A 72089-nucleotide genomic window follows, 5' to 3' on the forward strand; every position below is an offset into this window, starting at 1 on the left:
AACCGCGATCCTCCTGTCTCAGGATCAAATGCTGGGATTAGAAACGTGCGCCACCTTGCCCGGCTTATATTGAAGTATTTAATAGTGAAATGAAATGATGTCTGACAACCCTTTTAAAATAATCCAGTGAGTGATGGGTGTGCATGGATAAATTGAAGAAATGTTGGTCGTGATTTGAGGCTAGGTGATTGGCAATTCATTATAATATTTTCTCTATTTTTATATTATGTGTGAGAAATTTTGTAATACAGATAAAAACAGCAATAAAAATAACTTTGGAATATAGCCAATTAAGTCACTAAATGAAGAAATTAATTAAAGAAAAATAGAATAATCCTAAGAAAATTGAAGGAAGAAAATAAAGATGAGAACAGAAATTAATGAAGTAGAAAAATAAAAATTAAACCAGTCTATAAAACCAAAATCAGGTCTGTTGAAAGATTTAGAGAATAGATTTCTGGCAGGACTGATCAAACACAAAATAATAAAAACATAAATACTAATAAGCATAAAAAAAGACATAATGGCAACTGTAGCAGACATGAAGCAATAGCAAGGAAGTACTGCAAATAACCTTTGTATCAGTAACTATGAAACTTAGGTCAAAAGGCATACTTTTATAAAATTATTTACCAAGCTGAGTCAAAAGACTCAAATGCCTTTAACATTTAAAAATATTTTATTTTATTTTATTTTATTTTTTGTGGTACTGGAGTTCCTGGAAACCCTTCTACCTCTGGGCTTCACTCCCAGACCTATTTTATATTTTATTTGGAAACAGGTTCTCTTAAGCGAATGCAGCTGGCTTCAAACCTGCGCAATCTTCCTGTCTCCGCCTCCCAAGCGTGGGGATTACAAGTGTGTGCCACCATGCCCGGCAGTGAAAAAAAAGAGTATTTTTAAATATCTTTAAAAATTATTCCCTGGTTGTGCTATAGATGAGTTCTATCACATATTGAATGAGCAGTAAGCCCAGCCTTCTCTATGAATTATTAAATATTGATTGTCTTATAACAAACTTCTAGCCCAGTTATATCTTTGCCAGCATAGGAGTGAAAAGTAATCAAGTAAATGGCCAGGCAGTTGTTCTGGCATTGAATGTTTCATATTTCCCATTGCTTTGAAGTAACACTTCCATTATAAAATGAATTTCTATATAGATGTAGGTCCATTTTTGAGGAGGGTACTTATGTGCTTACTCTCATCTTGAATTTTAAGTCTGCCTGTTGAATCTTGCTTTACATTGGCATTTTAATGATGAGAATTACAATGGTCTAGTAGTATATGCTTTCCATAAATATCTTTATATGGCATAGGTTTTTTTGCAGATTATTTGAGAAGAATTCCAGAGTCAGAACTCAATGTGTACTTCAATTGAGACATTTCTTTAGTTTAAAAACAATTTATAGTTTTATATTGCTTAATATTTTCCATGAAAAATGGTCTCCTATCTTATCCTCATATTTCTGTTTATTAAACTATGTGAATTGATTACACCTTTACTCCTCTAAATTTTTATTTATTTTTTATTTTTTGGTGGTACTGGGGATTGATTCCAGGGGCATTCTACCTCTGAGCTCCACCCTTAGCCCCATTTTTTATTCCTTATTTTGAAACAGGGTTTCACTAAGTTGTGGAGGGCCTAAGTAGCTGAGGCCGGCTGTGAACCTGTGATCCTCCTGTGTCAGCCTCTCAAGTACTGGTATTACAAGTGTGCACCATCACATCTAGCTTCTCTAAGGAATTTAATTAAAATGACTTTAAGAAGAGACTAATAGCTGGGTGTGGTGGTACACACTTGTAATCCCAGTGGAAATTACAGCAGGTTTGAAGCCAGCCTCAACTACTGAGTGAGGCTCTCAGCAACTTAGACCCTGTTTCCAAATAAAGTATAAAATAGGTCTGGGAGTACAGCCTGGAAGTAGAAAAGCCCCTGGGTTCCAACCCCAGTACCATTAAAAAAAAAAAAAAAAAAAAAAAAAAGAAGGGACCAAAAATTGTTACCAGATAACCTGGGATGGATTAGTCATCACATTTGAATACCAAACTCACCTTTGTGGTTTTTCAGGACGGCAGAATGGGACTCACTATGCTGTGTCTTGTGAAAGGACTGTTTAACTTTGTCTGAAAGGCATGCTTTTCCTCTTTCTTCTTATGAATGAAGCATTGGTTAATAGTTGCTTTCAACTTTGATTTTGTAAAAGTTAGAAAGTTTTTTAGATGAACATCTTAATATGCATTGACCAATCATAAAAGCTAAGATTTTAACATTGAATTTGATCTGAGGGAATCGTATTATGTTTTGACTAAAATTTTGTATAGTTTACTTTTGTCAGAACAATACCACAGTCTGACTGATAAATGTGGGGGGAACTACCAGAATTAGAAAATCATTTTGCAGTCATTTAAGATTGGGTCAGATAAGAACCATCAGATTTAGCATTTGGAATCAAAGCATCTCTCTCTGCTTTGGAATTCTAAAATATAGGAGGAAATTTTTATGAGAAAGCAGGATATTTGCATGCTTTTAAAGTGCCAACCCACAGACTTGTTTTTTACAAGGGAGAAAATACCCAATAACTAGAGAAATTGGACAACATCTAGATTGGGTGATCAAAGTTAAGAACATAATTGAAAGACAGATGGAAATCATGTCCCTCCAGATTCGATTTCCTGAGGACACATTGCCACCTTTGTAGTATTCTGGTTGAGTATGTATAAATGCAGCCTAATCAAGGGGAGATGTAAGAGAAACATAACATTTAAGAAAGGATGAGAAGTGGAGCTATTCTTCCTAAAGGTCAACATCATAAAAGAGGACAAAGAGTTATGGGAACGTTCAGAATGTAGGAGGCTAAAGAGATAGGAAAACTAACGTAATAACTGACCCTAAGTTAGATCCTGTATTGGAGAGGTATGCTGTGAAGGACAGTACTGCTTCACCTGACAAAGTTTAAATACTTATACCTGTAATTAACATTGTAGTATATCGGTGTTGATAACTGTATTTACTCTAAGCAGGGCTGTAAGAAAACATCCTGTAATCCCTGTCTATGGTAAGTATACTCTGAAGTATGTAGGGCTGGAGAGGAGGCGGGAGAGGGAAGGAAAGGAACATGTGTGATTTCCAACAAAAAGTTGAGACAGTCTGTATGGTTTAGTTATTCATATGAACTAACAAAGTGAAAAGGCTTAGATAATTTGTTTTTCTAAAAGCATGGATGGATAACATGCCTATTAGATAGTTTATTCAAGTATCAGATGTCCTAATACTGGATCAGATCGATTCATGGTTGAACTATCCATTGGGTGTTTGAAGGGTCAGTACTCTGTTGTTGATGGAAGAGGGATCCAAGGACAAATATCACTGGCATTTTATTGTGAAAATGTAAAAGCCTGATTTATTTTGTCCTCGATCACTTTCTAATGAAGATGGATCAGATAGGTATACTTTAAAGGAATTTAATGTTTTCTCTCAAGGAGATTTTGAAACTCGAAGGAATTGAAAAGGTTCTTGGGTATGATCCCAGTGTTTAAAAATATCTTTGTTATAGTTTGGATAGAAAGTGTTCCACAGAGTTTATGTGTTAAGCTATGCAGCCAGGTGTAGAGCTGAGGCTTGGCTGGAGGAGGTGGATCACTGTGGGAGTGGCCCCAAGGGACTGTCTATCCTTTCACCCCTTCTAGCCTTGATGAGCTGAGAGTGGATTTTCCCTGTGGCAGTGGTTTCTGTCTTGAAGCCGCCTGACCATGGACAGAACCTGAAATCTGTAAGCTAAATAAACCTTTCCTCCCAAGTAGTGCTTGTTAAGTACTTTTGTCACAGCACCAAAAAAAGCTAACTAAAATAATAATGTAGAATAAATGATTTGAGGCCGGGCGTGGTGGCGCACACTTGTAATCCCCGCACTTGGGAGGTGGAGACAGGAGGATCGCGCAGGTTTGAAACCAGCTGGGCTGGCTTAAGAGACCCTGTTTCCAAATTAAAATATAAAATAGTTCTGGGAGTGTAGCCCGGAGGTAGAAGGGCTTCCAGAAACCCCAGTACCACCAAGAAAAAGAAAAAAAAAAAAAAAAGAATAAATGATTGGGCCTAAAATATTTTAAAGGCATGTGTTAATGACTGCCTTCTATTAAAAAGGCATCTGAATTTTTATCCCCATTCAGAAAATGTGATTTTGAAAGGTACCGTGTTTTTTGATGGTCTTTCTGGCATTAGCCAGCTGCAAAATAGAACCATTGAGTCTCTCGTCTAGTTAAGAAGCAAATTAGATTAGAAAAAACACTTAATATTGTTAAAATGTTAAAACTTCTAAACACACACAACACACACACACACACACACACACACACACACACACACACACACACACACACACACACACACACACACACGGTGTTAGTAAATACCTGTGTGGAAAATTTTTAGTTTGAGATAATGTTTTTTAAAAATTGTGTATGGCACACACATCCTGATTCCAATGTTAAAAACCTTTCATGCCTAACATTGCAAAAGAGATCCATAAAACTTCAACAAATAGTACTTGGGATTCTGAGACAGGAGGATCACAGTCTCAAAATCAGCCTCAAGAACTCAGTGAGACACTGTTTCCAAGTAAAAAATAAAATAGGGTTGGTGGTATAGCTTGGAGGTAGAATGTCCTTGGATTCAATTGTGTGTGTGTGTGTGTGTGTGTGTGTGTGTGTGTGTGTGTGTGTGAATAAATAATATATAAACAAAGCTTTAAATTTAATTGAGAATATCTTGAAAGTTCACAAGATGGTGACACCCCTCCTTTTTGTAGGCATGTCTATAAGTATTATGAAAAGTGGTCACAATCATTGGTGTGTTGGAGTATCTTCTATTGGCTTAAATGCTAATGTTAAAATTTGGGGAGTTTTATATACTGATTTTTTAAACAGCCATTAAATCACACAGACTTGCTATTAAATACTTTGATTTTTGAAAGGAGAATAAATACTAGTCACTTCTAGTTCATATTATGATCTGTGCTCTTAAAGTTTTTAATGTATCTTGTATATCTGTGATTGAATCCTATATCGTGGTGTGCTTCTGAGCATATTTTCCAAATCCCATCTTTAATAATGTCACTTGGTAGCTTGAAATTAGCCATGCTGAGAATCTTTATCGTGTAGAGATTAGCAAACACCATAAATTAGGGCTTGATTTATTATTTGATTGTTAGACTTAAAGTGCTATAGAAAATACTGATGTAAATGTGTCATGTCTTTAGCTGTGATATTGTGAATATCTCAAAAATGAGGATATATTCTTCCATTTTATTTATTTATTTGTTTATTTACTTATTTGGGTGGTACTAGGGGTGGAACCCAGGAGCTTTCTACCTCTGGGCTATATTCCCAGACCTATTTTTTTTTTAAATATTTTATTTGGAAAAAGGGTCTCACTAAGTTGCTTGAGAGCCTTACTAAGTAGCTAAGGCTGGCTTTGAACCTGTGCAATCCTCCTGTCATAGCCTCCCAAGCGCTGGGATTACAAGTGTGTGCCATCACGCCCGGCCTTCTTCCATTATTTAAAAATTAATCACTTTAATGTATAATAGTCATTCAAATTGTTGACATGAACAAGAATATCAGCCAATATTCAAATACATTTAGTAATCTGATTGGTAATTTGCCATCATATGTCTGGTCATGGCAGAGTTGGATTCAGTGTTTTGGTGGGAAGTAGGCTATGTAAGTTATTATACTGCTGTTCAGCTTTAGGAAACAACATAACAGTAAATGAGGTTTAAAAAAGCTTGAGTTTGGAAAGCCATTAGCCATAGAACATGATGATAATTTAAAAACAATTTGAGCTGGGCGTGGTGGCGCACACTTGTGATCCCAGCATTTGGGAGGCTGAAACAGGAGGATCGTGGTTCGCAGACAGCCTCAGCTACGTAGTGAGGCCCTCTGCAGCTCAGTGAGACCCTGTTTCAAAATAAAGAAAAAATAGGGCTGGGGGTATAGCTTGGGGGCAGAATGCCCCTCCCTGGGTTTCATCCCCAGTACCACAAAAAATAAAAAAATAAAAACATATTTTGAATTTTTTGTTAGGTCTGTTACAGATTAGAAAACAAATCACAGAATTTATAGTTTGGAGAATGATTAAAATTAGTCTAGACAACTTGTCTTAAAAATAGTAATTTTTTTTACTATGTATCAGTCATTTAGGCTTTATTTAAGTTCTACTAGAAATAGAGCTCATTACCTGATAATAGCATTGGAGAATTCTAGAAGTAGAGTTCTTATATTTAGTCAAATGTTTTTCTCCCTTAATTTCTACAAATAAACATAGAAGCATTGAGAAATTTTGTTTTTTCGTAGAACAACCAAACCTTCAAATATAAAGTTAAGTTGTGCTGTCTTCATTTAAATATTTTTTGGGTGAGACATATTTAGTTCTCTTAATCACACATTGTGGGGCATATTTTCTATATTCTATAAGACTTGCTGGATTTTTAAACATTCTTATCACAATTTTGTTTTTTCTTGATCTTATGGACAAAGTAAAAGCCTTTAGAAATTTTTCAAAAATTGTACAAAAGTCAATTTTTCTGTGTTCTTGTTTCTTTTTTGTTTTAAACCCCAGAACAAATCATTCTGTTTATTGACCTTTGTCTGTCTGTTGCCTTCAGCATAACATCCACATTGTAGAAATGATACTGAATTATAATCTTACCATTCTTATATTAATACTATTCATTTTGAGGTCAGTTGAACGATTATCACTTAATGTTTATTGTCTTTATATTGTATAAAATGTTAAATTTCAGAGGGTTATGGTGACATAATCCTCCTTTAAATAACCCCCTATGCCGGGCGTGGTGACACACGCTTGCAATCCCCAGGCTTGGAAGGTAGAGACAGGAGGATTGCGCAGGTTCGAAGCCAGCCACGCTGGCTTAAGAGACCCTGTTTCCAAATAAAATATAAATTAGGTCTGGGAGTGTAGCCTGGAGGTAGAAGGGTTCCATCCCTAATACCACCAAGATAGATAAATAAATAAACAAATAAATAACCCCCTATTAATTTACTTCTGCTTATTATTATTACTCGTTTAATCAGGGTATGTTTACTTACTAGTTCTACTAAATTATTTTACCTTTTATATTCAGAAGTCCATCATGTTTTTTGTTTGTTTGTTTGTTTGTTTGCAGTACTAGGGATGGAACCCAGGGGCATTCTATCTCTAAGCCATACCCCCCAGCCCTATTTTTTATTCTTTATTTTGAAACAGGGTCTCAGTGAGTTGCAAAGAGCCTCACTAAATAGCTGAGGCTGGCCATGAACCGTGACCCTCTGGTCTCAGCCTCCCAAATGTTGGGATTACATGCATGCGACACCATACCTGGCTATGGTATGTTTTGATAAACATTTTGCTAATTGAAATCAAGACATGCTATATTTATGGCATCTATTTAATAAAACATACATAAGTACTTCTGTCTTGAAAATTAGACATTTTTGAAGGATCCTGGTTTGGGTAACTATTAAAATCATATTTTTCCTACAAATGGAAAGGTAGAAAGAAAATCTATTACTAATGGTCAGCCAGATGTTAAGACATCAAAAGAAAAGAGGAATACAAGCATCATGGAGATAATTGATAATGGACCATTGAATTACCTGGAATGATACAAAATTCCATGTACATGAGAGTAGAGTTTCTTCACTGAGGAAGTGTTCTAGATCAGGTGAAATTTTAGGGTTCTGGAATCAACAGGATTCATCACACACCTTCCTTTTCCTCTTCCATTAATTTCTTTGTAATGTATGTTGTGAAATTTTAATAGCAGGTACATCTGAACGTGTATGGCTGTTTCTTTGCTAGGTATAGCACCTCCTCCTTTCTCTCTCCCTCTGGTTTTGACAAACTAATATCATTCTACTACAGAGCATTATTTTGACGATTAAAAGGATTGCTTAACATGAAGTTTGCTTGGCATGCTTCCTTGTATTCAGCAGATTGTATTAGCCACCTTTGTTTAATTTTTTCTTCTTAAATTCTGTTAACTAACAATGGTGAAGGTTGTCATGAAGCTGTACTCATGTATGCTCTCTCCTTGTAAGTTTTTTGTTCTCCTTCCTCCTTCATCCTACCTGGATTGGTTTTATTACTGCTGGAAGGAAAGAAAATTTAGGCCATTGGACTAAACAGTATTACAGACTGAGTTTCTTTTATCTGAAATGCTTGGGACTAGAAGTATTTCAGATTTTAGAGTGTTTTGCATTCTGGATTTTTGGCATATACTTCACTGGCTAAGGATCACTAATCCAAAAATCTGAAATAATTATAAATGCTCCAAAATTAAAAATTGAGTGTTGACATGCCACTTCAAAATTTGCAGTATTTTGGATTTTGAATTTTAGGATTTAGGGATGCTTAATCTGTAGTAGAATAATGTCTTTTTCAGTTATTTATTATTTATTAATTTATGATACTGGCATTTGAACTCAGGACCTTCCAAGCACTGTACCACTGAGCTATATCCCTGTCCTTTAATTTTTTTCTTTTTTAATTGAGAGAGGATTTTACTAAACTGCCCAGGAGTGGCCTTGAACTTGAAATGTTCCTGCTTTAGCCTCCAAAATAGCTGGAGTTAAAGGCATGCTACAGGAGTGTACCACACGCCTGGCATGTTTTTACTTTTAGTTGGCACAAGGGAATTGTACATGTGTTGGTGGTACAGTGGGACATTTTAGTGCACATATATAGTGTGCAAGGATCAGGCCCAGACAATTGAATGCCTTTTTCTTCTCTGTATTTTTTTCCCTACAACAGCACTGTTTAAAAGCAACCTCTTCTAGGAAGCACTACCTGGTTGTCTCATCTTACAGCTGATATTAAGTTATTCTTTTGTTAAGGTTTTTTTGGCACTAGGGATTGAACCCAGAGGCATTCTTCCTCTTAGCTATACCCCTAGCCTTTAAAAGGAAAAATGTTTTTGAAATTTTGAAACAGTCTTGCTAGTTTTCTGAAGGCCGTAAGTTACTCTTTAAAATATTTTCTTTATGTATATTTGTATAGGGTAAATATGTGTTCCCCCTTAAAAGGAAAAATCTAAGATCCTAGAATATGGAGATGATGGTGTGATTGTGTTGTGTTTATGAGTACTTGAGTAGGTAGCTAACACTATTCAGACTATCTGTTTTTAATTCAGTCTAAGACAAAGCTACTTGTTTAAAAAGTGGAGAATATTTGGAAGGTAGAAGTAAATGGCTTAGGGGACTATGAAGAAAGAATTTATTTGGGTAAAATCCAAAATCTCATCAGTTTTTTTCTTTCCTTAGTTGTACACATGATTACATTAATTATTTTGTGGTGGGTTTTACTTTTTTTAACTTGAGGGTTTCTATAGGATGGATTAGTAGTCCTGTAAAATCTCTTGGTTCAATATATTGTAATTAGGTTTTGGTAATTAAATCATTCTCTTTCTTTCTTTCAGATTGAGGCGGTACCATGCAGCAAGAAGTGGAGAGATGCAGAGTTCGAGCCAAAAGGCCTGACATGGCACTTTATGTACCTAAAGCCCGAAGAGACGCAGTACTCCTAAAGATAGGTGGTAAGGAAAAGAGCTGTGGTCCTCCCAACTCTGTGGTGAAAGAGCAACAAAAAGAAGGTTTTCTCTCCCCAAAGGAGATCTTTGGAGGCAAACCTGAGGCTCAAAGACTAAATGTTAATACTGGTGGACAAGAGAATAATTGTAGGGCAGGAAGGAAGTCTGCAACAAAGTTAAGAAAAGACACCTGCCTTCAAAAAAGGAATAAAGATAGTACTAGGAGAGGATCCCAGGAACAGCAAAGAGTCTCAAATGCTGGTATTATGCCTAGTATATCTTCACAAAGACCTGCTAAACCCAAGAGGGTAGAGTCTTTGGACATTCATGTAATAGGACATGAGGAGGGGGCACTTGGCTCACAGACTTGTCCAGACATCAGTGAGGCTCGGTTTCTAAATAGACTCTTCCAGAATGTGGAAATCTGTGATATCAATAGGTGTGAAGTAAGTGAGGAAATTTTGGAAGACACAGATTTGGAAAACAGAACTGAAACTGATGTCAAAACTGTGGTGTCTCAGTTTCCTAGAGATTTTACTACTATATTGGAACCTGAGAGTGTGGTTACACTAGTACAGTTAAGCCCAGATTCTATAATTGTACAACAAGGTGTGCAAACATCCGATGAAATGCCAAAGCTCAGCAATGGAAACATCACTGCTGTTTCTGTTCCTGGAGGTCCGGATGGTGTCACTGATCAAACTTGTGTAGACTTTGAAGCTGAGAATATAGGTGATACAGCCAACAGCACAGGTTTCATCTTGGGTCAAAAAGGTATAGATTCCATTCCTGAGACTGTGGGTCCCATCTCTCATGAAATGTCCCTGGTCAGCAAATTAGAGAGCACAAATGGCATTATCGATCCAACAGTGATTAGGGAGCGTGAGAATGACAACACTGTTGATGAATTATGTGGCAAGGATGAGCCTTCTGATACACTTGTCCTTGCTCATGAAATAGGTACAGACAATGGACCTACGCGTGTCGGCGATGTTACCAGTGAGGCATGTGTGATGGACATTACAGGTGCCACACATGCTCATAGAACTGTTGGCAGTCCTTGTATAGTTGGAGTTAGACTAGCTGATGAGACTGGTAACAATACAAGTAGTTGCTCAAAATATATAGATATGAGTGCAGATGCAGCCTCTCTTCATGTTGCCAGAAGTGAGAATAACTCTGAAAATCTCAGCATCCTGACTGCTTGCTCAGATATTTATGCTCGGAGTATTTCATCTAGTTTTACAGAGTCAACAGGAAAGTTGATAGAGAGCTTGTCAGATTGTGCTTCCCTCTTACCTATAAAGAAGATTGCTGGTAGTAATTGTAACACTTTCTTGGACTCTGAACTTGGTATGTCAAATGGGACAAACGTACTTTTAGAGAGTGCCTTGGGCAATGATCTGAATAGTGCTGGTGATATAACAGCACTGACTACACTAAGAACTGCTGAAGAGTTCAAAACAAAAGAGCAAGGTGACTCAGAGAAAATAGAATTTGGTGTATCATTTCCTGAGAGAGGATCATCTGTGGAAACACCCATGGAATTAAAGGCAACTGAAGCTTCTCACATTGAGGGAAATACTGCTTCTGAGGAGAGCTGGGAATCTATGTTCAATGATGATGGTGACTGCGTGGATCCACGTCTTTTGCAAGAGGTATGTTCTGTTTCAATTGCTTGATACTTAGACAACTTATAAATTTGGGGAAACATACATTTGGAGGATATTGTGATAAACATTTGTGTACATGCATACATTCACTCATATTCAAATAACCTATAGGGTTGTAGATAGAACAAGAGCCTTTTAAAAACTAAGTCTTCTGTTTCTGAGAAACTAGAAGTATAGAAAATTTTTCACATGGCTGTCAAAGAGCCACACAAGGCTGAGGAGGGCATTGCTGGGCAAAACTGACTTCTCAGTCCCACTCAGTCCAACTTCATTCCTAGGAGTTCTCCCATACACTGTTTCATTATTACTAGAAACACTTCTAATGTTCATGTCAGGAAGCATCATATTGTAAACATCTGTTAGGATGAAGTCCAGAGCAGAGTTGTTATGAATGAATGCCCACAAATCCTTTGAAGCTTACATGCAGATGAATAGGTATGTGGATTTCTTCAACGATTTCATCGGATTCGTAAAGATGATGGTTCCAAAGCATGGGTCTTAACCAGCCGTATGGGCATTACCTGTTAACTTGTTAGGATTGCAAACTCTTTAGCTCAGCAACCCTGTGTATTTATAACTTTTTCAGGTTTTTCTGATGTATGTAAAATTTCAGGACCACCGCTCAAAGGCGTATATACACAAACTTAACTCTATATCGGAATACGAGTGGGGAACTACAGATGGTGGTCATCCTGTGGCTAGAAAATCACTTGGGCCAGGCATGGTGGCACAAGCTTGTAATCCCAGCATTTGGGAAGCTGAGACAGGAGGATCACAGGTTCGTGGCCAGCTTCAGATACCTAGTGAGGCCCTTTGCAACTCAGTGAGACTGAGAATGTCCCTGGGTTCCACCCCTAGTATCGAAAAAAAAAAAAAAAAAAAGAAAGTCATTGTTAGGCAGAAATTTGAGACTGAAATCATGTGGGGAGTTTGATGAACATAGAGACATTGTAGGGATCAGAGCATTAGAAGTCCGTAGTCTGAGAAAGAAAGTGGCATTCATAGGAGTCAATAAAGAACTGAAGAGTATAGAGAGCCGTGCGTGTGGGGACAGAAGCAGTGGGTTCTGTGAGCAAGGGTGTAGCACGCAAGGCCTTTACACACAACCGCGCACACACACACACACACACACACACAACCGCACACAGTGCACACTGATTGATTAAATGGGGATCACAGGACAGAACTGGGGCTCTGTCTTTTTAGGGTAGCCTCCAGGGGTTTTCAAAACACCGTTGCTGCTGAAACTCATATTCAGTGTGGGACCTTAGGTATATTGCTCTGTATTGGAGGTGTGGGCGTCAGGCATGCGACTCGGGTTTTCAGGTCCAACTCAGTACTTTGAGGAGTGTAGGGACATAATTAGAAGAGGACATTGATATGACTTTAGGCTGAGAATGGCACCTACACAGAGTATGCAGTATTTTTAGCTGAAGACAACCGATGCCTGGATGTCTGTGGAGGGATTTAGGAAGGAGTGGGGTCTATGTTTTGGGATAAGAAAAGAGAAGATGGCTCAAAAATGGAATTCAGGTAACAGATCCAGTTCCTAATTGAGGTAGGATAGAAGAACTAAATTGAGGAACCAACCCTTCCCTTGTGACATGTTTTCTTCTGCTTTGGGTTTTAGAAGATATAATATTATTATTATTAAAGTGTTACAAATCCATTAACATTAATAGCCCTTTGGTGACTTTTACTCTTAGTTTATTATTTATATTGTTCCAAACAAACTTTATTAAATGCTAAACCGAGTGCCTACCTTGAAAATTTTCCAATCTAAGATTTTTGGCTGTTTTCCCAGCTTGCCTATTTATTTGTTGATAATGGCTTAACATATGGAGGACATATATATAATATTTTTAACAGGCAGGAAGGTATGCTGTAGAGTAGAATGTGCCAGCCTTTGGCATGTGAAGCAATCTCCTGTGACATTTGTCCCTAAACTGCCAGCAGGAGGAAAGGCATAGTTAAATCATTATTAAGCTCCCAGAACTGCAACTCTCAGGAATCTCCAAAGATCACCCTTAATCTCTTGAAGGGAATGCCCAGAAACTTTAGCTGGAGTTGATAAAAGAGAGTATGTGGTCAGGACTTGTTTTTAGCCTGCTGAGACCTTGGTACAAGATTACAGGAATTACCGTTCTCTAGAAAAAAATTTTCATAGTCCCTTCTATCTCCTCTATTGATCAGCAAGTTTATTGGTGAGAGAACTAGTGGGGTACCAACAACATAACACAGTGTTGTTAGATACTGGAATTTGGCAACTTCATTGGCCATATCTGTATTTTATTTGAGTTTTTAAGTAGAGATAAATAAGGAGTCTCTTGTGTTTTGTTTTGTTTTCTTGTACTGGGGATTAAAACCAGGGTGGTTCTACTGCTGAGTTACACCCCAGCTCTATTTTATTTTTTATTTTGAAACAGTCATGCTAAGTTGCTAAGGCTGGCCTCAAACCTGTGATCCTCCTGTCTTATCCTCCCAAGTATTGGGATTGCAGGCTAGTTTGCCACACCTGCACTTCCTCATTCTTTTGTATTTTTATGCCTCCCATTTGGAAAGCTCTTTTGTTAAAGAAGGCCACTAACAGTGTATAATGATGAATAAAGGAGAGTGAAGGAATAGCACCCATTCCCCCCAGTCTTCCTCCTCTTTGTTTTCTTACTCATTCTCTCATATGTCATCTTACTATAGTCTGCAAAATGTCCATTTTTTCTTTTTCTTTCTTTTTTTTGGGGGGGGGTGGTACTGGGTTTCCTGGAAACCCTTTTGCCTCCGGGCTACACTCTCAGACCTATTTTATATTTTTATTTGGAAACAGGGTCTCTTAAGCCAGCAAGGCTGGCTTCAAACCTGCGCGATCCTCCTGTCTCCACCTCCCAAGTGTGGGGATTACAAGCGTGCGCCACCACGCCTGGCATTGAAAATGTCCATTTGTAAGTGGAAAATTCAAAAGAGAAAGGAAAAATCTAAGCTCACCACTTAAAGCAAATTATATGAAACACAAAGAGAACAAATCCATTTTCCATCTTGTAGGAGTCTTGTAAGTAGTTAACTTTTCAGTTAAGTAGCAAATACTGAGTGCTTAGAGTTTGACATTATAAAGACAGATATGTTATTCTTACTACTATAATAAAGGCACTGTGGTACATTGCAGCCATTGCTCTAAAGTTTTTTATATTTTATTTGGAGATATGGTATATAACCAAATGACTAGTCACATAACAGTCTGAAGGATAATTGGTATAAAACAATATATGAAGCAGCCTTATAAAATATGTACCAAAAGGTTTTGATTATTTGATGAATGATATACACAAAAGCTCCAAGTTGGACATATTGGCACCCATGTATAATTTCAGTACTTGGTAGGCCGAGACAAGAGGATCAAGGTTTGAGGCCAGCCTCAGCATCTTAGTGAGGCTCTGATCAACTCATAGACATCCTGTTTAATTAAAAAAAAAAAGTTAATGACTCCAAAAGGAGATTGGCTGTTGGTTGGCTCCCCCAGAACTAAACTGTGGTATAGTTTCATGTTAGCTGTTAAAAAAGATACTATAATTATAGTTCCCACTTCTATATTTTATCTATTTTTCTATTTTCTAAGAAACAGACTATTTTTCAACACTTTTAGGTTTACAGAAAGAAAATGAATAATGCATAAGTTTGCATGTGCCACTCCCCTTCTGTTACTATTTATGTCTTCACAGTATCTTCAGGTACCTCCAGGTCATTTTAACATATTCATAATCAATGTGTTTCTAAAATTTTTTGAATTGGTGTTACTGACAGGGCGTTGGGAACTTGAACTGTGTTCTAGTTTTGATTGAACTGTACTTTGTGTCCAACCTGTTAATAATGACTAGACTTATGATTCACCAAGAAAGAGGGAACATCATTAGGTTCAATTGCTCTTTTACAAACCAAGAAAACCCAGGTGTCTCCTAAAATTAAAAAAATCTCCTTTCTGAGCTGTTAGATGTGTATCATAGTGTTCTTTCCTGTGAGTCAGTATACATGTCAGCAGCATTTTAATTCAGATCTCCTTTCAAAGCTAAGGAAAAGTAAATACTCCAGGCTTGTATCTTCAGCCCAAGGGAGGCTTTTATTTAAGTATTATTTTCTGAAGCTTCAGTGATTCCTGGTTTGCTGCTTCTGTCTTGGCATTGCTTTTGCTTCTTTGAGTTCCCATGAGAGTGGTGTGTCAGGTATAGTGGGCAGTTGGAGAAGGGGTGGTATGTTTACTACTTTTAATCCATTACTTGTTTAGTAACAATAACAGGAAGCAAGAAGACTAGAGTTGATAGCCAGGAAATGGTCCTTCCCTGGTTAGGTAAGAACAGACAACTTCATCCATTATGTTTAAAAGTTTGGTTAAAGATAAAAAATACATATATCTTTGGGAGAATTAAATCTTATCCACACTGTAATTTGAATTAATTTCATTATTTATATCAGAAAATGTTGATACTCTGGTTAGTCTGTTGTAGAGCTTTGGAAAGAATCACTGAGGAGGAAAGGAGTGTGTAGCTATAGGCCTGACTACTGAAATGGGTAGCCAGAATTCAGAATTCCTTTTTGTATGATGACTCAGGGGTTAAAATATGGAGAGATACAGATTTGCAACAAGGCCAAGCACCTGGACAGAGAGAATGGAAGTGCTAATCACCAATTGTATACAAAGGGTCTTATGTGGAAATTGGTCAACGGCTTGGATTTATAAGGAAAAGCCAAGTGAATGTACTGGACTTGGAAGTATCAACACCGAAATGCTGTTGCTTGATATTGCATTGCTTGCCTATGTCAAGATTGGCTTGCTTTTTTCTTTTTTCTTTTTTTCTTTTGGTAGTACTGGGGATTGAACCCAGGAATATTCTATCTCCAAGCTTTTTTTTTTTTTTTTAAGTAGGGTCTTTTTTTTTTTTTAGATTGATGAGTCTTGTTATGTTGCTGAGATTGGTCTAAAACCTGTAATTCTCCTGACTCAGCCTCCCAAGTACTGAGTTTAACAGGTATTTGCCATCATGCTTGGTTGATTTACTCCTTACACTCGTGGATCTGAATCTGCAGAAGTATATATCTATTGCCTGTTGCTCTGAGAGCTAGATAACAAAGGACTAATACTAAAGTCATTAAAGAGAGATTTTTGCTATGGGAGAACAGCCCTGTATATAATGCACTACTTAAGCCAGACATGGAAAGAGGGATACTGTGTATTCTCTCTCATACCTATGCTAAAAAACAAAAATCAATCTGAATGTAGAATAGTGACACCAGGAAAGCAGGGGAATGAGATGGAGAGAGGTGATACCAGGAAAGGGGGGGAGGGAGGTGGACATTGGGTAGCAGGCACCACAATTCAGGCGGAAGAAGTAAGTGGAGGTAGTTTACTGCTCAGTGGGTGACTATAATTCACAATAGCCTATTACACATTTTATGAATAACTAGTAGAGGAGCTCAGAGACTTCACACACAAAGTAATAAGGAGATGGAAGTGTTAAGTATTCTGATTTGCATAGTATATATTGTATACCTGTATTGAAAGATTACATTATGCAAGTACTATGTTAATCAGAAACTATTTCAAATGTTTAAGGAAATGGAAATGTTAAATAATCTGACCTGATCCTTATACATTGTACACATAGATAAAATTAGGACACTATGCCCTCAAATAGGTGTAATTAAAATAATTTTATAGCCGGGTGTGGTGGTGCACGCTGTAATCCCCACACTTGGGAGGCTGAGACAGGAGGATCGCACAGGTTCAAAGCCAGCCTCAGCTACTTAGTGAGGCTCTCAGCAACTTAGTGAGACCCTGTTCCCAAATAAAGCATAAAATAGGTCTGGGAGTATAGCTCAGAGGTAGAAAGCCCCTGGGTTCCACCCCCAGTACCACCAAAAAATAAAAAATAAATACAAATAATTTTATAAAGAAAGTTATTTCTGAAAATAAGTCTCATTAGTGCCATAAGACTTTGAACTCATTCAACACTAAGGAGTCTGCTCTAGCCTTTCTGTGCCTGAGTCTAACCTCTAAGGTAACTAAGGCTCAGAATGTTTGTACTTACCTAGCTAAGTTAGTTAATGCCAGAGTTTGCACTAGAAACCATGCCTCCTGGTTTCCAACCCTAGGCTCTTACCATGACTTAAAGCCTTTGCCTCTAACTGGCAGTTCTAGGCTAGCTAGACAACAGATACTGAATAGCTTCTGTGCCTAGCTATGATCTTGTTTATATGAGAAGTAAAAGAGAAGGATAACATGTTAAGGAATTTGCAGTCTTGTGGAGCTCATGAGTCTTATTCTCAGAAATACTAGTACAATAGCCGGGCGTGGTGGCACATGCTTGTAATCCCAGCGCTTGGGAGGCGGAGACAGGAGGACCGTGCAGGTTCAAAGCCAGCCTCTCTGGCTTAAGAGACCCTGTTTCCAAGTAAAAATATAAAAAATAGGTGTCTGGGAGGGTAGCCCAGAGGTAGAAGGGTTTCCAGGAACCCCAGTACCACACACACACACACACAAAAAAAAAAAAATTACTAGTACAATAAATTAGTGTTCTATTTCATTGAATTGAAAATGCTCTTGATTATGAAATCTACCTATATTTTATGTAATACTATGAAAGAAAAACCTTTGACATAGTGCTTTCCCTTTAGAATTTTAAACTCTAGACTTGATTGGACATACATTTTTGTCATATAGCATTCTTTTACATATACCAAAGGAAACATGCAGGTAAAATAAATTGCATGAGATTTTACTTGTGTTCATCGTCCAACTCTAATAATTTCTTGTTTCAGTCATTGGTATTGATGCTTTTCCCGCCACTATTATTCACTCTGTTGTTAAGAACTTTGATGCATTTCTAAAAACAATACCCAAATAAAATTGTTATTTGATTCTTAAGCTATCTTTATACTTAAGTATATTTTTTCTTATTCTGAAATTTTCTTTTACTCTGCTGACCATCCTCTCTGTTAGTGTTTGTACTGATGCTTTTTTTGCTTGCACATATGTAGACAAGCAGTGACACTGTATTTATAAGATTTATCCTGATGTCTGAACATTAAGATGTAAAAAAAGATGCATCTTGGAACTGATGAGATGTGGTATAGTTCTGTGTTTGTCAGCTTTTCATTGCTGTGAACAAAATATGTGACACAAACACTTAAAGGAAGAAATACTTATTTTGGCTCATGTTTCAGAGGATTCAGTTCATGGTTTGCTGGCTCCAAGGCAGCAAAATTGTACTAGAAGGGCTGAGAAAGAGGGTGTGCGTGGTACACTCTCAGTGACTTACTTCCCCAGCCAGGTCCCACATTCCAGTAGTTCTTCCAGCTATTAAGGCCAGAGCCCTTATGATCCAATCTTTGCCTAAACGCCCTATCTCTGAGTCTTTCTGCATTGTGGACCACATTCAACACATGAGATTTGGGGGGACATTCCAGATCCAAACCCTAACAATATCCAACTGTGAGGTGTTATTATATAGTAGTATAGTGAAGGAAGATATCACCAAATTGGAGTTGGTAGAGAAAGCTTTCAAGAAGCTGGGTCTTGGGAGAGGAAGGATCATGAGCAGAAGAGCTATTACAGGCTGTGAGAATAGCTTGTAAAGAAATACGGAATGCTCTCAGGTCCTGAATTTGTCACTATCAGAAGTTTAAATAATTTGTTGATTTGGATTTTCTTGATGATTTATTTACCAGGGAAAAGCAGTTAAAGTTTATGGTAAAGGGAAAGAAAAAAGGTACTATTTATCCCTAAAATTTCAGAGTGATATCCAAAATTATTTAAACAAAACTATGTTGTATAAATCAAATGCTTATTGACAGAGCTCTTGATTGAATCAGTTTTGTTAAGCATGTATTTGGGCAGTTAATTAGGGCATATGTGTTTTATTTATTTATTCCAAAAATATATATTGACTATCCAATTTGTGCAAGATTCTGTGCAGTAGAGGATTATAGAGCTAAATATGACATGTAACGAAATTGAAACCTTAATTGGTGAAGAAATTGAAGATTCAGTCTTCCTTTCCAGCCACATACTGGTTTGTGTGGGCCACCTTAACAGAATACCTTGGATTGATGAATATAAAATCAGTCAAACAGAATACCATGGCTTAACAATAAAAGTTTATTTTTTCACAATTTAGAAGTTTAGAAGTCCAAAAGCAAGGTATTGATAGGGGTCTTTGCATTTGAGGTCTTTGTCTTAGGCTTGTCTTCATGTGGTCTTCCCTCTGTCTGTGTCCAAATTTCTCCTCTTGTGAGGACATGAGACTATTGGATAGGATATACCCTAACGAAGTTAACTACCTATTCAAAGGCCTTAAAAATAAGGTCTTATGAATTACCTTTTTTCTTTCCTTTTACCATAAACTTTAACTGCTTTGCCCTGGTAAATAAATCATCAAGAAAATCCAAATCAACAAATTACCTAAACTTCTGATAGTGACAAATTCAGGACCTATCTGAGCGCATTCCGTATTTCTTTACGAGCTAGTTCACAGCCTGTAGTAGCTCAGCGTATGAATTTGAAGGGGGTACAGTTTAGCATATTGCACTCCCTGAAGTCTCATGTTATCTTTATAGTAACCATATTGAACTAATCAACAAATACAGTGTTCCTGCAGGGCCCTGTGCCTCTGTACACATCCCTCTTTCTGACTTACACTTTTCACTGTCTTTTTAATGTATTTCTTTACTTGGCACTGAAGAAGAGTATGCAAAGTTTCTTCTTTGTCTGCAAACTGGTAGTACTTTCTTCTTTTGCATAGTGTTAAAATGATTTGTTCAACTTCTTTTTCTAATGTATTATGTTGGGTAGATGATTAGGTAGTCAGAATAAGGTTGGAGGGGTCTAGCTGTAATATAAAGTGTGATGTAATGAATTCTATAAAGTACAAATGACCCAGTGCTATAGAACTACAGAGGACAAATCAGATTATACATACTTTGGGGTATTTGGGGGGAGGATTCCTAGAAGAGATGGTATTTGAGTGTGTCCATTACAGAATATTATACTTTGAGATGTGCAAAATGAGAGGTGCTTAAAGCCCTTGGAAATTAATGTAACCCAAAATGATAGGCATGGAGAAACAAGATGTGTGGAGGCCTGGTAGTCATTATTCCCTGGAGGGAAGTTGGTATATTTTACAGGATGACATGAGGTAATATAAGAAAAATAGTAAATTACTACTGCTGCTGTTATAAATTATTAGAAACTGAGTGACTTAGAATAGCACAAATTTACTATCTTAACAGTTCTGGAGATCAGAAGTTCAAAATGGGACTCACTAGAATAGAATCAAGGTATCGGCAGAGCTGTGTTCTTTTCTAGAAGCTCTAGGATACGTTTTCTTGTCTCTTCAGCTTATAGAGGTGGCCCACACACCTTGGCTTGTAGCCTTCTGTCCAGAAGCCAGCAGTGGCCTGTCGAGTCTTACACCTAAGGTACATTACTCGGATACACTAATTCTTCTGCTGCTTTTTAAAAGACCCTTTTGGTTGCACTGGGCCCATCTAGATGATCTTCCCATTTTAAGGCCAGCTGATTAGTGCCCATAATTATACTTCCTTAGTTTACTTTTACTACATTCTGTGACATATTCACAGGCTATAGGAATTAGGATGTGGACACTGTTGAGAAGCCATTATTCTGCCTACCATGGGTAGATTGGGGCCAGATTATAGGAACATTGAATATTTTTGAGCAAGAAAATAACATGATCAAAATAGTATTTTGGAAGTTTAATTTGTAGTTTATGTTATCTAGAATATAGGATTAGAAAGAAATGAACAGCCCTGAGTTGTGTTTTCAGTTTTGCCATTGATATTTTCTTTCCTCCCTCCCTCCTATAATAGCTTCTTGTATCCCTAAATCTTCAATCAGAGAGAATTACTTAACTTGAGTATTGTTACATCATTGTTTCTGATTCTATATACTCAAGGCCATTTCACTTGTTACGGAAGGAGTATTAGATTGTTAGTTAGGGGACTAGATTTATGTTTCAAACTTTGTCAATAATTTGATTTGTAACTTTAGGGATTCTCATTATCCTCTCTGTAATGCAATTTTCTATCTGTATACAGTAATCGGGATAATAACAGCCCATGCAGCATGCCCATGCAGCATGCCCATTGAACTAGATGTAAAGACAACCTTATCCCACAAAATGGAACATATTTTTATATTTTATATTTAGGGAATAATTTTCAACAAAGGATTAAACAATAAAAAGTCCATTGATTCATGCCTGTGACTTTTTACCCTCCATCATTATTATATTTTACTTCCACAAATAGACATCAGGGTGATTATTTCATGCCAAGTCAGATAATATTTTGCACACCTGTTTTCAGTCTAAAATAGGCCATAAAAGTCTTCAGTCCCTCACTTCTGGGAAGTAAGTGTAGTTGAATAGTTTTGTGGAAGCTGATATGAAGGAATATCTGGTTTTATTTGTGTTTTATAAATAGATAAATCACTGGTTAAAACAATTCTAAAATGTTTATTATTACTAACTGAAGATTATTTACTCTGAATCATTTGCAAACTTTTCTTTGAACTGTTGTAGATACTTTGGAATGAATCAAATTCTAGACTTCTTGCCTCTGTTGTTGGTGGTGTATCAAACCTTTCTTGGCCATTAAAAAAAAAAAGTAGGTCTTATAACATGAAGGATTCACATTGATTATAGAAAATATTCCCCCACCACATGCAACTCCTAAGGCAAATATTTTAGTTTGTAGTAGAAATATAATGTGAGCTACGTGTATACTGTTGAATTTTCTAGGAGCCATATTAGGAAAAATAAAAACAAACAGATGAAAATAATATATTTTAATATGTCCACATACTATTGCAACATTTATCAATGCAAGAAGTCATTAATGAGATGATATTTTATATTCCTTTTTTGTATTACATCTTTGAAATCTGATGTATAATTTATACTTTAAAGTTCATCTCAATTTGGACTAGCCACATTCTGAGTATTACGTAGACACATGTGATAGGTAGCCACTATGTTGGATAGTCCATCGGAACTGTGAAGGTATCTGTCATTACCTTGCATCTCAGAGCTTTTCCATGAAGCTCTGTACTACTAAGTACCTAATCCCTCTGTGCCAGTGGTCCTACTCTTCTACCCCCTTCACAGTCTTGCTCTGTCCGTTCTTCCATCTTCATACCGTTGTATTCTCTTTGACATTTCCCCCATTTATGTCACAGACTTCTCCCTCTGTCAAGTTTCTTGCATGGTTTTTTTTTTTAGATCCTCAGGAGAGTACTGTTACCATTATGGCGCGCGCGCACGCACCCACTTTTAGAAGAAAATCTGGGTCATAAAACCTCACAACATTGAAATTGGCAGTGATTTCTTGGATATGATTTCAATGGCACAGGCAACAGAAGAGTATACAAACTCCCTAAAAAATAAAAAAAAAATATTGTCTATCCAAAGACAATGTAAACAGAGTTAAAAGTTACTAATAGAATGGGATAAAATATTTCCAAATGCTATATCTGAAGGTATATTAATATTCCAACTAGAAATCCTAAAAATTAACAACAATAAAAGCAACCAATACAATTTAGAGATAGGTAAAAGACTAACATCTAATGAATCTCCACAGGTAACCAATCTTAGTTGTCTGTTGGATGGAAAATCTTGTTTCTCTGGTTCTGGTGTATGTTACCTATTTCTTCTTTGTAGTTAATCTCTTTGAGTATTTTCTCTAGCACTGGTTTTGAAGACATAAATTCCTTCAGTTTCTATTTGTCATGGAAGCTTCTTATTTTTCCATCTAATTTGATAGAAAGTTTTGCTGGGTAGAAAATTTTTGGCTGGAAGTTGTTTTCTTTCAGAGTTTGGAATATGTTACTCTAAGCCCTTCTGGCTCTCATGACTTGGTTTGGGAAGTCTGGAGTGATTCTAATTGGTTTGCCTCTGAATGTCACTTGGTCCTTTGCTTTTGTTGCCTTTAAGATTCTCTGCTTGGCTTTCCACATTGGTCATTTTGACAATTATGTGGCGTGGGGATCCTCTTCTCCGATCCTGTCTAAAGGGAGTTCTATAAGTTTCCTGGATCTGTGTATCAACCTCTTGCTCTATGTTTGGAAAATTTTCTGCTATTACTTCCTTGAAGAGATTGTTGATCCTTTTGGTTTCACTTTCTTTTCCCTCCTCTATTCCAATTATTCTTAGGTTAGCTCTCTTAAAATGGGCCCATATTTCTTCAATGTCAGATTCCTGCTGTTGGATATTTTTTTCTAGATTAGAAACTATGCGTTCATTTTTGGAATGATCATCTTCTAAGAGCGAGATTCTGTTCTCCATGTGGTCTAATCGGTTGTTTGTGCTTTGAATTGAGGCCTTTACTTCATTAATTGCATCCTTTATCTCTTTTTGGCTCTCTCTGAGTTCTTTTTGAAGCACCTCTATTATTTCTACAGTTATTTTCCTGATTTGATCTTCTAGAAATCTCTGATTTTCAGTTTTATTGGGTTCTGATGTTGTGGGGTTGTGGGCATTTATTGCTCCAGTATTATTCCTCTTTCCCATGATTTCGGATGTTTGTGCCTTCTCTGGGTTCTTCCCTTGGCTCACTGTGACTTCGCTTAAGGTGCTCTGGATCTCGAGTCTGTGGTATCTCAGACCCCACTACTCCTTTACTGGGTTGTATCATAGAGTCTCCGACCCAGGGAGTCGATAGAGGCTGCTTTAGACTATTGAGGGTGCCAGGTTGCACGTTCTCCTATAGTGTGATATCTGCCACCGCCCCTCCCCCACTGGGTCAAGTCCCAGGGAGTACAGTACTGGGATTTCTCCTCTGGGGCCCACAATTTGACTCACTGTTCTTGAGTTCGCAGATGTAGCTGTACTGGACTCGGTGAATTCGCTGCTGCTGCCGCCGGTGGCAATATGGCGCCGCTGCTACGCCCTCGGCCGTGAGGCTGGCTTATTTCTTCTTGGTTTTGAGTTCCACTCTGAGTCCCTGCAGCGTGTGCTGAGCTCAGCCACTGGGAGCTTTAGATGCTCCCTGCGCTGAAAAATCCCGCCTGGCTGTACCGCAGCGGCTCACCTCGGCTTGCTGTAGCTATCCGGTGAATTTGCCGCTGCCGCCGGCAGTATGGTGCTGTTGCCGCGTCCTCAGGCGTGAGGCTGGTGTATCTCCTCTGTGGCTCTGAGCTCTGTTCTCAGTCTGCTTTCTCTCTGGAGCCTGGTGATTTGTTTCTCTGGTGATGGTGTTTTCTGGCTATGAAAGGCACTGATTTTGTGGTAATGGAGATTGGTTGTTAGCGGGGCTCTTATGCCCCGCTTTTCTCGGTCGCCATCTTCCCGGAACGAACACTTTGTTCTCAATCAATCGCAGAAGCCATAGCATTCAGTCGTTTCCTCAGAAATGACAAGTAGGTGTACAAATTCAATATCACTGACCAGGTTAGAGTACGAAAACATAATCAAATTTTCTTGCCAAATCATCTTGTCTTTTCTTTTCTCTTGATAATCACTTCTTAGGATTTATGTTTCTAAGGGGTTTTATAGTCAACATTGTACTACTCATAATGAATTATTTACCCTAACTCACAAATGCACACATATGCAATGTTCTGTTTGGTTTGGTTGTTGAAAAGACAGTGCCAGCAATCAAAAAATGAAATGAAGCCGGGCGTGGTGGCACACGCTTGTAATCCCAGTACTTGTAATCCCAGCATTCGGGAGGCTAAGACCGGAGGATCGCGGTTCGCAGACAGCCTCAGCTACTTAATGAGGCCCTCTGCAACTCAGTGTGTCCCGGTTTCAAAATAAAGAATAAAAAATAGGGCAGGGGGTGTAGCTCGGAGGTTGAATGACCCTGGGTTCCATCCCCAGAACCCCCCACACACACACACACAAAAAAAAAGTAATGAAGATAATAGTTTCATTGACAATACCATCAAAAAGAATAAAAGTACTTAGAAATGAATTTAACAAGAGAAGTTTAAAACTTATACTCTGAAAACTACAAAATATTATTGAAAGTAATTAATGAATACCTAAATAGGAAGACATCCAATGTTCATTTATTAGAAAACATAGTACTATTCAGATACTTCCCAAACTAGATAATATGTTCAGTGAAGTTCTAGCTGCTTATTTTTGCAAAAATTAACTAAATGAGCTTCAAATTTCTGTGGAAATGCAGAGGGCCCCAAATAATCAAAGTAATTTAGAAAAAGAAGAGTAACTTCTTTTGTCTGTGGAGGGGGCGGAGCACTGGAGATTGAGCCAAGGGGCATTCTGCCTCTGAGCTGCACCCCCAGATCATTTTATTGAAACAGATTTTCACTAGGTTGTTGGGAGTCTCACTACATTGGCTGAGGATGTCTGAGTCTGCGATTCTTTTGTCTCAGCCTTCCAAGGATTACAGGCATGTGCCATGATGCCTGGCTTTAAACTTCTTGATTTTAATATAAAGCCATGATAATCAAGGTAGTATGCCACTAGCATAAGTGTCACACTTCTAAGTGACTACAGACTCCTTTTGTTGGTGAGTCTAGTTAACTATTCTAGTTAACGCTAATGTGCCCTGGACTTAAGAATTTGCTAAAGGTTTGGCTGATATCTTCTTGCTCACTTGTGTGGTAGTCACTTCCTGTGGTCTTCCAAAAGGAAAACTATTTATGTGTTCTCTTGGGGAGGCACTTCTCATTTTATGGACATTAGTTTTCTTGGTGGTTTTGCAAATTCAACTCTTGTGAACTCAAGAAAAATTGTGATTTTATAGATTAGCTGGTCTTTCCTCTTGTTATAGTGGGAAGAAAGTCTCTTCCTGCCTTTTACAACTTACATAAAGGAGGATTAACATTGAATTTTCTAGCTATCAGGAAATACGAAGAAAAGGGAAAGCATCTAGAAACCTAGATTTACTACATCCAGAATCCAGAAACCTACAATTACTACAACCATGAAGTTTCTAATACTGACCTCAGTGAATCCCACATGTCATTATTCCTAAGAACTGATTACAAGAAGAGTACAGCTCACAGCCTTGGCATACAGTAAACACTTTAAAATTTGTCTAAAGTAGATTGATTTATTTGAATGCAAAACAATAGGCTAAGCACTTACTGCATCATGTCATTTAGTCCACATACCTGTCTATAAGATATAAATACTATTATTATTACCATTTTTTTTAGATGTAAAACTGATGGTTGGTGGAAAAAAGGAACTAGAGATAAAAGAATAAACATTTTGCTGGTATTGCATAAATCATCTCCCCATTTCTTCCTCCCCAATAAAATAATTCATTTTTATTTCACATTGCAAGTTCTCATTTTCCTTATTTGACGTGAAAAGCACAATAAAAGAGGACATGCTTGAAGGAACATTGTTAGCCTTTTGATTGACAAAGAGGATATTCTTAAGAATCTGATGGCTTTGGGTGGTTAGCAGTAGCCTTGAGGTTTCACTTCTAAAAAAAAAAAAGAACAATGACTGTCAAAGTTTTGCTGCTACTTTCCCCTTCTGTCTTAGTGTGAAATAATTAAAAGCCTTCTGCATGCTGGTTTTTTTTTTTTTCTTTTTGTTGTTGTTTTTTGTGGTGGAACTGGGGTTCCTGGAAACCCTTCTACCTCCAGGCTACACTCCCAGACCTATTTTATACTTTTTATTTGGAAACAGGGTCTCTTAAGCCAGCACAGCTGGCTTCGAACCTGCATGATCCTCCTGTCTCCGCCTCCCAAGCGCAGGGATTACAAGTGTGCGCCACCATGCCTGGCTGCATGCTTTTTTTTTTTTTTTTAAACAGGATGGTTGAATTTTAAGTATTTTTCATTTCTATTAATTCCTTTACTAGCATAATATATTGGAATTCTTTTATGTAATTCATACTAGGGATTTTGAGTATAATTAATACTGCTTATATTTGTCTTAATAAATTTCTTTTAAACTCCTTACCCTTTAATGCATTCAACAAAAGGTGAACCAAAGTCTTTTTTCTTTACTTTTTTCCCTTGATGTGTGAATATGTGGTACTGGGGATTGAATCCAGAAGCATTCTACCTCCAAGCCACACACCCAGCCCTATTTTTTTTTTTTTTTTTTTTGGTGGTACTGGTGTTCCTGGAAGCCCTTCTACTTCCCGGCTACACTCCCAGACCTAATATATATATATATATATAGTTGTTGTTGTTGTTTTGTTTTGTTTTTATTTTTATTTATATTTATTTTTTTATTTTTAAACAAATTTTCTATTTTATATTTTTGAAACAGGGTCTCTTACGCCAGCGCAGCTGCTTCGAACCTGCGCGATCCTCCTGTCTCCGCCTCCCAAGCATGGGGATTACAAGTGTGCGCCACCACGCCCGGCACCCAGCCCTATTTTATTATTTATTTTAAGACAGGCCATGAACCTATGCTTCTCCTCCGGCCTCCCAAGTACTGGGATTACAAATGTGTGCCACCATACTTGGCTTTCAAAAAAATTATTTTTTTTAAACATAATTTCTGACTTCTGGGAAAGAAACCCTGAAATGAACCTGATCAGTAAGTTCTATTAAGACAAATGTTATTTCATCTTTCAACTATTTTCCGAGGTTCAATTTCTAAGTGTTGCCATTTTGACTCACCACATTAAGCAGTCTTCTTCCATCCACTTTCCTTTCCTCACCTTACCTTACCATAACCTTTCCTGTGTCGGGGATTGAACCCAGGGTTTTCACATAATAGATAAGCACTCTACTACCACTGATCTACGTCTCCTGTCCCCTCATCAGTCTAAATGTATTCATATGGAGCCTATATTTAACCATGTGATATATACAAGCTAAATTTCATGCATTATCTATCTGCTTGAATTTCAGATACTCCACATTTATAACAAACTATTTGGCAAACACGTGGTCATCATAATATTAAACAATAGTATTAATATAGAGACAGTGCCAAAGGTTAAGGAATGGGAACATGGGGGCAAGGAGCAGGATTTTTTATATATAGGACTTACTGGTCATTTATGTCCTTCTTCCTCCCTAGTTATCAGGGAATATGAAGACTAGAGAACGCATCCAGGAACCTAGATTTGATTATTACAACCAGGAAGTTCCTGATATTGACCTGAGTGAATGTGAGTTCCCACATGTCATTGAAATTTATGATTTTCCCCAAGAATTTCGTACAGAAGACCTTCTACGGGTTTTCTGCAGTTACCAGTAAGTATTTGCAAGTGGTTACAGATGTTAGGGAAAGTGGGATGAAGTCTTCTGAAAATCATCTGTTTTCAGATTTCTTACTGTTTACTTGTCTAGGTCCATTGGAAATCTATATCAAACTACTCTTCTAAAGTCCTTAAAAATGTCAGTCTTTCTAGACCCTTATTTTAGCATTTAAGAAGACTCCTCAATGATGACTTCAGAATATATATCTTCATGGTGCATTTATTGATATGTTTATTGATATGCTTGTATTTATATCTAAAAGTATGTATATATTTATATTTGCTTGCCACCTTGTGTGTGTGTATGTTTACTTGTCCAATCTCTTTTTCCTAGCTTTCTTTTGGATTAATTAGGTATTTTTTCTCTCATTTTTTAATTTATTTTTATTTATTTCTTTTGGTGATAAAGCTTTTTATTCTTTGGTGGTTACTCTAGAAATTATAAAATGCATGATTAACCTACCATTGGCTAAAGCTAAGTTTTTGCCCCCTTTCTAAACACTATAAGATGGGGGTGTTACTAGAGATGAAACCCAGGGGCATTCTACCTCTGGGCTACATTCCCTGACCTATTTTATATTTTATATGGAAACAGGGTCTCACTAGGTAGCTGAGGCTGGCTTCGAACCTGTGTGATCCTCCCAAGTACTGGGATTACAAGTGTGTGCCACCACATGCAGCCTGATAAGAGATTTTAATTCCATTTCTGTCTTCTCTTTTCCCAACTTATGTGTTAGTATGGCTATTTGAATTTTTTTTCTTTTACAATTTCATTTGACACTAGTATTGTTTTATATTTCAGTGTTTAGATTTACCTATTTATTGTGTTCTTCATTTATACCATCTCACATATCATACCTTTATCTGAAATCTTTTTCCTCCTGTAATGGAGTGGGTATATTCTTTAGCATTTAACTTAATAACAGTCTATTGGTTACAAACTTGGTTATTTTCTTTAATGGCATTATTTTAGCCTCATTCTTGGAAGACATTTTTGCAGGGTATAAAACTCTAGATTGGTAGGTATTTTTCTATCATTCTTTAAGATATTCTACTATGTTCTGGTTTCCTCCTAATAATAAGTCAAAGGAACTTTGTAATCTCTCTTTTCTCTTTGGGTGCTCTTAAGGATTTCTCTTTGTCTTTGTATTCTGCATTCTCGCTATAATGTGAGCTTTGTGGACTTTTTATTTATCCTGATTGAGATTATTTGGACTCAATAAGTTAGTGGGCTATGTTTTTCATTGATTTTGGAGAAATCTTAGACATCTCTTCAAATATTGTCACTATCTCTTTTTTTACTTTCTCTAAGATGCTAAATAAATGTATACAAGATCTTCTCATTTAACTCCCATGTTACTTCTTTCATATATCCTGTCTCTTTGATACCTTCTGAATAATTTCTTGAACTCTAGTTTCTAGTTCACTTATTTTTATCTTTAGTTGTGCTTAATTGCTATTCAATTTATCCATTGTATTTTTAAATTTTATAATATTATCAGCTTCCACAGGTCTTTATTACAACACCAGTAGAAAATAGAAAGGGAAGAGAAGGAAAACACTATTCCTGGCAGGCATGCTGGAGAGCCCAAAAGTGGAACGACTCTCATTTTATTGTTTTTTATTTTTCAAAATCTGTGATCTTCTCCTTTTCCACCCAGTAGTGAAGATTGAACCTAGGACCTCACACTGAGACACATCTCCAGCTTGTCTTAGATTCTTATTATGTAATAACAGTTCATAAAACCAAAGGTATTTTGTTTATCTAGAATTTCCTCAAGAATTCATTCTTGAGTTGTTCACTTCCCTTTGCCTTGTTTCTTCCTAATCTTACCTACAAGATCATCTTTTTCCTATTAGATCCCCAAGTATTCCCAAAAGAGAAGCATTTTAAAGGATTACGAAATCCCAGAGTCTGAATTGCCCTTTACAGTACATCTGAATCTTTTCCTAGTCATCATGTAAACTATCCTAGAGTATAGACTTTTACTGTTGAACCTTTTCAATCTTCAACCCCTGTGGTAATTTTATGTTGTGGTTAATCTTACCATTATATTCAAGAAATTGTCTGACCAATCTTCAAAGCCTCCTTTATTCCTTTTTCCTTCAAAAGATTTTCTTTCTTTCTTTCTTTCTTTCTTTCTTTCTTTCTTTCTTTCTTTCTTTTTTTTTTTTTCTGTGGTAGTGGGGTTTCTGGAAGCCCTTCTATCTCCGGGCTACACTCCCAGACCTATTTTATACTTTTTATTTGGAAACAGGGTCTCTTAAGCCAGCGCAGCTGACTTCGAACCTGCGCGATCTTCCTGTCTCCACCTCCCAAGCGCGGGGATTACAAGCATGCGCCACCACGCCCGGCAAGATTTTTTTTCTTATTGTTGAAGAAGGAAGATATTTTAGCTTGCCTTTTTTTTCTCTAGAGTAACTTATAAAACATTTTTTTTAAAGGTCATGGTGCAAAATAATACCTGAGTCAGATACCAGAGTTAATTTCATGTTCTCATCACCATCTTCATCAATGGAAATAATTGTCGTCATGAACAGTGCTATTAATAAAAATAGTAAGCACCATTCATAAGATGCCCACTGAATGCTCCAACCCCACATTCTTGGCCTTGTCAGGGATAATCTCATTTTCATAATTCTGAGGAAGCGACTGTACCCATTTTCATAGACAAAGTCTCAAGAGACTTAAACGTGCCCAAGATTTCAAGGTGGCAGACCCTTGAGTCCATTTATATCTGACCCATGAGCTCATGTTCTTTTCAGTGAATTCTTTTTGAGTCCTTGAGTTAGCTTCTAGCTGAATAAACATTGTTTTGTTATCATCCTGATGCTCTTTGTGCACTATATAGTTCAGTTCCAAAATAAAGGTAATTTTCTAATACAAGTTCATTCTTTAGATTCATTCTAATCTGGTCTGAATTTCTTTTATGATTTATATTCTGAATTTTTCTAATTTTGCCATAATATTTCCTGTTTTGTCCTTCTTTCTTCTCTTGTATAACAAGTAAAAGTAGGTAAGCCTCTGTTTATATTTGCTTTTTTCCTGTTACTTAATGTTTTTAAGGATTAGAATGACGTCTTGCAGTATGATACCTCCCTCGCCTCTCCCTTTCTTTCTGCTTCAGAATGTACATTTGCATTAATCCAGGTGACCTTCCCTGACTACCTTCTTCTATATTTTCCTACTCCTCTTCTGCTTCTTCTTTCAGTATTTTCTCATTCCTTGCCCATAAGAACGTCTCTTGTAAATAGCACATTAAATGCTTTACCTCCCCAAGGGACTTGTGAGGTTTAATTAGTTGATGTCTATAAAATGGCTGGGAATGTAAAATACTCCCAGGTAGTTCTTTATGATGGTATTATTGCTTTTAAAATTCACTGCTTCTTCTGTCCTCTAACCTGTTTTTATGTCATTATCCTCATTCTACCTGTGTGCTTGTTGAGTGTTTCTTTCCATATCATGATATGCTTAATACCAATCTGTTTGAAAAATGTTTTATAGTAGGAAATTAAAAAAATTTATCATTGTTGCAGAAAGAAAGGATTTGATATTAAATGGGTGGATGATACACACGCCCTAGGAATATTCTCCAGTCCAATTACAGGTATTCACCTACTGCATTTATTGTTACTTTCTTGTCCCATTTTCTCCTGTTACTTGTTCTTATTCGCTACTGTTCTACCTAGTTGACATTTTATTCAATTAATGTAGGTAACAGAATAAATACAAGTTTTTGAGGTCTGGTGCTTTGGTACCCATGCGTTCTCCCGTTCCCTTTTCACCTTAACCCGGTGGTATTTGGAGAGATAGTCATTTCTTTCCAAGGTTATTGACAAAACTGTCAGTAATGATAGTGCATAAACAAATTATACATAGAGATTTTAGGAAACAGTGGGACAAAGTGCGTAAACAGATTCTAAATAAATATTTAAGAAGATAGTGGGACTTTATCTTTCAGTAATTGTTATTTTTCCCTCTCATACAAATGAATTTGAAGTAGCCCCTTCAACTATCCAAATGAGAAATTGTAATAACTACTTTGAATATGATTGGACCATTGCAGATATATTGTTGGGCTCATGGTAGATCTGATGCAGAGGCATTCAGAGAAGTTAAAAATGTTGGAATGTTGGTTTCTGTCTCAACCACCAAGACATGGGTTCAGATGGTAAATAGTTAAGGCTTTGTGGGACAAAAGGTTTTTGTCACTAGTTAACTCTGCTGTTATATCAAAAACGGGGAAAAAAAAGTATCTACAGACAATATATAAACAAATGAGCATAGCTTTGATTCATATACTTTTATTTACAAAAACAGGTGATTGGCTAGATTTGGTTCTAGAACCATAGTTTGCTGATCCATAATCCAAAATAATCCCTGCCAAATTGTTCTTTGCAGAATTTTTGTATCTTGTTGTGTGGGTTGTTTTTTTTTTTTTTGCCACAAAAAAGTAGCATTTAGGAAATACTTTCTAAGAACTAGCTCTAAATTTTCTTCTGCATCACTCCACTTCTTATCTCCTACTTTCTTATGCTTACGCTTCTTTCAGCTCGAGATGCTTTGAGTATTAAACATACCATGGTGAAGACCCGGCCCTTGTCACAGGCCACAAGAGCAGCCAAGGCCAAAGCTAGAGCTTGTGCTGGTGAGTCTGTAAGCTCTTGAGTGGTTTTCTTGTTGATGATGATATTCTTTTTAGCAGTACTGGTGGAGCTCTAAAGACCTCACTTTTATTTTTTTATGTTAAAGGACAAAACCCAAATAGACCAGTTTGGAAATGCCATCTGAATGGTCACATGGAAAGTGGGGTTGTTACTGCAAGCAGCGCTGCAACCCGTTTCTGATGACATCCTACCTAGTTTACCTTGTTTTAGTTGTTTCATAGAGTCACTGTAAAAACTTATGTTAATGCAGATAATGAAACCAAGGTTCTTTGTGCTTGCCTTGTTAATTTCCTCTGATAGTCATCTATCAGGCTTGTATTAATTACTGCTGATGCAGTCCTTGTTAGTCTATTTTGTGTGTTAATTACTGAGGTAAATCACTTGGAGCTACAGTGCTTTCTCTTCCTTCCATACTCCCTCCTGCTCATCCCCTTCTCCCATTCAGAGTTCCTCCAGCCAGCAAAGGAGCGGCCTGAGACTTCAGCAGCCCTCGCCAGAAGGTTGGTCATCAGTGCCCTTGGGGTTCGAAGTAGGCAGAGCAAAACAGAACGGGAAGCAGAGCTGAAGAAACTGCAAGAAGCCCGAGGTGAGTCAGCACACAGTGTTCTTCTCTGGTCCCCCCAGAGTTCACTGTAGGGCATAAATAAAGTCCAGCCCACTCTATTTCTCTTTTCTACAAGTGTTTAGAAATTGTTTTTAAGCCTTATATTCTGGAGGAAGACATTTCAGGATCAGGATTTTCTTCTGTTTTACACACCAGTTCATCCTAATCCATGCTTCTACTATTGTTTTCCAAGACATAGGTTTGGCCTTCTCATCTCATTACAGGCTTTTCTTTTTTTCTTCAAACTTAGAAAAATTTTTCTCTGAAGACACAATATTTTTCCAGTTAGAAAGTCTTATTCGCTATGGTTTTACTGGGCCATAATTGTGATATTGCTGTGGTGTTCTCAAATGGTTTCGATCTCAGGTAGAAGACAGATTAAGGAAAAGCCAGCACCTGACACTGGTGATAATAACCAAAGAGGGATTTTTATCTTTTTAAGGCAGTCCTGAGTGGCTTAATTAGAGTACATCTAGATTCACCTGTCCCCTGATTATTTTCTGATACGTGTGAGTTCTCAGGAAATACTTCCACTAATCCACATGCAATGTTTTTCTCTCCTTATAGCTTAGAATTGGGTTAAGATATATCTCCCCTTTATAGGCCTCTTAAATTGTATGTAAAGACTTGGGACTTGGGCTTGGCACTTAAGTGTTTTTTAATCAACCTTCAGGCTTTAGACAGTCTTATTGTTTTAGCCAAAGATCTGTGGAATCTGTGGAGGCAATTTATTCTGAAAATTCCACTTACCAAAAAGTAACTTCATTTTAACATTAAAGGAATTGAAGGCTCAGATTCCTTGTTTATTGCCAGTCTAACAAGGCCATTAATATTTCCTGTCCACTCTGCCTTGGTGATAGCAGGCAGCTTGCGGAATTTCAGCTGCACCAGCCAGATAACCAGTGACAGAGTGTGTCATGGCAGGTGCTAGAGTTTCATTTGAACCTAACTAATTTTTGAAACCGTAATGATTATAATGAGGCAGTTTTGCCCCCCCCCCATGCATTATTTACTCAAAGGCCTCTTACAAATTGTAGAAACAGAAGATTCTTGGTTTTTATAGATGGTAATAACAAAACTAGATTAAAGAAGAATGTCAAGTGTCCTTAACCCTGTATTAATTGGTTATCTCTGAGGAAAATGACTTATATGTGGTTAGTACAGTTACCTCAAAAGAAGAATAGATGGTATCAACAGTGCCATCTAAAAAGGAGATATGTCTCCTCTTGCTTTGGACCATGTTTCTCTATACTGTAGCAGTCATTTTATGTGGAAAGCTCCTGACTTCCCCTCTAGTTCTCTGTGGTTATAGCAGTGTTTGTTTTAAATCCTAGATATACAAATGGCATTTCAGTGATACAATTAAAAATGGAACCCTATAGCTTTTCTTAAGAAAGCCTTGATTTGTGATAGGTACGTCCTATTAACACTGAAGCTGTATGGATTACAGAGGATCCTTTATTCTTCACAGTTCACTTATTCTTTATATCTGAGAAAATGCCTATGGAAGATTTCCTGGTGTATCTTTTTCTGGTTTCTTTCTATATTGAGCAGATAATCATGTTCTTGCCTATGTGGAGTTGAAGACTTCTCACTTAATTACTTTTCCCCCCACAGAAATTAAAAGTACTGCGTAAGCATTAAGCAGTACCTAAGTATTAAGCAGAACATGTAATTTTTCCCCAAGTGGAATAAGTACAGCATAAAAGATAACATTGCAGACTAGAATCAGACTGCCTGAGTCCATGTCTTAGCTCTGCCATTTACTGGCTATGTAACTTAAGTCAAATACCTTTTCTTTCTGGATGTCTGTTTCTTCATCCATAAAATAGAAATCAGATGAGATCATTCATGAAAGTTACCTAGTCATCTTCAAAGACTATATGAAATCTTGTGTCTGTCTGTATTAATAAGCCTATAATGAATATATGATAAATGTTAGCTGATGCTATTTTATTAGTAATAGTAGCCTTGTCATTGTATGGTGAGGGCAACATAGATTTCAGTGCATAATTTTTTGTCATTACCTTTTTATATACAAAATTCCTATAATTTCTTTCATTTCCATTTGGCATTAATTGAGCACCTATGCTATGCCAAACACTGTCTTCCCTTCTCAGAATTAGACAAAAGGCAAAATTGTTTTCTTCTTAAGGCTTAGGGGCTAGTGAGGATATCTGCCTCAAGTAAGAAAGTATGGAAAAAATGGGTTTCTTTTGAATGTAAACAGTTGTTCCTCTTAATTTGTGTTTGGTGGTGGTTGTGCTGGGTGAGATTGGGCTCAGAGTTTTATGCATAGCGGCAAACACTGCCTACCACTGAGGTACATCTTAGCCTCTCCTTTCACTTAATTCTTATTGTTTGAAGATTAGAGAGATAAGAGATGTTTTTGTTGCCAGGCATGGTGGCGCAGGCTTGTAATCCCAGTACTTGGGAGGCTGAGACAGGAGGATCTCAGTTCACAGCATCAGCTACTTAGTGAGACCCTCCGCCACTTTGTGAGACCTTGTTTATTTTTCAAAATAAAGAATAAAAAAGTAGGGCTGGTGGTGGGCTTGGAGGTAGAATGCCCCTAGGTTTTGTCTCCAGTACTGCAAAAAAAAAAAAAAATTATTGATGAAAAAGGTTGAGGTAGTCAATGTGCCATGTTAAGATGATCATAAGCCTGTAACAGATATTATTATTTCCAGTTTAGAACTGGCCCAGAGAAGTCACCTAACTGCCGAAGGACAACCATGTGGTCAAATGAGAGGGATTAGAATTTAGGCCTGTCTAGCTGGGTGTGGTGGCGCACGCTTGTCATCCCTGCACTTGGGAGGCAGAGACCGGAGGATGGCGTAGGTTCGAAGCCAGCCGCACGCGCTGGCTTAGGAGACCCTGTTTCCAAATTTAAAAAAATGTAAAAATAGGTCTGGGAGTGTAGCCCGGAGGTAGAAGGGCTTCCAGGAACCCCAGTATCACCAAAAATAATAATAATAATAATTTAGGCCTGTCTAATTAAAACTCATACTTCTTTTATAATACTGTAATCTCTCTTGAAGGACTTCTGGGGTGATTGGCATTTTTTTCCTAGGAAGCAGGGGTGTGTGTGCGTGTGTTCCTGTATCAATGTTTTAAGTCTTCAGAGAATGATATATGACTTTTTTGTTTGTTTGTTTTTTGCAGTACTGGGGATGGAACCCAGGGGCATTCTATCTCCGAGTTACACCCCTAGCCCTATTTTATTATTTTTTATCTTGAAGCAGGGTCTCACTGAGTTGCAGAGGGCCCCACTAAGTAGCTGAGGCTGTCTGCAAACCAAGATCCTCCTGTCTCAGTGTCTCAAATGCTGGGATTACAAGTGTGTGCCACCACACCCCGCCCGACAGGTTTCTTTTTTAGCTATCTCTACCAATGATTAGCAGAAAAAAAAAATACTTCCTTTGGTCTGACCTAAATCTACCTAGTAGTTTAAACCATTTTCTAGCTGGGCGTGATGGTGCACACTTGTAATCCCAGCATTGGGAGGCTGAGACTGGAGGATCAACAGTTCATGGACAGCCTCAGCTACTTAGTGAGGCCCTCTGCAAATCAGTGAGACCTTGTTTCAAAATAAAGACAAAAAATAGGGCTGGGGTGTAGCTTGAAGGTAGAATGCCCCTGGGTTCCATCCCCAGTACCACCAAAAAAAAAAAAGAAAAAACAGAAAAAAAAATCTTTTTTCTTACTAGAAAAACAGAGCATCTGAATTCTATTCTTTCCTAACAACCTTTAACTATAAGTATCAAGGGCAGGCATATCACTTAGGAATGAGGGAATCTGGGCTGTGATCGAGACTTTGCCATTAACTAGCTGTGTGGCCGTGGGCAAGTCAGTTACACTCTCTGCCCCACCTCCACAAGGTGATGGTAATGTTTGCCCTGCCTAGCCAGGGAGAATATGAACATAGGTAAGTTAACAAATGTAGAAATGTTTAGAAAGGTGCGTTACAAATCTAAGACATCACTTTGAGTGACTGAAGAGAATCTAGTGCTCTGTAGTATAATAATGAGCTGCTGATGACACATTTGTAGTGTGTACTGTGCTCTCCCTCCATCACTCATAGAGATGTCCCTTGTCAGTCATGACATTCTTTTTTGGTGAGTATTGACATGACCATTGCCAGCTGATCAGAATTATTCTACAAGGAATAATACCAAATAATAATCTTACAGCCATTCTTTCTCCTACATGAACAGTTGAACACTGCATGTGAAACCCTCCTAATTAATATGAGTTTGGTGTTTGTGATTTTGAGTTTTAAGTACTGTTCATACTAGGTTTCTCCTTTCATTCATTTGTTCATTCATTCACTTTTTGGTACTGGGGTTTGAACCCAGGAGCATTCAACCTCTAAGCTAGACACCAGCTCTTTTTATTTTTCATTTTGAAACAGGGTCTCACTAAATTGCTGGGACTTTCCTGGAATCTGCAATTCTCTTGTCTCAACCTCCCAATTACTGGGATTATAAATGTGGGCCACCGTGGCTTAGGTTTTCCCTTTTTTTTTTTTTTTTTTTTTTTTGCGATACTGGAGATGGAACTCAGGGGCATTCTACCTCCGATCTATACTCTCAGCCCTATTTTTTATTCTTTATTTTGAAACAGGGTCTTACTGAGTTTCAAAGGGCCTCACTAAGTAGTATCTGAGTCTGTCCTCAAACCACGATCCTCCCATCTCAGCCTCCCAAATGCTGGGATTACAAGCATGCACCACCATGCCTGGTGTTTTTCCTTTTAATGAGAGATTTATGTCATAGTCCTTAAAAAAATGAGATTATTAAATTAAGCTACTCCTATAAGAATTAAGGAAAAGAAAGTACCCAAGTCATTTCAAGCAAATCACACTGTACATCTCAGGAGAAAGAGAGCTTTGGTACATAGTCCCTGAACATGAGCAAAGCGTCTTTTAGTTCAGCAGAGTGCCTTGCAGATCAGAGCTACCCTGAAAGTGGAAAGTAAAGTAGAGGTCGTCCTTGAGGGCTTTGTGTTTCACTTCATCACGTATTTTAAACTGAATGATAAACCACGTTTTTAAAGACTGCACTCAGGAACACGTATAAACTGTTCTCATGTTCTACTTAACCAAATATTAGAGATAGAGATCATTGTCTTCCAGAATATGATATGCCCTCATTTTCAAAGCCTACTATAATTTTGTTTTATAATTTATTTCCATTTTACTCTTGGTAGTAGGTGATTAATTGGCTGGTTCTATAAGGCCCCTTTTTGGTTCACAGGCCTAAAAGGCAGAGTGAATAAACAATTTGATAACCTAGTTTGATTAATTAAATCACTGAGAACTTGAAATAATCTCTATACAATACTTAGTCAACTGTAATAAAACAAATGTAAACACACTTGCTACTCCTAGAAACCTTTTTAGGCATTCCGTTATTCTATTTTAAAGCACAGTGTTCTATTGCTGACTCATAATCCAAGCCTTCTGGTATTTTCTTGGTGTCTTTTCTCTCGTTTGAAGTCCCCTTTATTTCTAACCATATTTTTAATGTATTTTTTTCTGAGATACAGTATTTACCTATTTGTGATGTCAGTTGCCATTTAATAAACTTGCCTAAGTCAGAGATGAAAATGTCAGTCCTCGGCAGCTGACTAGCTGACTAGCTCACCAAGTATTGATAAAAATAAATATGTGGTTTCTTGTGTGGATATTTAATTCACGAATAATCTCTCCAGGGTTAAATGCCTCCTTAGGAAATCTAGACAGTATTTTCCAAGTATATTGACGATTATGTAATCACTTGAAAAACTTAAATTTAAAATTGTACTAAATTAAGGGGTAACTTAGACTACATCTCTTTGATCTACCGAGTCTGTCACTCCATAAAACAAGGCAATTAAATTCGTTTGATCAGACTTATTCTTTGCAGAGCATGATGATTATTACTCTGTAGGTGGCTACAAGTGGATTTTGTGATCTTTTTTTTTTTTTTTAGGTGTAGAAGTCAATTTATATCCTTTTTCTTTCTTTCTTTAAAAAAAAATATGATACCAAATTGGCCCTCTTTCATTCTTCAACACTTCCCATTCTTTCAGGGAGAAGTGGTTACTGACCACTCCACGATTTCAGTCAACTCATTTAGTAAAGTCGTTTCTGTCAACTTACCCTGGGGAATAAAAGTCTTCAGAGCCAGGCTTATGTGGATTTTTTTTTTTTTTTTTTTTTTTAAGGTACTGGGGATGGAAGCCAGGGACATTCTGTCTCGGAGCTACACTCCCATCCCTATTTTTATTCTTTATCTTGAAACAAGTTCTCACTGAGTTGCAGACAGCCTCACTAAGTAGCTGAGGCTGTCTTGAGAACTGCGATCCTCCTGTCTTGGCCTCCCCAAAGCTGGGATTACAAACATGTGCTACCACACCCAGTTTATATGGATGTTTTAGGTTAATAATGTTCTGTTAATATTCTGTTCTCCCTTAGTTTGTTGCCCTTATGGCTGCTGTTGGGCTTTTTCTTTACTTAGTTTACTCTTTTAAAATATTAGAGGTAAAGATAATAGGAACTCTGTTTCATGTACTCTATCAACTGTTAACTCCTTTCTTTTCTCTTTAATAAAGGGACAGTATATTTATCTCCCTGTCATTTTTTCATGTTTCTCTTTTTTTTTTTTTTTTTTTTTTTTTACATATTTCCCTTTTCTTGTTGGATATTTCCAGATAATATTTTCATATCCCGGGATAGTGGAAAGTAATACTGGTTAAAATAAGGACCTGGGTTTACTGACTGTGTAACCTAAGATAAGTCACTTAAGCTTTCTAAGCTTCTGTTTTGTCATCTTAAAAATTAAGAAATTACTTTTAAGTCTCATCCTAATCTATACTTTTCTTTGCTCATGTTCTGTACTAAATATATACTTCACATGTTCACTATTTCTTTGTGCTTATGAATTTGTCTTCCTACTGTTACTAGTTTTCTCATTGTTTACCACCAGAATTTCCACTTAGGTGTGAACATATTTTGGTAGTGAAGAGCTAGCTTTTTTTATTAGAAAGTATTAGATAAAATATGTTTTAGAATTTTGAACTTTTCATATCTGTAATACATGTTTCATAACAACAAAATCAAACACACTAACATTAATATTTCTGTACTGAAATATGTGACTGTTCATATTAAATGGACTAAACAGCCTCACAGCCTTTCAGGGCAGATTTGCCATCATTGATGAGATTCAGCCCAAACTTAAAATCAAAACAAAAAAAAGGAATAAAAAATTATTTTTTTCAGAACTACTTTGGCTTTGGAATTATGGACTATAGGCTAGTCATATTTTTCTGTTGTTTCTGGATATCTTTTAACTTCCCAAATATTACCTGATTTGTTTCCTACCTTATTGAAAGCTTTGGTTCTAGTAATTTACTTTTCTGGGTTTTTTTTTTTTTTTTTTTTTTTCACTTTCCTTTGAATCTAGAACCAATTTTTGAGCTAATTCAAGTTTGCCTTTGCCTTTAGATCTCCTAACTTCTCCATGTTTGTAAGAATCAAAATTACACTGCCTTCCTAAGGAGCCCTAGAGTCCTGTGGGCAGTTCGTCATCCTTCATGCTGTCTTTGAAGAATCTCAGCCACTTCAGGCCTGCCGCACAGCTCAGTGCTAGGCACCCGTTAACCAGCCTTTAGTCTGCAATTTGCAGGCCCTGATTTTTTTTTGCTTTTTGTAACTTTGCTGCTATATTCAAAGCATGCCACAAGATGGTGCACAAATAGCAGTGAATTTTTTTTCCCCTCATTTACAAGTGCCGGTTCTTTGCCCTTAAGTACAGTCACATGTAGTTCAAGAATGTTGTAAGAGATTTTGCTGATTTGGAGAGATAAGTCAAAATAGCATTTAAACAAAAAAATTTTTTTTTTTGTGGTACTGGGGCTGGAACCCAGGGGCATTCAACCTCCAAGCTACACCTCCAGCCCTATTTTTATTCTGTTTTGAAACAGGGTCTCACTGAGTTGCAGAGAGCCTCACTAAGTAGCTGAGGCTGGCCACAAACTGATCCTCCTGTCTCAGCCTCCCAAATCCTGAGATTACAAGCATGTGCTATCACACCCAGCTCAAAATAGCAAATATTAATTCTAAACTCACCTTGAGTTCTGCAGTCCACTTGGTTGATGACTTGCAAAGTTTACAGACATCAATATAAAAGAATAGCTCTTGAAAAGAAACATTTAGACTTGTATAGATTTTATGGTGTCAAGATAAAATTCTAGCCATAAAATTGGAACTGGTATTATGGCACCTAACAAAGTATTTAGGCCAGCAAACTATGTATGCTATGGTTTTGTTTCTTTGTTGTTATTGTTTTCAGAGATGAGTTCTTGATATTTTGCCCTGACTGGTTCTTAAGCTCCTGGGCTTAAACAATTGTCACTTCTCAGCTTCCTAAAGCTAGGCAGACTACAGACCTGTGCCTGTATTTTTTCAGGTCTTGGTGAAAGAACTATAAGGAAACTGGGCTCCTTATTAAAATTAAAGATGAATTACTTGAGTTTGTACATTTTTGCTTTTTAAAATAGTCTTTTTCCCCCCTCCATTGTATGTGGTAGTTTTCCCATATTGAAATTGTGTATTCCAAAAGATTTCTGTCTCCTGGAAGTGCTCTGCAAAATAGTGAAATTTGCCTTGCCTCTGAAATATTTTTAAATAAAGTTATGGTAGGGAGATCTGGATAAAGATCTGTGGCTGCTATTTCCATTTGACCAGTAAAGCAGAATAGTAAAACATTCTTGAACCCTATAGAAATATTTATAAAGATTAATATACTTGGGATAATAGGCAATTATACTGAAACTAAATAAAATGAAAATAAATACACATCAGTAAGATTAGAATGTGTGTCCTGCTAGGTTCTGACTCATTCTGTGTACTTTAACTTTCTATTTATTTGTTTGTTTGTTTATTTATTTATTTATTTATTTATTTATTTTTGTGGTACTGGGGATGGAACCCAGGGGCATTATACCTCTGAGCTGCAACCCCAGCCCTATTTTTTATTCTTTATTTTGAAACAGTCTCACTAAGTTGCAAAGGGCCTCACTAAGTAGCTGAGGCTGTCTGCAAACCAAACCACAATCCTTCCGTCTCAGCCTCCTGAATGCGGGGATTGCAAGCATGCACCACCGTTCTTAAATAAAAATTTTTTGATGGGCTAGGGGTGAAACTTCAGTAGTGGTAAAGTGCATGCTTAGCTTGTGCAAGATTTGGGGTTTGACCCCTAGACTATAAGAAAATGGAAATGACCCGTAGTACTGTTGTTTCTACTTACAAAACATTTGGAAAGTGAAGATATTAACTTCTGGAATCAGGTAAAAGGTGACCAAGAGATCCACCTGTCTCATGATTTGATGAGAGTCATTGGTTCTAAGAAGTGTGCAACCGTGTTTAACAATGTCCTTTATTTACAGAGAGAAAGCGATTGGAAGCCAAACAACGGGAAGACATCTGGGAAGGCAGAGACCAGTCTGCAGTCTGAACATCATTCAATGAAAGAAAAATTCTATGAATCAAAAAGTGTTTCCACTGCCTTCAGATAAGAGGCCCCTTCCAGAGTGTACATGCAGATGTGCATGTTAAAGAAAAAGCAGTTGAGACAAACAGTGGCTGAGCATAGGAGAAAATAGACTCCCGTCTTCATTGCTGTGTTAAATGCAGTTCTTTGGAAGTGCTGTACTGTGGTGGAGATGAAAGGGAGCCATCAGCTGGAAAGAAACATGAAAGATGAGACTTGAAGAGTCCTCTGGACAGGGCACATCCTGTGGGTCATGCTTCCCCAGATGTGTAAAGCAAAACAGAGCAGAGGATTCAAACCTGCAGTGATGGGAGATTGAGGCCCTGCAAATGCTCAGCATTCCTCAGTACTTGCAAAGCTGAGAACAGCAATAAATATTGAGGGTAAGGTAGGGGGAACAGTTAGTACAGAGACAGAACCGTGAGTCTGGTGTATCTGGCGTACACAGAATCTACACTGCTGGTTCCAGAACTCCAAAGTTGGTGAAGTACAGCAGATGTGGGTATTTGAACTCCAGGGTTTGTACTGAGCTCAGTGCCTGGGGCTGCTCCAGCTGCATAACAGCCAGGGGGCTTGCCAGCTCCATTCCTCATCGTAAGCCAGTCTTGAGGGGCTGTGTATCGGTTCCAGGTCAGGCAGTAATATGTTGTCAGAAGGAGGCATTAAAGGCTGTTTTTTGACATGTATTCTGGTATTTATCAATTTTGTCTTTCCCACAAAGAAAAAAGAAAGTATCTCTCCTCTCCATGCCTATAATGCTATATGTGGATTAAATGAATCTCATTTTTATAGAACCCCAGTGAGTGGAGAGCTGACCAGCTTTCTGCCCCAGAGTATATTCCATAAGTGATCATTCTTGGGGTTGGCATTGGTAGCTCCTCTCCCCCCTTCTTGACCTTCTTGTATACCCCTACCCCAACCTCTGCCTTGTTGCATGTCTCTTCAAATCTGACATCCTTCAGAAAACATCTGGCACACAGCACGATCTTGGTATGATCTTCTCAGCCTGAGCCAGAGGTACTTGGCAAGCAGCACCAGATCATCCATTACAGTGATGAGCAGCCAGGATGAAATAAATACCTCTAGGCAGTGAGAGATTTCCTAAGGGATGTGATCAGGTCACCTCAGGCTTTATCCCTCTCACCTGTATTCTTGGTGTTTGGGCACAGTAATTCTGCGTGAGTATGAGAGAGAGAGAGAGAGAGAGAGAGAGAGAGAGAGAGAGAGAGAGAGAGAGAGAGAGAGAGAGAGAGAGTGTGTGTGTGTGTGTGTGAGAGAGAGAGAGAGAGAGAGAGAGAGAGAGAGAGAGAGAGAGAGAGAGAGAGAGGGAGAGGGAGGGAGGGAGGGAGGGAGGGAGGGAGGGAGGGAGGAATGGATGGATTGAGCCCAGGGAACTCAGTTCTCCCACTGAGCTACAGCCATGTTCTTATTTTGAAACAGGGTCTTGGTAAGTTACTGCACTCTGGCCTCGAACCTGTGGTCATGTCTTGGCCTCCCATGTACTGGAATTGTCATACCTGGCTTTTTGGAGAATAATTCTGCGCTGAAGAAATGGTCTTTCTAGGCCTTGAGTGCCGAAGTGGCAAGAAGTGGTGTCACATTGTGCTTTCAACTAAGGCAAAAGCCTCATTTTTAAAAATATGATTTCGTGTCCATGGCAGTGACGGATTATTAGCATGCCTAGAACAGGGTGCAGCAGGGCTTTGTTCAAATGCTCTGCAGATGCTCAGCCTTGGATCTTAATCCTGACCGGCTGTCCCTGCTCTGCTTATCTTAGAGCCCTCTCAGTGCCTTCGCATTGTTTTTCTCATTCATGGTCAATTCCTGCATCGTCTCCTTTGCATGTTCAGTGCCGCCATGTAAATTTGGAGGATTAAAGAAGTTGTCCTCCTGACCCTCTGTCTACTACTACATACTCTGACTTATAGCTGTATGACTTGTGCAGTCTGTCCTCATGGAACAGACTTCTCAAAGTTTGAACAGTATGGCTGCATTTGAAAGGAAATGTAGGGAATTGCAGTGTTGCTTCCTACTGAATGATATACCTCTGAGGTATACCCTTGCTGTGTGTGGAGCGGGAGGTGCTGGGGATAGAACCCAGCGCGTCACATGTGCTAGGCAGGTGTTCTACCATTGAACTATATCCCCAGCTCATATGTTTTGATACTCAAGACTAAAAGGTGACCTTGGGAATAAAAAAGAGAGAGAGAGATGCCTGGTCCTCTCATTTGCCTGTAGGCTGCTTCCCCCCTTCTCTCTGCATTTTAGGTTTTAAAGGTGTTGATGGTAATGGATGGCCCCATGTTTATTATCTGGTTGTCTTATCACCCTCATAATTTTAAGAAGTTACTTTTATTCTCATTCTGATTCAGTGTACTAGCAGCCTATCCTTTTTTTAAGCTGACAGTCAGCCACCTTTAGTCATCAGGTTTATCCTTATAACCAGACCCAGAGAAAGGATTGTTTTTTTAAGCCAACACTTGAAAATTATGGGGTTGATGTTTATTGGCTGGAGGGAAGAAGTCTAGCTTTGCCATGGCCCAACACAGAATGCCTCAAACTTTTCCAGATGGAAATCAAATCCTTGGTCTTTCCTGATCCATGCTTTCACAAGCAGAGTTAACTGAAGAATACCCTCTATCTGCCATAGGCTTCTTCCTTAGATATTTGGGAAGATAGCTCATATACTCTGTTATGGATGTATGTTGGTTCATGTATGTTAAACAACTAAATTTCTGAATCACCTAGGATTTATAACAGATACATTCCCCATGAGTTGCAGTTTGCACATCAGAGTGAAAGTCTTTGAATAGAGGTAAGTTAGCTTCCAAAGAATAAACTCAGGGCTGGGCGTGATGGCGCACGCTTGTAATCCCCGCGCTTGGGAGGCAGAGACAGGATCCCGCAGGTTCAAAGCCAGCCACGCTGGCTTAAGAGACCCTCTTTCCAAACAAAAATATAAAATAGGTCTGGGAGTGTAGCTCGGAGGGAGAAGGGTTTCATCCCCAGTACCAACAAAAACAAAAACAAAAAAAGAATAAACTGAGGTTTGTGGCACTTTAGTTCCTCGGAGGCCAGTGGGTGGCGAGAGCAAAATCTTCTGTGGTTTTTGGTTCTGTCTGGAATTTGGTGGTTGGTATTTTGTTAACATTCTTCATGTAGTTATAAGCCATGCCAGGCAGCAGTCTTCCCATGTCCTTCCCTTTCAACTCAGAGGTGTAACAGCAGAACCCTTGTATAGCTTTTTCCAGGAATGAGAACTGATGCACCTATCAAACGTGTGATGTGGGCAGCAAGACTGAGACTGGAGCTGGTGGCTGTCTGCCTGGCCAGCGTTTTGTGGCTCTCTTAGAAACTAGATTCAGCACGAAGCTGAGGGTAACCTCCCTGCCTGAGTCTAGTCATCAGTCACTGTACACTCCCCTGCTAGCTGCATTCTTCCACAGGCCATTAGCTGCATGCACGAGTATAATGTTGTTACTGTTTGAGAGATGTTTGCTGGATCCAACAGGAAATCAGTCCTTCCCTTGTTTACCTAAACTGCCAAGCCAAAATAGAATGCTCTTTCTGCCTGATGAAGATGATGAGGGAGTCAAAGAGAGGATGACAGTGGAGAAGGAAGAAAGCACTTCTTTGTATTCACAGAAGATACCCCAGAACGGCTCTCTTTTGACTCCCTACAGAGGGGGTAGCTCTTGTGATGAGGGGGGCAGAGGGAGTACTCATAATTCTACTCCATCTGCTGGCATTCATTAAAGTTTTTACAGTCTTTGGACTTTTATCTTCTTGTCCCTACCTACATCCCTTAACCTTTCCAACCTGTGTTTCAGCATTGATCCTGGGGGATGTAACTGGAAAGCAGATTGTAGTCCCATACCTGGTTAGAGAAACATACTGGGCTTGTCTTCATAGCAGTCCACAGTGAGCAGCTTTATTGGCTTTAGAGTATCAGACATATAAAGATCATCTCTTTTAGGTGTGTGTCAGTGAAGAAAAGATGAATCATGTGCAAGAAGTCCATGGGACATTATACCACCTGAGCAAGGGCATACTGCAGCCACATTAAGCAGGGATTGGTTTCCCATGTTCAGTCCTCAACTAAATTAAATATTTTTCCTTCTGATTTTTCCATAGTCATTTGTCCCTTACCCTACTAGGCCTATCTTAATGTTCCTATAGAATGACTTGTTTGACCTGTTCTTTCCATTGCAAAAATTTATTCAATGCAAAGTTGACTTGGTTGAGACCTGAAATTCAGGCCAATCCTGAGATTGTGGTGATCCTGAGAGAGACTGGATGGTCTGCCAGGTATATGACACATAATTCTCTCTTTGGCAGAGGTACTGACAGAGGCTGGGGTCTGTATTACCTCAGTCATCCTTCTGCATGACCTTTTGCTGCTCTACAGGAAGGCCCATTCTGGACACTTCTCTGAAACTTTTGCCCCCTCGTACACACTCAGTAGCTGGTGGTGTTTGGCCCATCAGGAGTAATGGGGGGAAGTTTGCAGGGGTATTACAAACACCCAGAGGTGCAGTAGGATAAAACTAAAGATACTAGGGAGCAGACTCTTGGCAGAGTGTGGAGGGGAGTTCTAGATGAGGACAGATGAAGTAAGGGACTGCCTTACCAACTTCTTTGCCACTCATGACTTTGGTACAGTTATGTTGCATTGAGCTTCTAGCAGAGAACTAACCCCACTTCCTGTGTATTTTGGTCTTCCTGTGTATTTCTTCTTTAAGACATTTGCAAAGCACTACTGAGATTGGATACTGTGCCAGCCGAGAGCTCCTAAAACCAGGAATTCTGCAGCAAGTTTTGGAAAAGATTTGGTCTCCTTACAAAAAGCTTAGCTGACCAAGGCCTAGAGACCATACTCTGGAGGCCACGGGCTCTCGGGGCACAGGCCCGAGCCATCCTGAGGGAACAGTTCCATCCCGGTTTGGTGATCTTGCCATCAGAAGGCTTTCCTGAGCAGGTTCTTGGTGCCCCTTGGCACTGGCCCCTTTCCTCTGGGTCAGGGCTCTGAAGGGCATGGCTCCAGTAAGCTGAGGTATCTGGTGTGTGGGCAGCAGCTGGGAGTGCAGCCACAGCTTCAGATTAAGTTGTTCCTGAGTCGCTGTTCCTGCTCAAGAGAGAGCTCTGCATTGGCTCTGTATGAATCTCCTGTGGGCCAGAAGAAAATAGATAAGCAAACAACCCTTGCACAGTCTTACTCCTTCCCCAACAACTTCACACAGATCCTCTGCCCAGCTCATCCTCCATCTCAGGTCAGTCATGAGCACAAGCACTGGTCATTCTCTAGAAACGGGCCCTGGTCAAGAAGAGGCTGTTGAGTGTAAAGGGCTGTGCGGGTGCTTCTTTGAATCCTCTCCAGAATCTCTGTGTGTCCTAGACTCCTAGGATCACACCACCCTGGCGCCTTGTCCTCTGGTTTCTGGTTGAGGTTGGTCAATAATAGCAGAAGGTTAGAGGATTGAGGAAGAGAGGTCAGGCATTCCTTCCCCTACTCTGGCCCTGCAGTCTGGCAGTGATAGTCATGACTCCTGGGTCACCTTCCTCCATGGCTCAAGCTTTCACCTGGCTTCAGGATACCTCCTCCTCCTTCAAGCCTAGAGAGAGCAGCTTTCCACGTGTTTATCCCTGAATGCCTCAACATCCCTTATTTCCTTAGTTCTTGCACACCTCTACCGTAAATAGTCCCTTTGTTACATAACTGCAAACTCAGTAGGTGTGCCCTCTATTTTCTGCAAGAACTCTGAGGGGTCTTTTATCATTGGCAAAGTGGCCTGCAGGGTGCATTAGTTTTCTTTCTCATGGCCCTGAGTCCTCTGCGGTCTGGTAAGTAGGGTCTGCTATGTCTATATGCATTAGCTGTGGACACTAATTCCAGATTCCTCTCATAGCCCGGTCAAAAAGAGTCTACTCAGTCACCCAAACTGTCTCCCATCTGTTACCAGCTTTTTTTTTTTTTTTTAATGATTTGTTTGTTCTCTTGACTGAAATTTGTTAGTATTTCCTAGAAGCCCACAGGATAAATTCCATTCTCTTAAAACTACCATAACCCTCTCTGGAGAGAACTGTAGTAGGTTGGGAATTCACAGCCCTGTTTTACAAAAGAGAAAAGTCGAGTTGGGATTTCCTCACTGTCCTACAGATAGGAAATGGTTAGACTGGATTTGGAATTCAGTGAAGACATTTGAAGCTAGATCCGATATCCATTCTCCTAATTCCTCCCTTTGCTATTTCTTCCAAACATTGCTCACATATCACATCTTCTGTGAAACTATGTCTAGTCCCCAGGTTGTTGCTCTCTTTGGTTGGTCTGCATTTAGTTTGTAATGTGTTTGGGGGTGCTCACTGGTATTGGGGTTATCTCTTTGTATGGCTGCACACTGTCCTTGGTGCCAGGCTCCTGTCCTGTATCTTACAGCACGTGGTGTGTTCAGCACGGTAGGAGGCCTTGATAAATGCTGGCTGAACAGCTGCCCATCCCACCAGCGCAAGTATGAATGCGCACACCTCTTAGCAAACAAGTTTTTGGGTTTTTTGTTTTTTTTTTTTTTTTTTTTTTTTTTTTTTTTTTGGTGGTACTGGGGTTCCTGGAAACCCTTCTACCTCCCGGCTACACTCCCAGACCTATATTTTTATTTTTGGAAACAGGGTCTCTTAAGCCAGCAAGACTAGCTTCGAACCTGCGTGATCCTCCTGTCTCTGCCTCCCAAGTGCAGGGATTACAAGTGTGTGCTGCCATGCCCGGCGCAAACAAGCATTTTAAAGCTGTAAGATGAAGAGATTCTTTACAAACTGAAGCGGCCACCTCCCCTTTGTTGCTTCTTCCTTTGCATGACCCCTACTTCTTCCTCTACTAGTCATGTAAATGTCCCTGTTCTCCTTGAATCTCTTCTTACAACCAGTGCTCACAGATAGACAGCCATGCAGATCAAGGGGAAATCCTGCTTTTGCCTGTGAGGCAGTCAGCTTGGGACTGCAGCAACTTGGGAAGACCACAGGAAAGGGAGTTGCGGACCAACGGACTAGAAAAGAAAATCAGCCATGGCTTGAGATGATAGGAAAGAATCTAAACGGATTGGCAACTAAGTTTATAATCAAACAGCCTTAAGGGCAAAGGGCACAGACTGGGTGAAGCTGATGGTATGACCAATTCTAGAAATCCACCAGTGAAAATACCAAGGAAATTCCTTTGTCCCATCCCTAGCCACTGGCATGCACAGAGATAAGTCACGCATTTAGGGTCCCATAGCTCCCTGAGCCCACGCAAGACTGGTTCCATCGTGGCTCAGTTACCTGTGTGGCAGTTGTGTAGCCAGACACGCTGTCCATCATACTTGCAGCGGCAGCGCATCATGTTATTAGAGAAGTCTGATTCTGCCACTTCGTTTGTGGGGTTCACGACCACCTAGGATGAGAGGGGGAACGGCTGAGAATGGGTGGTTTCTGAGCAAGTGGACATGTATGTTCTCTTCCATCTCATACGGTATTTTATAAAATGTTTCAATTCTTTGCTTCATTAATCCTTATGATCACCATCAGACTTAGGCATATTAGCCCGTTTTACAGATGGAGACTCAGAAGTGCCCAGTGTTCATTGATTCAGAACGCAAACCCAGAGCCTTGAGGTGCCCCTGAATGGTCTTCCCTAGCATAGCTGTACCTACGGGCCAGTTGGTGTCTGCTTGGGAAACACTACCTTCATCTAACCTCAGGGAAGGTTTTGTAACTTCTGGAGGAACCAGGGCTGTGGGGAATCCCCAAGCATCTTACCTGGAAGATATAGTCCCCGGGGCCCACATCTGTGATATCCACCCACTGGCAATCAATGTCATGCCGATAGGTATCCCAGCAGCCCACGGTCACTCCCTGTTCCCCAAAGTTGGCACATGCATAGCGCCGCTGCAGTCCTGTGAGGAAGATTACAGTGTTACTGAGACACTTAGTAGGTATTTGTGACCAAGCATTGGGTTCTTTGACACACTCGATAACCTAATCCTCTTGCTGGCTTTGCCAGTTCAGTGTAGTTAAACCCAGTTCAAAAATATGGGACTTGAAATTCAGTCAAATAACTTGCCTGAGTGTCAGAATTCCTACTTTTGAATCCAGCATTTTAGCAAGTCATGTCTGAAATGACATGACTTTTGGGTCCTCTAATGAAAATCCCTTGGGCCTAAGAAATGTAGATGAGAGATTCTAGACTTACTATGCCAATTTATTTGTCCACTCATCTATCCAGCCAGCCTTCTTAAGACTGGTGTTTACCATGGCACTCCTAGGAGGTAGGGACTGGACATTTAAGTAGAAATCAGACAATTCTTAAAGTTCCTAAAATCAATTCTTAAAACCAGGCAAGGCTTAGTAGACTGAAACTGTTACCCAAGATAATAAATGTTAGGCCTTTTTAAGGTGGTAGAAAATATTGGGAATTTAGAGAAAGTAAATACTCTTAACGTAAGATTTCATAAGGTAAGAAATTGATCTTTGTGAAGTCCCTTGAGTGCTGTTGGGAGGCCAGTCTCCAGGGCAGAGGGGCCCTAATGCTATAGGGGCTAAGGAATGTAACATGAGCACAGTAGGAGAATATGCTTGTAGGTGCCGACAGGAAGCCACATACCTGTGGGGCAGTTTGTATCTTCTAGACAAAAGCTGGCCTTGTGCCCCTCAGCCACCTTGGAGCCATTGAGCGTGAGGAGGTCGTAGTGGGTGAAGACCTCAATGCTGTGGTAATGCCTGCAGAGGAGACAGAGTGTCAGCCCTGCAGCCATAGGAGACAGTCTTCTAGAGATCGCAGGGAAGAGTTAAGGCATTAGGCCCCATCATTATCCAAAGAGGAAAGTTATAATAACAGGGCAGTGCCTTCCTCCCTCCCAAACCCAGGATCAGTGTGACCCGCAGCCTGCTTTGCCAGCACCCCTGCCAGGCCGCAAGGCACAGCGGTCACGTTGCCTGGGGTCTTAGTCCAGGTGGGGAGAGGTACAAGCCGTCCTGGTGGCCTCTGGAGGCGGGCCTGGCTGCGGGGCCTGGGGCAGAGGCAGAAGGAAGGAGCACCTCGCCCAGGGACCAACTGAGGAGCAGAGTAGCTTCTGGGGAGGGAGCTTATTCTGCTCCCTGTCAGCCTGGGACCAAATTGCAACCACGGTTTCCAATCCAGTTATAATGACAACTCTGTTTACACTGCAGGCAAAGATGCTTATTATCTCTGGCAAAGCCAAGTCTCAAAGTCATTGCCCATCCTCAGCTCTCCCCAGGCCTGGCTGTGTCCTGAAGATGTGTTCCTTTATCCATTCTGCCTTTGTCATGGGCATTGTTTCCCTCAGTCTGGTCTGGAGGCTCTGCTAGGAAAGCATGCTCATTGCTTCCTGTAGTGTCTGTTCCTGTTGTCCTTTGGGGAGCTTGGCTCACTGGCTGTTACAGGAACCAGCAAGCTTTTTCTACAGAATCAGCATCCTGTTTGGGTCCTCCAGGTGTCTACTTTACTGGCTTCTGAAGGCCTAAGGTCCAACATAGAAAAACTGTAACATCATGCCACCAGAGACCAGTTGTGACTCTGGGATGTCACTGTGGGAAACACACCCCAGGGACACCATCAACATGGGTAGTACATCCAAGAAAAGCAGGAGCAGTGTGTGTGTGTGGGGGGGGGTGGTAGGTGAGTGTTACTGAGGTCCCAGTTTTGTCCCGTGGGAGCAAGACCACTCAGATGTCTGGGAAGGAAAATGTATCCAGAGGGCAAACCTATCCCAGGAAAGTTTGCCTAAGACCAGGGAAGACCAGACTTTCATGAACACTTTTTTTGTCTAACGCTAGAGCCCAGGCATGGGCAGACACGCACTAACCTGTGGCACTGGTGCCAGATCCAGCTGTGGCGTCCAGTCTTGGGACGGAAGTCGGCTCGGCCCAGGTTATAGATCTGTGAGGAGAAGCGCAACAGGCGCCGGTGCCCATAGGGCCAGTCCATGTGGTCAGCAGACCGGGACAGGCAGTTCTCCTCATGCGCACAGTACAGCAGGCTAAGCGGGCGGTCCTCCAGGTAGGCTGTCTCCTGCACCAGCTGGGCGTTCATCACTAGGTCTGGGGCACCTGGAGAGGCCAAGGGTAGGAAGGCACCAATCTTGTTTTCTGGCATGAGCATAGGTTACCCCCAGATCAAGCTGTCTGGGGAGGGGGGACCCAGAAAAGCAAAGTGATTCAGTCAGGAGATGTGAGTTCTAAGTAAGAACAAGGAATGACCACCACTAACCAGCTCCGGGCTCATGGTTAAGGTAGCCAAATCTAGAGCCAGGCTACTAGGGCTTGTTTTGACTTTTGACTATACCATTTATCAACTCTGAATTCTTAGCTTCTCTGTGTCTCATTTTTGTCATCTGCAAGATGGAAATAACAGTGATATTAATGTGATAATGCCTATAACATATTTAGATTATGTGGCTCACAGTAAACATTGGGTGGATGTCAGCTAGTATTTATGTAAAAGGCATTTCAGCCTATAAAGTGCCTTTGTGTAGCTTATCACATAATCTCAAAAGTGCTGCTGATGCCTAACTTGGTTACTTCGGCCAAGTCACTGTCTCTGGGACTCCGTTTCTTCAGTGTCAGGGTGGAGGAGAATGTCTCCAAGTCTGCTTCAGAACTCTGCCATTCTAGTCTGGTCTGTTGCAGCCCCTGGGCCTGCTTCCTCCAGGGTTCCTGTTCTAGCCTGAGTGCCACCATGGGCGTCCCCTGTGCATTTCTCTCAGGCTTCCTGGACATTTCTGGTGCTTCTCTGTATATGAAAATCCAGCACAGGTGTCTGACGGGCTCTTTCCTCTGCTGTTGCAAGGGCTCTTCGCCTCCTCTGAAGCCACATGCTTCTACCATTGCTGTCCTTCGTGTGTTCACACAGAAGTGAAGAGATCCACAGTGTTGCCACACTACCTCAGGCGGGGACACTGCCCTTCCTTAGTGCTTGTTCAGCAAAGACACAGGCCTACAGCTAGGTAGTACTGAGGCTGGGTGGGAGCGCTGACTCCTCTTAGTGGCTGGATTTGGAGGGTACTTTGCTACATAATGCCTGTACTCTCACTGAAAATGCTCTTGAAATTTCTGTGGTACATTCTGGAGAAAGCCAGGGTACGTCCACTGACAAACTGCAGAGTTCCTGCAGGAAAGGAGAGTTTCCAAAGGCTGTAGAGAGGAAGGCACAGAAGCTGCAGGTCCGCTGTCTTCCCAGCTATTGGGAAGCATCTAGTGTGTTTGAGAAGAGAGCTGCAGCTGGACGCAGCAGAATGGGGAAGAGTCCAGGCTTCTAGAAGGAGGAATTGAGGTGGAGTGGCCCCCAGGATGCTACGAGGCCTTGGTGCCGAGGCCCACTCTTGGTCTCTCCATTACTCTGCAGGGGCAGGTTTGAGGATGGGCGCCGTGCTGTCCCCAGGGTGCACTGCACAGAGGGGAAGCCCAGAGCTCACTGACAGAGGTTAACGATGTCTTGGGGTTGAAGCCTGGCTGGGAAGAAGGTCAAGTGGGCACTTGACTGGTGCCAGCCTGCAGCCTTGGACTGGATGTGGTTATCTTGGCACAGATCTTGTTGGCAGATGTCAAGCAGAGACACTGTCACCCTGAGAATCTGGGTTGTGGAGCAAAGCTTTACCACAAAATGGTCTTGTCCTCTAGCCTTTTGGTTAAATCCCAGAGCCCAGGACGGACAGCTAAGGCCACTGCCCTGCTGTGCCTCACATGTACATGTCCTCTACAATGGCTTTCAAACTTTTTTCTTAGAAACAAGAAATATATTTTTTATTGTAACCCAGTACACACAAAATAAAACACTACCCGTACTAAGTGTAATACACTCGTGGTTTCTACTGTTTTACTTTGTGTGTGTGTGGGGAGGGGGGGGGTACCGGAGATGGAACCTACCTTCGAGCTACACCCCCAGCCCTATTATTTTGAAACAGATCCCACTAAGTTGCAGAGGGACTCACTAAGTGGCTGAGGCTGTCTGCAAACCTATGGTCCTTCTGTCTTACTCTCCCAAATACTGAGATTACAGGCATGAGCTACCTCCCCCCATTTCACTTTTAAAAACTATTGGTCCTAACCCCAAACCCTGTCCTATGTCTCCTTATGCCTTCACATTATCTGGTTTCATTCTCACACTGACTCCATGAGATGGGCAGGGTGGGCTCACCAACCTAGTGTGACTGGTGGTTTGGCCACACAGCTGGTGATTCCTGAGCCTGCCCCCACAAGCCCCTCCCTCACTCACTGTGTGTGCAGGAGACTCCAGCGGAGAAGCGCCCGTTGCCGTGGGAACAGTGCACAGGCCCGTGCCTCTGACACTGCTGCAGGGCCAGCTCTGCGCCTGAGCAGCGCACCCCACTCATCACCACTTCTCTTGCTTCTGGTGTCCCCTGCCAGTACCAGGTGTCCTGAGAAAACAGCCAGCATCACCCAGTCAGAGCAGAGTGTGCTTGGGAGTCTTCTGAAATGCCCACTTGAGGCTTCATTCTTCATCCCATCCCCGCCAGATGTGCCAGGCTGTGCCCAGCCTGTGCCTTGGTCTTCACTGGTGAGAACCCCTACCCCCTGGGAAGACCCCTCTGATGTTACAAGTTTCTTCCATTATCGATGCAAAAGCCCACTGCCTGCGGCTTCCACCTGGCCTTGCTCCCCCTGCTCTGCTCGATGGCAGCCCTCCACTGTCCCCCCACAGCCCTGCACTGGGGCCGCACTCGGGACTGTGCCCAGTTCCCAGCGTGAGTGCTGCCTGGCACTTCATGGTAGCCCAGAGTGAGCGCAGGTGCACACTTTTCTCCACGGCAGTCATGCCTGAGGCCTCTTGACTTTGTTTCTATGGAATCTTGAATGTATCTATTTTCCTCACACTGCCATGACCTGGTCAAAGCCAGCATCCTTTCTTACTCCAGCTTCTTTCTTCTGAGTATATCTCCCTCCATTCAGGTTAGTCTACCCCCACTGTCTTCCAAACAACAAAGGAAGAAAGTTTGAAAAATTTAGATAACAAACCATGAATGGGCTTGCCCCAACCTTCTCTACCTTCAAAACTTCTTGAGAGCCTGGTTTTCTCAACTGAATCAAGCTTTCTCTGGCCACAGGGATTTTACATGGACTGTTTATTTGTCTCCTGCCTGTCTGCTGACTTCTGTACATCTTGCCTACAGATAGAGCCATGTATTGGTTGTGTGAACATTTTTACTAAACATGGCTGCCTTCACTCATCTGTATGCTCTGCATGGCAGGGCCTGGCTTGGTCCCCAGAGTATCCCCAGTACCCAACATGACATCAGCCCAGTTTCACTCAGTAACTACTGACTGAGTAAATGAAGGGCCTGCAGCCCTGGCACAGGACGTGTGGGTCCTCTCAGTCCAGGAGGCTGAAAGGTGTAGGGAAGGAGCAAGCCAGAGACCTACCTTGATGGCAAAGTTGGCAAAACCCAGGCCAAGCTGTCGGCAGGCCACCATGGCTTCCATGAGCCCCCAGTGGTCGCTGCACACGGTCCCCCAGCGCTGGACTCCATTCACCTCCACCTGGACCTCTACCACGCCCTCCTCGGGGCTGCGCCCACCTGCCAGGCGCACCTGCAGTGGTCAGAGGTGGGGGGGCAGTCAGCACCGTAAGCCTGGACACCTTCCCTGGACAGCTCAGTGTGGCCCTAGATTAGGCTGCCCCCCTCTGGGCTTGTGTTCTTTGTAAATTCTTTTAGTAGATAGTCCCATGACCCACCTGCTAAAGAAATTGGACTCAAAGTGCCTGTGATGGGGGCTCCTGCCCTGGAAATTGCTCTCCTCATACCCCAAACTCCACCGTTAATGATGACACAATTTGTAAGGTCTCTAATGTCTACAGACTCGTTCACAACAAGCCCATGAGAGCCCCATTTTGCAAGACACCAGCAACTTGCCCCCAGTCCCTGCCAGCACTGACACTCGATCTGAGCACCCGCCAGCCTCCAGTGCTAGCAGCCTGAGGCCCTCAGCCCTAGACACCTTTCTGGGCTTCACAAGGGGCCTGAGCATGTGTATGAGTGCATATACCTGCCGAGCTCCCGTGTCCCTCCGACATCCCTGAGGGCTGTGGACTGCCTCCCCTGAGCCCTTCTGCTGGCTCCAGGCAGCACCCCTGGGGCTCCCCAGACACCTGCCTGAGCACATGCTCAGACCTGACCCACCTGGCTCCGGAAGCCCATGTCAGGGATGTTGCATCTGACAGCAGCGTCGTTCTCATGTTGACAGCCATTCTGGGATCCCTCCAGGGCGATGCAGTCACTGAGTGCCCGCTCGTAGCCCCGGCAGCGCACTTGACTCAGGTGGATAGGCCCTAGCCCTGTGCCAGGGAGCAGGTGCTGTGTGAGGTGCCACCTCTGTAACCCCACACCTGTGGCTCCCCTTCTACAGACAGGGAGAACTTTTTGTCCTGGGACTTGGCACCCCAGGGTTACCAGAGAGGAGCAGGTGGCACATCCAGACCCTCCTGCCCACCCCAGGCCTCCTCACGCACCCTGACCCAGCTGGGCTCCAAACAGGGCCTCCCGCGCCGAGCCAAAGCCAAGCTGACGACACACGACGCTGGCAGAGATGAGGTTCCACCGGTGGTCACAGACTGTGCCCCACTGGCGGTTCACGAGCACCTCCACGCGGCCCTCGCCCACCTGGGCCCCAGAGCGCAGGCGCACCTTCAGTTCCTGCTGGCAAAAAACCTGCTTCAGGGAGGCCAGAGGGGCTGAGCCGCCAGAGTAGGACCGTAGGGCAGGGCTCCTTCAAGTCTGGGAGTTCCTGTCCTGCCCAACTTCCCGCAGCTGTCGCCTTGAATAAGCCACGTTTCTCAACCCCACTTCTTCAAGAGGAATCGGCAGCACCACAGTTTGTGTGCACGTAACATCTCACAGCAAGCCAGGTTCTGCTCAATACTAGCGCCCTCAGCTGGCTGTAACTAAAATTTAATTACTGTTTTCACGGTTACCTTCTATTCATGGCTTCACAAGGGGCCTGAGCATGTGTTTAAGTGCATATATCTGCACTTACAACTTGCCATTTATGGTACAGTTACAAACAGTCCCTTTTAGATAAATTCCAAGGCCCTACCATTCCATGATACCATTTCCTCCTCTCAGTCTGGTTCCTCTCTCCCCTTCCCTCTGGGTTGAGAGGTGACCTGTGTCTCCAGGCCAGGGTGTAAGGTCCCCCGGGGCTTACCTCTGCTCCAAACTCCTTGCGCCGGGGCTTCACCTTTGGTGAGCGGAAGTGGGGCCCCGCTACACAGCTGACCATGGCGTGCATGCCACCGGGGCAGGCTGGCTGCAGCTTGCCCCGTCTTGGACCCACCTGCACCTGGCAATTGGCCAGGTGAGGCTCTGTCCCCAGACAGTTGACCCGGTGGATCCAGAAGGAATTCTTGTTCGTCAGGCCCTTCAGCCTAGAAGACAATGGAGACCGGGCAGAAGAGGCCAAGGGGGAGGGAAGGAGGCCCTTTGCATCCTTCCCAGGATGCCACTCCTCACCTAGACTTGGGATCCTTCATCTTCAAATTCCAGACTTTCCTGTGGTGGAAAAAACAGGTGGGGGTGAGAGAGGCAGAAATCTCACCCACCCACCCCTGCCACTGCAGCCCCTCATTGCTGCCCTTGAGTTTGCACCAGACTTCCCTGTCTGTGAAAGTGTCCACAGATCTTATTTCAGTGTAGCAGCATTGATAGGTTGGCCGCCTCACAAATAACAATGGTCCCCATTTTACAGGGAAGGCAAGCAAGGTCCCTCTGCTCCTCTACAGGGCCTCCAATGCCTGGGGCCGCCCCTGGGACAGGCAGCTCAGCTCGAACTCACTCTCCTCTCAGTCCACATGAAGGGTAGCTTTCAGGGAGTGCCCTGAGAGAAGGGACCTGGGGACAGGTCCTCTGGGGACAGGTGGAAGTTGTAGGCCTTGCTGGGGGGCGGAGGGGACCCAGGCTGTAATCAGGCGCCCTTCCCAGGGGTAGCAGGCAAGTCAGCAGGGCCCAGTGTGCAATTAGTAGGCGGTGGGATCCCAGGGCCGGCACCCCGTCATCCCCCAGGATGGAGCATGGAGCTCGCACCACGGCCACCCCTTCAGGACCAGGGCCATCCAAGCCAGAAACAAGGACAGAACAGGGTACTCGCAACTGCTTCAGCGAAGTGTGACGAGCTGATTGGGGTGAAGGAGGGCAGATGGTGTGGGGGTACTAAGGAAGATTGATATCTCAGTGAGAAACATGCCAGCTTTTCACTGACACGGGCCGGGTGGAACCGTGACCACGGCCCTTACCAGCTGGGCTGATGCAATTTGCTATGGCAGTTTGTTCACGTTTCTGACAGAAAATTTTTATGTCTCTTCTCCCAAAAGCAGCGCCACCGTACACCCTACTTACATGCAGCCCAGTCAAACCTGCCTTGGATCAGAGTTCAGAAACCCACTGGGGCTGATTTGAGAGAATTCCCAATGGAATGGATAATTGAGGGCCAGATGCCCGGCGTAAGGTGCCTCACAGCTAGTTCCTGGTAGAGCTGAGACCAGCGTGCATTTTGTCTACACCTGCGGGCGACACTTCAGTATCTTCAGCAAAAATCTATTTAATGGGAAACAAAGTTTGACATTCCGTTGTCAAACTTTGACATTGACTGTACCATAGTCAATGCTTTCTACAGCATTGCCAAGTACAAAGTTTTTCTGACCACTTCTAGGTATTTCTTAAGATCTTGAAATTTGTCCCTGCGCATTCTCTTAAATTATTCTGAGGCATCTGGAACCCAAGAAGTCCAGAGACGTTCCTCAGTTGGGCTGCTCCTTCTGGACCCCAATGTGGGTGGGGAGTGTCCTGCCAAAGACACCCACCCCTGCCAACTTGTCCCCCTCCCCTCGCTGATCCCTGTAAGGCCCCATATACCACACACAAACACATGCTCACACATACCACTCAGACACGGCCATGGCTCCCCAGCCCCGCCGCCCTCCTACCTGTAGTAGAGGCTGTTGACAGGTGCCTGGCTGGGGAAGCCCAGCATTCCGCACACCACCCTGCTGTTGTTCATGGTCCAGCCTTGGTCACACACCTGCCGCCAGTGGCCCTCATACCGCACCTCCACGGCTCCCTCGGTCACTGGGCTGTGCCGCTTGGCACTGGCGAGGATGGGCTTGAGCCGCACCTCCTCCAGCCGCCGACCCTGTGGTGTGCACAGTCCCGTGGGCCCAGGTTCGTGGGCCTCTGATCTCTTGCAGCCCCTCACGGGTCAGGCCAGGGAACCAGGCCCAGGGAGCCAGAGACACACTGGTGGCCACAGAGGAAGTAGAACTTTGGTCTGTCTAGGCCCTTTTCCTCATCTCCTTGGATTTGTTAAGCTGGAGAGAATGACGCAGATCTGTGACCTCCCTGGGATCAGGCTGGGAACCCTTGGGGTTTGGGAGGCTTCTGCTCGGCACAGAGGGCCTTCAGGCCACACTGGGGAGAGCTGAGCTGGGCACAGAACAGGTGCTTGAGATCGCCAGCACGACCCTGCAGTCCACAAGACCTTGCCGGCCTAGCCGTGGGATGGCTTAGGCCAGTGTGGACTCCCCCATCGCGCCCTGCTGTGTTCAGTGGGCCAGGGCCAGCTGTCCTTAGCCTGAGGCTCCTGGAAGCAGATGTGGGAACCAGAGCCCTGCCCTGCCCACTCCTGTTGTTTGACTTGGGCTGTTTTTAGCTCAAGGTTGTTTGTGCTGGGAAGAGGCAGCAATTGTGGCTGGCCTTGTGGGTGAAGCAGCCCCTTGTCCCCCTGTGCCCCCCTCATGGGGAGCAGCTTCTGGAATGGCCAGTAGGCCAGCCTCTGATCCCCAGCCTGGCTGGCATCAAGCTGGGGTCTTTTCCCTGCACCTGCTCCATGCCGGAGCCCTGGGGGTGCAGCTCAGCCCAAGCCCTGCCCCCTCCTCCAGGCCCATCCTCCAGGAGGCACCTGCCCCCAACCAGACCTCGACCCGGCCCTGAACAGCCTCCTCACCTGGGGCCCCAGGGCATTGGAGACCTTCTCAGAGAGGTAGCCACGCTGGCGCTGGGGGTGGCACACCACCCCGACGTCTTCCGAGTGTCTGCAGTCACTGACACCCCAGCCGTTGGACCCACACTGGTCCAGGGAGCTTTCAGTGCCCACGCAGTGCACGTTGTCCAGCCAGATGGGGCCTGTGGAGGGGGTGGTGCTCAAGGACAGGCCGCTGCTCTGCCTCTTAGATGGCACCCACAGTTTTCAAGTCTCTGTTTATAAACGCTGAGTAGGAAGTGGGAGTGGAAGGAAATTGGCTTTCTTGAGCTCTGGTACCCACGACCCTGCTCCTGTCTCCTGTTGGTGACAGATCCACTGAATCTACTCTTCTGGAAAGTAGTATAAGGATGAGGCCTCCCTGTTCTTCCACCCATCCGCCCATTCACCCACTGTTTGCAAGGTTACACTGTGTGCCCATCACTGTGTTCAAGGAGCTTAGAGCTTAGTGATGGTGACCGTGGCGCCTCGTCAGGAGAGAGAATGGGAGGGTCACAGCAGGATCATCTCAAGAACTGCCTCCCAGACAGACGCCACCCCCTCCGTGCCGTTCGGGGCAGCGCCGCCACTCACCCTCCCCTTGGCCGTACTTGGCACTGTGGGCCCAGGTCAGGGCAGACTCAAAGCCCAGCTGGCGGCAGGCCACTGTGGCCTCCTGGAGAGCGAAGTCGTCGTCGCACACGGTGCCCCACTGGCCCTGGTGCAGCACCTCCAGGCGGCCCTCCTCCGGCCTGCTCCCCGGGCCCACCAGCCGTAGCCTTTTGGTGCCCAGCGACTGTGGCCTGCCGAGAGGGGCCTGTCCTAGCAGCAGCAGCAACAGGGCAAGGGTGGCCGGTGGGGACCGCGTCATGGTGACCTCACGGTACCTGGGGAAGGAGTGGGCGATGTTAGCACCTCCGCCCCTGACCTTGGGCCTCTTCATCGGTGTGTAGGCAGAGAAACAAGGGAGCCCCAGCTCAAGACTGTCCACTGCAGGGCTACTGCCCTCTCCGCCCTTTGATACCCCAGAGCCACCAATGCAGATGCTCCTCCTCCCCAGGCTCCGCACCCTGCTCAGAGGTGTAAAAGGCCGCTTTCCCTCCAGAAGGGACGTGGAATGCTGGAGCAGAAAGGGTTACATTCATTTGCCGCGAGGGTTGGCCAAGTCTCTTGACTCCCTAGGCCCTAATTCCATATACCCAAAGCGAGGAGACTGAGCACATGTCTCTCCTCTACTCTCTCCTCCAGCGTGAACAGCCTTGAGGCCCCAGCTAGGTGCGAGTCACACGCTGCTGAGGCTACAACTCTTGGAATCCTTGTTTCAGGCCAGTTACAGGCCAGGTGCTGAGACACAGAAAAGAGGAGAACATGCACAGAGAAGAGGAACCAGGGAAGACCTGGGCCTTGTTGGATGAGTAAGAGTTCTCCCAGGTGAAAAAGGAGTGCTCCAGGGAGAGGGAACAGGATAGGCAAAGAGGGAAGCAGGAGGGAGGGAGTGTGTGAGTGTGAGGAGCGCCCATCTCCTGCCCCGTCCTATAGGTTTGGAGGCGTTGAGGGGGAAGAGGGAGGCAGGCCAGGCCAGGTGGGCGAGGGCCTGTGCACCACGCAGAGGGCTTGCCCTTTGTCCTCTAGGAAACGAGCAGGAGCAGTCGTGACAGTGAACATACATCCGTGTTGGGCAGTGAACATACATCCGAGAGAAGACCCCCGTGTTCAGGAAGCCAGGATGAGGCGCTCTTTGGGCCCTCAGAGGGCATGAGCTGGGGGCTGATCCTCTCCCCCACATACATTAGCAGCCTTGCTCCTGGCACCGCAGGGCAAGGCAAAGCGTGCAGGAGAGCCATGCCGGCAGAGCCGCCAGTCCCCAGAGCCACCAATGCGGACGTTCCTCCTCCCCGGGCTCCGTGCTGATGTGGAACCAAGGCCCACCCGGAAGAATGCCTGGAGAGCCTGGCTCCCTGCCCAGCGCTGTCTCAAAAGCGGGTTCTGGTGAGAAGGCCTCTTCCACGGCACAGCTGCTCTTAGGGATCACACAGCTCGTCAGCCTAAGCACAGAGGGTCTCGGGCCCCTGCCACTCTTGTCCCCACAGCTGAGAGTCACTCCTTAATCCTCCAGCATCCAGCGCAGAGCTGGCAGCAGACTTAGAGATGGACCAGATGGGCTCAGGACTGAAGCTCCACGGGAGCAGGAGCTTTGTGTTATGACCCCAGTGCCCAGAATAGAGCCAGGTGCAAAGACGGCACGCAGAAAAGAACTCTGGATGCGTGGATGGGGGTTGACAGGTCACAGGGCTCAAGTGCAGCAGGGGAGTCAGACTGCCTGGGCTCAAGTTCCTTTACTGTCTAGGTTGTTTCTCATGGACACTAGGGATAATCAAGGATAGTAGCACCTACCCCGTAGGATTTTTTGTGACGATGGATGAATGCTTATTAAGCCCTTGGAATGGCAGGTTCTCGGTGACAGTGGGCTATTATTCACAGCCACTGTAGTCACTGCGATGAGGCCATTGCTCTCCACCTGTCTCGCCGCTGTCCCCTCAGTGCAAGCTCTCAGCACCCTCTCTGCAGCTCTCTCCAGGTTGGCCCGTCCCTCCGCCCACGCTGCAGAGACCGGGTGCCCTCTCTCTGCTGCCTGCTCTCAGCCTCTTCTCGCTGTCCCTTCCTGTGTGTCCTCTCCAGACTTAAACACTGTTTTCTCCATGTCACTGCCCACTCAGGGCCCCGGGGCTCCCGCTGCTGTCACCAAGAGCGGCGAGCAGCGCTCTGCTTGCGTAACCCGTGCCCCCTGCTGGTGACGGCGATGCGGGGGTGGGGACTGAGCCACACCAAAGTCACAGTGGACGGTCCCCGGAGGACAAGAGGTTGGGATGGACCAGCCACGGGCCCTCCCTGTTGGAACCCAGGGGTACGTGGCGCCTGGACTGTGAGACGGCCTTACTTCTCCACCACTCCCGAGGCCAGATGCTCCTAACTCGGCCACCTAGCTGGTGTGTGTCTGGATCGTGTGTTCCTCCCTGAGTCTCAGCTGCAATGTCCATATGAGGGGTGACACTAGGGAATGGCATTCTCTGAAGAGCCCGGGGCGAGCCGGCAGGTCTGCTGTTTGGACCGCAGCTAAAGTCCCCGCAGCACAGAGGAGGTCTCATGAGACGCCGTGGACCACGCAGGCCACGGCAGCTCCCTTCCACACAAGCTACAGGGGAGGGGTTGAGAGGGCCGAGCGTCAGATGCAGGGCCCACCGCCTCTCAGCTTGCTGCCTGCTCAGGGACCCTAGAGCTTTTACTGACTCCACACTTGCCTTCTGCCCGTTCTCACGCAGAGCCTTCAGCTCCAGCCTCCCTGCCTTCGCTCTCTGCTCTCTGCACGTTTCCTCCATCTCAGATCCTTAAACACCCAGCTCAAATACAGCTCCTCTGTTAAGCCTTCCCAGACCCCCACCTTCCTAGCATTTCTTTACATTTGCTTCCTGACTCTACAACCAGTCTCCACATATAAGTTCCCCCAGCGCTGTTCCCCCGGCGCTGAGCGCAGAGAAGAGGACTCGGCTGGGAATTCTTTTCCCAAGTGAAGGGGCAGAGGACAGGGGAAGGGAAGGAAGATGAGGAGAAGGCGTGGGGGTGGGGTGGGGTGGGGGAATGTGAGAATAGCAGTAGTAGCAATAATAATAATGAAATATTTAAACACTTTTACTGAGCAGGCATTGTGGCACATGCCTGTAATCCCAGTACTTGGGAGGCTGAGACAGGAGGATTGTAGGTTTGAGGGCAGCCTCAGCAACTTAGTGAGACCCTGTTTCAAAGAAATTTAAATGAAATTTAATAATTTTTTTTTTATAAAAGGACTGCGGGTATAGTTCGGAAGTAGAATATCCCTGGGTTCAATCCCCAGGACCAATATTTTTATTTACTAATTTACTGAATACTCATCTCCATTTTACAATTGAGAAGTTGAGGCCTAGAAAAGCAAACAACCTGCCCAGCCAGGATTCAAACCCTGGCAGCCTGGTTAGAAACCGGCTCTCGGCGCCAGAGAGATGGATGTTGGAAGCAGAGAGGGAAGAGGGAAAGGAGGCATCCAGCTGAATGAAGTTGCTGGAGATTTATGACCCAGGGCATGGTGTGAAGGCCCTGAGAAGGGTGCCAGCACCGCGTGCCACCAAGAGACAGACTGGGGCCCTGCCAGCTCAAGGCAGAGGCACCTGCTCCAGGTGCTGCGGCCGCTGGCCCTGGCCCAACCTGGCCTGGGCAGTGTGCGCTGGAGGAGGGCAAAGCCCGAGGTGTGCAGCAGAGCAGAGGTGGCAGCCAGCGTCCAGCAAGCCCCTTCCCTGTTGCTCTCTAGACCAGCAAATGGCTGTTTCACCTGCAGGGCTGGGGATGCCCGGTTGGCTGTCGGCCCCCTCCTTCCACGCCCTGCACTGTTAGCCCTTCGCTTAGCTGGGGAGCCGGTTCTGCCCGGCTTCAGTCCCCCAAGTCACAGGAGTGACATCTGAACCCACCTCGCCATCCCTTCCTCCTCCCTGGGTGAGAAGGAGGGGAAAGGGTTACAATGGGTGTTCACGAAGCAGACACGCAGGCACCCTGGGGCCTGGCGGGACACCCACGAGGGCCTCTGCCCACCTCCCCGTGTTGACCACTCTTCCAATTGGAAGAAGGCTGCCAGTGCCAGGGCTAGGGGCACTGTCCGCGAGACCCCCATCCCTCCCAATGCCCCCAGGCTCCAGGCCCAGGAGAGGCAGAAGGACCCACAGACAGCGCAGCCAGAGGCCGACCCGGGCCTGGGGCCGGGCCAGGCCGGAGCTCACCAGCGGGTTCGCGGTCGGGGACGGTCGGGGCTGGGCCGGCGCAGGCCAGCGGCGCGATCGGGCGTCCCGGGGCGCCCTGGGGGCCTTTTATCCGCCTGCGGCCGGCCCCCAGCCCCAGCCAGAGCTGGGGGGAGCCGCAGGCCCCGCCCCGGGCGCCGCCGCGCGCCCCGCCCGGCCGGCCCTCCGCCAGGCTGCGCTCGGGCGGCCGGGGCGGGCGAGTCGGGGCCGGAGTGCGGGGGCCGGGCGGGGCGGCCAGCTCGCTCCTGGCGCAGTTCCCTCCTGGCCAAACGGGGTGACGACGCCGTCCAGTCCCAAGAGACTTACATTAGAAGTCCCCGAGGGCGCCATTCCCGTGGGAGCGCCTCGGGGTGCCGGGCTGCTCCTCTGAGCCTTCCCGGGACCCGTGCGGGGGCTGGGCGCTGGATGCCGCGAGGCGGGGCAGTGCCGCCCGGTGCTTTCTCAGGAACAAGGGGCCTCTCCCGTTACGGCCCCGGCCCCCAAGTGTATTGACTGTCCTGGGGTGAAGCGTGGTTCTTCCCCTTGCACAGATGGGAACGCTGAGGCCCAGGAGATGCGGCTGCTCCGCCCCGCCAGGAGCAGTAAATACATGGCAGAACTTAAATCCTCCAGTACCGCGTTCGCGAAGTTGAATGAAGCGGGCTTAGACCTTGTCAGTCTTTTGGGGAGGGCGTAAGTGGAGGGGAGGGTGGGGTAAGGGCTCTGGAATAAAACACCTGTAGGGATGGCCGAGAAAGGGGGGTCCTGGTCCCCCTCAGTGCCTTGGCGACCTCATCTGTAAAATGGGCAGGGGTCCCTCTCCCAGCCTCTCCCCCAGGGCTGAGCAGCCCACCCTTGCCTGAGGGTCCTTCCCGGGCTCATTCATTCATCAGACGTTTATTGATTTTCTCCGGTGTACTAGGGCCTGGGGCGGGGTGGGGGTGGGGGGCGGTCTTCCAGCCTGATGGGGAAGGCGGATGTGCAAACAAGAGCTGCAGAGGTGGAGTGATAAGGGGCGCGATGCTAGGTGGTCCCCGGTGAGGGCCAGGTCACACGAACCCTGCTGCTGTCCATCCCTGGCTGCTCATGTCTAAGCTGTCCCCCCAGTGCCCCTGCCCCACCCCAGCTGGGCCCAAAACATTCCCGGGGATGAATCAACAGGAAAGAATGCTCACAGCCTGGGGTCAGTGGCAGCAGCCCAGCTCCTCCCCCAGGGACAATGAGGCAGCTGTGGACTGGGGGCCAGGTATGCATGGCCACCTCTCATGCTGAGCCAGGAGCAACACCGAGGGCTGGGAACGGGGCTCCGCCTGCTGCCAATCACCACCAGGCCTCCCCAGCCCAGGTCTAAAAATACCCTGAGCCCAGGGGCTGGCCAGCAGAGCCCAGGGAATGAATGGATCTGCCCGGAAGTCCTTCAACTGCAACACTGGGCAGACAGCTGTGGGGTGGTGGAGGAGGGTCCCCCTGGACGGATTTGCTGCAGCCCCTTTCCTTGAGAAGTGAGGGGCTTGAGCCTAGGCCCACCCCCTGATTTACTAGTGGTGGGCTTTCCTCAGTCACCATCTCCTGGTGGCCTGGAGGTCAAATGGGACACTGAGTTCATCTCAGCCGCCCTTGATCTGAGGCGGCTGCTGCCTCCTTCACGCCTGACTGCGCCCATGGGCTCTCAGCCTGTGCCTGTGACCCTCTACCCTACTTTTCATGTGCAGCTCTGTGTCCACCTCCATTCTGGGGCCCCCTTGACCTTCTTATGTATGGCTGAGCCCAAATTCACTCACAAATCCTGGCATATACCAAGTGCTTAATAAGGGCTCCGGTGCACTGGTCCTGGACTGGCTCCCCAGGGAGACACAGACAAGCCAGAGGTGATCCTGTCCTGCCCTCAGGGACTTTGCAGAGCAGGGGGAGACACACCCACGTCGGCCAGCAGGAGAAGGCATCCACCTTATCATGACAGCTGGGATGTGTGCTCTGTGCACCACCTCCTTGAATCCTCTCACAGCCCCATGGACAGTGCTTTCATCACACGTGATAAAATGGGCCAGAGGAGCTAAGTGACATGGCCAAAGTCACACAGACATTCCCTGCAGAGGGCAATGAGGGACAGCTGGAGCAGAAGCCCAGGGGGTGCAGAGGGAAGACTGAGGACAGGTGCCTTTGAGGAAGCGCCCTTTGCCTGAAGGATGCACCTGACCCCCAGGTGGAGAGATGGGGGGTGGGGAGGTGGGAATGATGCTTTCCAGTGCTCCGGAAGGCAGGCTGCATTATGCCTGCATCAGGAATTATCACAACTCCCCTCATCTTTCATCTGGCCCCCAGGGACCAGGGCAGTGAGCGCCACTGTCTACTCCACCCCACCCAGGAAGAAAAGCTAACAGGAAACTTCTCATGAGAACCTGGTAGAGAAGCTGGGGGCCATGCTCACCAGGTGGACCACTCCTGCTCTATGCCTTCAAAACTCAGTTCGGAGGAAATGGAACAGCGTGGGCCCAGAGGAATTGCGTTCCAGCTGTGGCTGTCTGAACTGTGTGGCCACAGGGGAGTCAGCTTACCCAGGCCAGCACTACCCTGCATCTGTTTGCCCTGCCTTCCCCCAGCATGTGGCAATGACCTTGAGCCAGCTCCTCTTCCCTGGGCTTGCTGTTCCTGATTCACTAGACCCTGCACACTCTTCCTGAAGTGTGGTCATGCCCTTGCTCGAGAATCTTCAGTAGCTCATGCCTGCCCGCAGGACATGGGGATCCGCGGTTGCGCCTCCCACTGCCTCTGCTCATTTCATTTTAGTTTTCTGTATTCTACCTATCTTATCTAACTCAGATTCCAGCTCCTCCATTGATTCTTCCATGAAAGCTCCTTGCATGAATACTGCCAAAGTAGCAGATGCTGGAAGAATCTGAACCAGACAGCCTCTTTCCTCAAGGAGCCCACTGCCTTCTGCTGCAAACAGATAAGTACGGACCCCAAATCTGTGCACCTCCTCGTTCAGCTGCCCCATGGCACCCCTGCCTGGCAGCATAGGACCAAGAGGTCCTCTCCAAGGAGGACAGCTGGAGACACGCAGGACCTCTTGGAATTCCTAGTTGGAAGTGGAGCGGGGCTCCAGGAGCGCATCCCCTTGGCCCCGAGGGGAGGGGTGTGATTGGACAAGGCCTGTGGTGCCCCCTGAGGCTTGGTGGGCCACAGATGGGGCTTAGCCCCAGGTGTGAGGGCAGCGGGGAAGTTGGACTGTGTGTAGGGGCAGGAGGGTGTGACATCAGGCGGGGATATGGCTTTGAGGTGGATGGGGGTGCTGAATCATTTTGCCTCTTTAGGGTCCCACATGATGCTTTGGGGCTGAGAAAGAAGCCTGGATCCTCCAGAGAGAACACAGAGGCCTTTGATCTGGGATTAAATGGAAGAGATAGCAGATAGATAGGAAAGAGCAGAGAGAGAGAGGAAGGGAGAGCCCAGGACACAGGAGGGATGGGGCAGCCTATGCTTAGAGCTGTGGGCCATCAGCCACAGAGCCGGGTGGGAGGTTCCCGAAACTTTCTGAGGGCTTGGTGGGTTGGGCTTGGGCTGTAGAACCCCAGTCTCCTGGAGCCCTGGCTGGAGCTGGGATTGAACTCCTCACAGTCACACTGGTTCTTTTTTGCGAGGGAGAGGGGGTAGAGGTAGGAACTGGTAAACAGGTTGGATGGAGGGACAGGAAGGAGACCAAGCTACAAGCTGCCAAAGTCCTGGAACAGAACTCAGACTCTCGCACCCTGCTTCCCTCTCTACTCCCGGGATTCCCAGAGCAAATACCCTGAGTGCTCACAGCTGTTTGGACTTTCGATTTGATTTGCCATCCACCGCTTATAGCTCATCTTTTGCCAGCACCTTCTTCCTGTCCCCTCAGGAAGGCGCAGGCTCTCACTTCTGGCCCCTCCCCCATTTCTCATAGTTAACTCCTCCTTTCCTAACAGTTCCCTCCATCACCCTCAGCATCCCCCTCTCCACCATTTCCTCATCCTCGCTCTCCAGCCCCCTCCCCATCTCTGCTCCCTTCGCCTCTCATCTCCCTTCTCCCTCTTAGCCACAGGCTCTGCCCACTTCTCCTGAGTTCCCTCAGTAATCTTCCTTCTCCCTCTCCCTGCCCAGTGCCACCTACAGCTCCCTGATTCCTTGTCTCAGCAGCTAAGCGCAGGCACAGTGGCTGGATGTGCTTCTGTTCAGGTAAATTAAAGCCATAAGTTATGGGCAGAAATGAGCCTAAGGAAGACAGTGCTGCAGCCTAGAAGGTCCGGAGGTCCCTGAAGGCCCTCGCACAAGTCTGCTCTGACCTTCTCACCCAGCTGTAATTGAACCCCTTTTTCCTCAAGCAACACCAGATAAGTTAAATTAAAAGACATTTCTTACTCCATGATGTTTTCCTGGGTCTTTTACAGCAACAACTACAGTAATTACATTGCTTCTTCCAGTCCCTTGTAGAAGATGCAGTCAACAAGCCTCAGTGGGCTAGCCTGGGAACTTCAAAGCTTCCATGATGTTTCCCTTGGCCCAGGGTCTTGCTGCACCTTGACTTCTTTGGGAAAATTGTTGACTGGGGGCAGAACCAAATGGAACTCTGAAGTGTTAGGAGCTACCCCTGGCTCTGGATCAGTGGCTTGCGAGTTATCTCTGGAACTAATTGAGGTATTCTGTGGAAAATAGGAATTCAGGAGCAGAGTTGTTGATTAAGAAGAGCTTCATCAGCCAGGCATGGTGGCATACGCTTGTAATCCCAGTACTTGAGGGGCTAAGACAGGAGGATCACAGATTCTTGGACGGCCTCAGCTACTTAGTGAGGTCCTCTGCAACCTAGTGAGACCCTGTTTCAAAATAAAGAATAAAAAAATAGGGCTAGGAGTGTAGCTCAGAGTAGAATGGCCCTGGGTTCAACCCCCCAGTTCAAAAGAAAAAAAAAAAAGAGCGCCATCTAACCTTAAGTTCAGTTTTACAACCTCTTGCATTCGAGTTTTTCCATCTAGATCTTTGCAAACATTCTAAATAATCTTTGTGAGAAATTGGTTTTATCTTCCCAGCTAGAATGTAAGATTGTTTAGTGTTGGGACTGACAGATTTCGAAGGGTTAATTTTCTAGTAACCAGCCCCTACTGGAACCAGGAGGGGGCAGCAATGAGCTGTCCAGGTGGGGAATTTCTTGGACTTGGATTTCCTGGGGTGAAGGGGAGAACCTTCCAGGACAGAGGTCAGCGGAGACCCCTGGGTCAAACAGGAAGGAGCCTAGACCAGCACCAGAGAGCTGGGGAGATGTGTGGAGCTACCACTTCAAAGGTAAGCCAAGACCAAAGCAGAAGTCAGGCCAGAGGGAGAGTCCGGAAGGGGAGAGAGACAAGCCCCACCAGAAGCCAGGGCTGACTCTGACAAGCCTGTTCAGACAACGGCAGACAGAGCAAGAGGTGCTGGCAACTTGCATGGTAGTCCAGCAGGTCTCTAAGTGTGGTCCTGGACTGGCAACATCAGCATTGCCTTGAGAGTCGGCTAGAAAACGCCAATTACCCAGCCCTACCCCAGACCCGCTGAATACAAAACTCTAGGGATGGGGCCCAGTGTCCGTGTTTCAACAAGTCCTCTAGACAATTCTACTGCCTGCTAACACCGGAGAACCACTTCTCTAGGCCACACCCGTGGAAAATGTCTGCTAGAATCCTGTGGATATCGTTTTTCCCTGGAGTCCCAAGCCCATTGGAGGATGGGGACTTAGCCCTCTTGGGGATTTTCTTGCATCTGCGCCACCTCCTCCATGTATGATGGGATCACAATCTTCTGTATTCTATTTATTCCCCAATGGATTTCAATCTTTTCTTGGTGGAGTGGGTGGGCAGTATTTTCTGTCCTATTTAGAGTTCTTCTGCAAGGACCTCCACGTCCCCAAGGAGTCCACCACGTGGTGATGGAGGTGGAGGTGCCTCACAATTGTGCTCAGGAGGTGCTACCTTCTTTGGACGAGGAAGAGGAGGTCAGGCCGACCT

General features: G+C 43.6%; 2 protein-coding genes across 3 annotated transcripts; one reads left to right on the forward strand and one right to left on the reverse strand.

Annotated features, from left to right (window-relative positions):
- Positions 1-9487: 9487 nt before the first annotated feature.
- Positions 9488-43243, forward strand: R3HCC1L (R3H domain and coiled-coil containing 1 like; the record flags this gene model as incomplete). Its single annotated transcript, XM_080693900.1, has 6 exons — positions 9488-11242; positions 28288-28463; positions 32006-32076; positions 33022-33117; positions 33582-33722; positions 43176-43243. The coding sequence occupies 6 exons, from the start codon at positions 9488-9490 to the stop codon at positions 43241-43243; spliced, it is 2307 nt and encodes a 768-aa protein (XP_080550026.1).
- A 5131-nt stretch (positions 43244-48374) lies between these two features.
- On the reverse strand, positions 48375-62165 carry LOXL4 (lysyl oxidase like 4; the record flags this gene model as incomplete). 2 transcript variants are annotated; one of them, XM_080695386.1, is made up of 14 exons in its annotated part: positions 48375-48445; positions 50588-50699; positions 51065-51201; positions 51909-52024; positions 53131-53374; positions 55539-55701; positions 56705-56872; positions 57463-57617; positions 57792-57978; positions 58487-58706; positions 58792-58830; positions 60261-60466; positions 61277-61455; positions 61886-62165. In XM_080695386.1, 14 exons carry the CDS (start codon positions 62160-62162, stop codon positions 48375-48377), a joined length of 2274 nt encoding a protein of 757 aa, XP_080551512.1. The 2 variants fall into 2 exon arrangements, with proteins under 2 accessions (XP_080551512.1, XP_080551511.1); XM_080695385.1 differs by having other exon boundaries at positions 57792-57975; positions 61886-62162.
- Between the last annotated feature and the right edge of the window lie 9924 nt (positions 62166-72089).

The sequence above is a fragment of the Muscardinus avellanarius genome, assembly GCF_963383645.1.
Source record: "Muscardinus avellanarius genome assembly, chromosome: 4".
Lineage (NCBI taxonomy): Eukaryota > Metazoa > Chordata > Mammalia > Rodentia > Gliridae > Muscardinus > Muscardinus avellanarius.